We start from the raw sequence: 72,089 nt of genomic DNA on the forward strand, positions 1-72,089 counted from the left end.
GAAAGTCTGCATAGACGATATGTTGGTCAAATCGACACAAGCAGGGGATCATTTTCAACACTTGTCAGACACCTTTGAGATTCTCTGCAAGTACAACATAAAGTTAAACCCGAAAAAATATACTTTTGGCATTGCGTCAGGTAAGTTTTTGGGTTTCCTTGTTTCTAACAGAGGTATTGAAATGAATCCCGCAAAGATCAAAGTTATTGAGGAGATATCAGATATACTCACGAGCAAGAAAGAAGTGTAGAGATTAACAAGCAGGATAGCGGATCTGGGGAGGTTTATATCAAAATCATCAGAAAAAAGTTTAAAATTCTTTTCAGTGTTGAAGAAGCAAAATCAGTTTGAATGAACTGACGAGTGCCAGCAAGCTCTCAAGGACCTAAAGTTGTATCTATCAAACTCGCCTCTATTGGCCAAACCAAAAGACGGTGAAAGATAGCCCATTTACCTTGTTGTGTCAGAAGTAGCGGTAAGTGCGGTGTTGGTGCGAGAAGATAAAGGTAAACAATCCCTAATTTATTATGTTAGTAAATCTTTACTAGATGCTAAGACACAGTATCCACACCTAGAAAAGCTCGTGTTAGCGTTAATTATGGTATCTAGGAAGTTACGACCTTACTTTTAATGTCATCTTATTTCTGTTATAACAGATTTTCCCTTAAGAAACATACTGCATAAACATAAATTATCAGGTAGACTAGCTAAATAGGCAATAGAACTCAGTGAGTATGATATCATATATCAGCCGAGAACTGCAATAAAATCGCAGGTGTTAGCAGATTTTGTAGCGGATTTAGTTCCTAAGGCAGAGAAAGAACTACAGGTATTTATCGGAGCTAATCCGGGGACTTAGACTCTGTTTACTGACGGTTCCTCAAATGTTAAAGGCTCGGGTTTAGGAATTGTTCTAATTCCACCCCCAGGTGAAGTTATAAGACAAACAATAAAATGTTATCCAATCACTAACAATGAGGCAGAGTATGAAGCTGTGATTGCAGGCTTGGAATTGGCACGAGAACATGGTATCAAACAAATTATGATCAAAAGTGACTTGCAGCTGGTGGCTAATTAAATGAAGGGGACTTACATGGAAAGAGAAACGGGAATGCAGCAATACCTGGAAAAGGTACGAGAATTGCTTAGACAATTTCAGACATGGAAAGCCGTGCAAATACCCAGGGAGGAAAATGCAGAAGCATACGCAGACGCAGTGGCAAATCTCGCGTCAATCGCGGATGTAACAAATGTAGAAAATGCCATTGTGATACATTTGTTTCATTCGGCACTCGATCAAACCAAGAGTGAGGTAAATTTTAATAATTTAACTTAGGATTGGAGAAACGAATTTGTGAACTTTTTGCAATATGGTATCTTGCCTGAAGATAAGAAGAAGTCACAATTGCTATGACAGAAAGCTGTTTGGCACTGGTTAATTCGTGGAAATTTATATCGTATAATGTTTGGTGGACCTTTAGCTTGGTGCCTCGGTCCATCATAAATGGAGTATGTAATGAGAGAAGTACATGAGAGTCATTGCGGTAATCATGTCGGGGGAAGATCGTTGGTGAAAATATTAATAAGAGCGGGATAGCATTGGCCAAAAATGGAAGAAGAAGCAGAAAACTTTGTAGCTAGGTGCGATAAATGTCAACGATATGCCAATAACATGCACCGACCGACGGAGCTGTTGCATTCAGTTATTTCACCATGGCCCTTCATGAAATGAGGCATGAACATCGTAGGGTTGTTGCCTCAAGCTAAAGGAAAGATACAGTTTCTGTTAGTTTTAATAGATTATTTCTCAAAATGGGTAGAAGCATATGCTTTCAAACACGTGCGGGAAAAAGAAGTCAGGGATTTCATTTGGTGAAATATTATATGTCGATTTGGAGTTCCAAAGAAAATTGTATGTGATAATGGCCCACAGTTCATAGGCGCGAAAATCACAGAATTCTTCTAAAGTTGGCAAATCAAACGAATTACATCCGCACCTTACCACCCTGCGGCTAACAGACAAGCTGAATCAACAAATAAAGTTATTATTAATAACTTAAAGAAGAGATTGGAAGAATCAAAGGCAAATGGCCAGAAGTATTAGCATGGGTGTTATGGGCTTACCGAACAACCGCAAAAACTAGTACGAGAGAGACTCCGTTTTCACTTGTATACGGTGCAGAAACTGTGATTCCGGTGGAGATAGATGAACCAAGTATGAGGTACACGCATGCCACTGAATAGGCAAATAAGGAAGAGTTGCGGATAAATTTGGATTTATTAGAAGAAAAGAGAGAAGCAACATTAATTTGAATGACGTCTCAAAAATAGATGATTGAACGATATTATAACAGGGAAGATAATTTGAGGTACTTCAAGATTGGGGACTTCATCCTCAAAAAGGTGTTCTGGTCAACAAAAGCAGCGAATCCAGGAAAATTGAGCCCAAATTGGGAAGGCCCATATAGGGTTCGAGGCATCACTGGGAAAAGAGCATACAAGTTGGAAACCATGGATGGCAAGGTATTACCGCCGAACTAGAATGCAGTCCATTTGAAGAAGTATTACTTCTAAAACGAAGATAAGACCCACGGTCAGGTATCGCTCAAGTTCGATTTTATTTTGTTCTTTTGAATTTCACTAACCATTTTAGATGATAGGCAAAAAGTTGGCCCGTACCAAATAATGATATTAAACTTGAAAGACATGTGGAATACTAAATTATTCTCGGTCTAGATTATAACTTTTCTGATGGAGAAAAGGGTTATGCAGTCATCATCTAAGATATTACCTCTGAGTCTCATTTGTATTTTATTTTTAAGGGAAAGGACCAAAAGAAAGGAGTGATCCAGTGTTCGAGATTTTATAGTTTAAATCTCTAACACTGGGGGACTATGCATATAGAAGGAAGGAAAAGGAACCACAGGCATAGTTCAGCCTAAATCAAAACCTTGAAGAAACTTTTGAAAACTTTTCAAAGGAGTTCGAACTTGCAAAAAGGATGCAAGATATTTCCACGAGTTTCTAGGTTAAGGCCATAAATTTAGTAAATGGAGAATAGACCCGAATTTGTAAACCTGCTACAATGAAAGCCATTATGAATGTGTTGTATGAACAATTGCGAAAAGGATGTACGGAATCTATTTATTTGAAAGTTTAAAACATAAAACTTCCTCAAATTATTTCTCTTTTCATGTCTACTTCATGTTTCATATATTTGCACCAATATGAAGATGAGACGTCATCTTCATCACTGTCATTAATATAAAAGGACCATTTTTATAAAAAAATAAACCGTGTATATCAAAGTCACGGTCTATTAAAGTATTTTAAGTGCAAGAGAAACTTAAAAACTAAAAGGGCAAAAAGCATAATATGTGGCAAAAGCTATAAAGATATTTATATCATAAGTCCAAAAAGACAAGGGTAGCAAAAACAAACCTTCCAAACAAAAAGTTGTCCAAAACAATACATAAGGGAGTTCCAAGCTGTTACACCCTGTACGTTCCAAGGTGACGTATAATGAATACGAGACTTGTTAATCATGATTTAAATAAGTTTAAAGTCATAATATTACTATATATGATGTTTGGATAAAACACATAAAGTTTGAAAAAAATCGGATTAAAGTTACGGAAAACCTGACTAAAAATTTCCCCTATAACAGAGCTTTTTGAGAAATAAATTTTGTATGATATATGAGGTCTTTCTCGGACATATTATACACCAAATTTAAGGTCTTGGAATATAGTTTCCAACTCTCTTAACCGTTCGTTCATACGACATCCGGATAAAAAGATATAAGCGTCGGAAGATGGGCGAATGAGAGAGTGCCAAGCTAGCACCTTTTGACTTTTCAAAAGTTTGATAAATATGTTTTAACTCGTCTCTATATCTCTTCATTTTACTTAGAATCTGATCAGAGGCGCCATAAAAGAACGGTCCTTGAGCTCTCTAATAACTTCAAATAATACTAACATCCCGGGTACAAAATCGAGAAGCGATAACATCAGAACGATCCCTACGACGTAAGTATCACTATATCGCCTCTCTTTTTCTTTGTAGTTTGAATTTTAGAATGTATTTAATAGTTAATAAAATTCCTAATTTCTGTATTTAAACTATAAAATGTCAAGAAAAGTTGATAAATTTATTTCCTAATAGTTAGACCTCACGGGACGGTGATCGGAAGTCGTGAGTTCGAGTTATTTGACTTGTAGTGGACTATTTTGTGGGCTGTTTTGTGTTGCTTTTGGACTGTCTATTGTGCTGCTGATTTATGGAGTTTGGAAGGATAAAAATAGCGTGGAGAAATGCCACATGTGGTAGGGTAGTAGGTTGATCGCTCGTCGTTATAGTTGCAGGCTAATTGATAATTTGTTGATTGGGTGTATTATGGTATATTTGGAGGTTTTGTTGTATTGAAGGTCCCGGATTGTAATTAGGTTTGTTTTGAGTTGCTGATTGTATTATGTTTGTATATCGCCTATAGTAGGCTTGAGGGAGCAGTAAAATCAGGCGAAATGTTGCCCGTTTTATTTTAGAATCGAGTTATCGTTTGAGATATGTAATATACTACCGCCATCTAAATTGTACACGTATTTCATTGCTATAGGGTTGGTGCGCTAGTTGTCATAAGCTTGTTGTTGAGTTGCATTGACGACTTGAGGTATGTTAAGGCTATCCCTTCTTTCTTTTTGGCATGATCCAAATGATACAAGCGAAATGATCAAAATACGCAACTTTCATAAATGACTTTATTCATAGAAATACAGGGGGTTTCTATATTCTTGATTTTTCATGTGAATTATTATTATATCCTTTGTTCATGGGTCTCAAAAATATACATATTTGATAAAGTTTGTCCGAAAGGCATATTGATTTTATGATATTCGAAAAATCTTATTAACGTATTTCTTATGCATTTAATGCATTTATACATGTACATTGACCCATGACCAGAAGGCGTTATATACGCATATATTATATGTATATGGGATATGGGAAAAGGTTAAGGCATTATATACGCACCACCACCTGATCAGCTGGTATATGTTGATGATTTACCCACAGTGGCCGAGATGATATGATGGGATACTCTCAGAGGCTTGATAATGTTATGTACACCTATACCTATGTATGATATGACATTTACACGCATGTGCATGATATTATAAATATTTCAGGATTCACAAAGTTATTTAGACTCACAGGTGGAATTCTTTAACCCATGTTTCATCTATGTCTTTTATGTACTGATTTTCATGCTTTATATACTCAGTACATTATTCATACGGACGTCCCTTTTTGCCTGGGGACGCTGCATTTCATGCCCGCAGGTGCAGGTAGACAGGCTGACGGTCCCCCTTCTTAGGATCCTTGATCAGCGAGAGTTGGTGTGCTTCATTTGATCCGGAGTTGCTTTGAGTTTTGGTACGATGTGTTTACATATATATATATATATATATATAGGTACGACGGGGCCCAGTCCCGTCCTTTATACATTTGTACACTCTAATAGATGTCTGTAGATAGTCATGTATAGTTAGATAGTATGTGGCCTAGTGGTAATGCTCACAGTTTCCTCTTTTTTGTCCTCTTCTTTTGGTTTTTTGCTATTGTATTCTCTTTGTTTTAGTTGAGAGGATGCTCAATCTATGCCACTCTCTCCATTATGTATTGAGTGGGCTTGCTGGTAGAAACACTAATGTACTACTAAGAAACCAAATTAGATTGTGTCCAATGTTACCTTTCTTTTCCTCAGCTGATGCTACTAGGTTGTTCGTGGTCGTCGGCTAGCCCTACCGTATTCCATATATATATATATATATATATATATATATATATATATATATATGTATGTATGTATGTATGTACATATGTCTTTTGGGCATGTTTTCTCACGTAGGTTATTCATATAAATTAGTAGTTTATTTCCAGACTTTATGCATGACCTACACTTATTTCATGTTTATATCTTAGACGAATGCATAGGGGTGTTCGATAGGTAGAACTCGGGCACTCGTCACGGCCCATCGGTTTGGGTCGTGACAAAAGTGGTATCAAAGCAGTTCTGTCCTAGGGTTGTCTACAGACCGTGTCTAGTAGAGTCTTGTTTATGGGTGTGTTGTGCACCACACTTATAGACAAGAGGCTACAAGATATTTAGGATGGTTACTTTTCTTTCTTATATTAGATCGTGCGATATAAGAATTCATTTTCCTAACAACATGTTATGTTTTCAGCGATGCCCAAGAAGGCTACAGCCGCCCAGAAGGGCAAGTCCGTGGATGATGAGACTACACGTAGAGCGCCACGAGTTACCAGGTCTCGGGGAGAGTCGCATAGTGAGACTCCATCTCAGACTTCACATACCCTGCCCTCTCTAGAGGAGATCCGAGGGGCACCAGCTCCAGCACCCGCTCTAGTACCCCCAGCTCCTCATCCAGATGTACCGGGTCAGGAGATGAGAGATGTTATTTAGTTATTGACTCGATTAGTGGCCGCACAAGCTCGACGTCAGGAGGTTGGTATTGGTCATGCAGATAGGGCCATTAGTGCGAGGGTTCGTGATTTCATTAATTTGGACCCTCCGATATTCACTGGAGCAGATCCAAATGAGGACCCTCAGGTATTTATCGATAGGATGCAGAGGACATTGAGGGTAATGAAGGCCACTGCGACTGAGTCAGTTGAGCTAGCTTCCTATAGACTTTGGGATATTGCAATTAATTGGTACGAGTCTTGGGAGTTGTCTAGAGGTGAGGATGCCCTTCGAGCAGTATGGAAGGATTTTACAGAGGCTTTTCTTCGTCATTATTTGCCACCAGAGCTTAGACGGGCCAGAGTTGATAGGTTCTTGACCCTTCGACAGGGTAATATGAGTGTTCGGGAGTACAGCCTTCCGTTTGATTCTTTGGCTAGGTATGTTCCCACTATTGTAGCTAAGATGGAGGATCGGGTTCACCGGTTCATGATGGGGTTGGAGCCGCACCTGCTCAATGATTGTATGTTGTAGGGGTGGGCATAAAATCCGAAAAATCAAATTCCGAACCGGACCGAATTAATTCGGTATTTCGGTATCGGTTTATTCGGTATTTTGGTCCTATTTCGGTATAAGATTTTTAATTTTTCGGTATTTCGGTACGGTCCTCGGTATTGAGGTTTGGATATTTCGGTATACCGAAATACCGAATTATTTAAGTATAATTTCCTTCACTGCCAGCCCAAGTTATCAATTTTTAGCCCAACATTTCTAACTTGTTAGTTATTACCCTTAGCCAATAACCCACTGAGACTAAGCCCAACTCCCCAGCCTAACATTAGAAATTATTAGAAAAGTAAAGGAACTTCTCACATCTGTTGCTGTTATGCTCATTTATCACTTTATTAAAAAAAATTAATGATGTGATTTCTAGTATAAATTATTAGAAGTAAAGAAATTAAGAAAGTACTCACATTCTACTGTTATGCTCATGTAGTGATTTTTATTAGAAATTCTTAGAAGAAGTGAAGGTACTGCTCACATTTTGTTGTTGTTATACTCATTATCAAGTAATTAGGAATTTTTAATGAATTAGCTTAGCAGGCATTGTTTAGTTAACAAAGATATGGTACGATACCGAACCGTACCGAAACCGTACAGAACCAAACAAGAAGATACCGAACCGTACCGAACTATTTTGGTACGATATTTGGTATTCACAATTGATATACCGAATACCGAAATACCGAACCGAAATTTTCAAATACCGTACCGAAATACCGAACACCCACCCCTAGTATGTCGGTCTCATTTCATCCAAGCATTGATATTTCTCGTATTCAGGCATACGCTCAGGGTGTAGAGGAGCGTAAGCAGAGGGCCGATCGTGAGCATGATATGGGCCAGAGTAAGAGAGCGAGATCTTCAGGTCCTTCTGGTGAGTTTCGAGATGGTCAGAGACAGCAGTACCCGAGGTATCCAGCTCAGCCATCAGCCAGTGCACCCCCTCTGGTTTCCGGTAGGAGATTTGATCGTTCAACATATTCAGGGCCCAGTCAGAGTTCCAGGGCCTCTCGTTCTCAGTATAAGTGTGAGTCAAGTCAGATGAAGCCACCCTTGCCACGATGTGCTTAGTGTGGTAAGCATCATGTCGGGCATTGCCTCGTGGGGTTGGATATTTGTTATACTTGTGGTTATCCAGGCCACGTTATGAGAGATTGTCCGACGAGAGGTGGTGCAGGTATAGTTCAGCTAGCGAGATCTATAGCTGGTTCATCATCATCAGTACGCCCCTCTGGGCAAGGATCACAGGCACCAGCCGGTCATGGTAGAGGCAGAAGTGGAGCATCTAGCTCGAGCGGTCCTCAGAATCGCATTTATGCATTAGCGGGTCGACAGGATTAGGAGTCGTCACCTGATGTTGTTACAGGTATATTATCAGTCTCTCCATATGATGTATATGCATTGATTGATCCAGGTTCTACCTTATCGTATATCACTTCGTTGGTTGCTAGCAAGTTTGGGATAGAACCTGAGTTGATTAAACCTTTTGAGGTGTCTACACCTGTTGGGGATCCAATGATAGCTAGACGGGTATATAGAGATTGTATAGTAGGAGTTCTTAGTCGTTCTATAGTAACGGGCCTGATTGAGCTAGATATGGTAGAATTTGATGTTATAATGGGTATGAATTAGTTGGCTTCTTGTTATGCTAACGTTTATTGTAGATCAAAGATGGTTCGGTTCCAGTTTCCAGGGGAGCCAGTTCTAGAGTGGAAAGGTAATACTGCATCGCCGAGAGGTAGGTTTATTTCCTATCTCAAGGCAAGGAAGATGATCAGAAAGGGCTATATTTATCACTTTTTTCGGGTACAGGATGTGAAAGTAGAGTCACCGACCCTTCAATCTATCACGGTGGTTAATGAGTTTCCCGATGAGCTTCCAGGCCTTTCGCCAGAGCGGGAGATTGAGTTTGCTATTGACACATTACTAGATACTCAGCCGATATCTATTTCTCCTTATAGAATGGCACCTGTAGAGCTGAGAGAGTTGAAAGAACAACTGAGGGATTTTCTTGAAAAAGGCTTTATCAGACCCAGTACATCATCGTGGGGAGCACCTGTGTTATTTGTGAGAAAGAAAGATGGTTCCTTGCGAATGTGTATTGATTAAAGACAGTTGAATAAGGCGACGATCAAGAATAAGTACCCACTCCCGAGGATTGATGATTTATTTGATCAGTTGCAGGGTGCCAGGTGTTTCTCAAAGATAGACTTGAGGTCGGGGTACCATTAGGTAAGGGTTAGAGAACAAGATATTTCGAAGACAGCATTCAGGACTAGATACGGGCACTTTGAGTTTCGTGTTATGTCATTCGGTTTGACTAATGCCCCAGCGGTATTCATGGACTTGATGAACCGTGTGTTCAGACCCTTTCTAGATATGTTCGTGATTGTATTTATAGATGATATTTTGGTTTATTCTCTTTCAGAGGTCGAGCATGCAGATCATTTGCGTACTGTGCTCAGAGATCTACAAGAAAGGAAGTTGTATGCAAAATTCTCTAAATGTGAATTTTGGTTGAATTCTGTAGCCTTCCTTGGTCATATTATTTTGGGTAAGGGTATCCGGGTCGATACACAGAAGATTGAGGCAGTGAAGACTTGGCCTAGACCCAAAACACCGACAGAGGTTCGTAGCTTCCTAGGTTTGGCAGGTTATTACAGGAGATTTGTAGAGGGGTTTTCTTCCCTTTAAGCACCATTGACAAAGTTGACTCAGAAGGCAACCAAGTTTCAGTGGACTAATGCTTGTGAGCGGAGTTTCCAGGCATTGAAGGACAGATTGACTTCAGCACAAGTTCTGACACTTCCAGAAGGGACCGATGGTTATGCTATCTATTGAGACGCTTCGGGTGTTGTATTGGGTTGTGTATTGATGCAGCATGGTAAGGTTATCACTATGCTTCTAGACAACTAAGAAACCACGAGAAGAATTACCCCACCCATGATTTAGAGTTAGCCGCGGTGATTCATGCACTAAAGATGTGGAGGCACTATTTATATAGCATTCATGTTGATATCTATACGGACCATAAGAGCCTTCAGTATATATTCAAGCAAAAGGAATTGAATTTACGTCAGAGGCGATGGTTGGAGCTACTAAAAGACTATGATGTTGATATTTTATACCATCCAGGAAAGGCGAATGTAGTAGCCGATGCCCTCAGCCGTAGATCTATGGGTAGCTTATCATATTTACAGCCAGAGAAGAGTGAGATAACTTGTGAGATTCATCAGCTAGCTAATCTTGGAGTTCGATTATTAGATTCAGGTGGTACCGGAGTTACTATTCAGGACACGGCAACATCCTCTCTAGTAACTGAAGTGAAGGAATGCCAATATGAAGATCCTGTGCTAGCTCACTACAGAGATACAACCCCTCAAAAGGAGAAGACACCATTGGAGATTACAGGAGATGGAGTCCTCAGATATTGAGGTCGATTATGTATTCCTAATGTAGCAGGGTTGCGCCAGCAGGTTATGGGAGAAGCTCACCATTCTTGTTATTCCATTCATCCAGGAGCGACGAAGATGTATCATGATATCAAGGGAATATAATGGTGGGACGGAATGAAGAAGGATATAGCAGAGTTTGTTGCTTAGTGCCCAAATTGTCAGCAGGTTAAGATTGAGCATCAGAAACCCGGTGGATTATTGCAGGCTATAGAGATTCCGACTTGGAAATGGGAAGTGATTAACATGGATTTCATCATAGGCTTACCTCATACCCAGCGTAAGTTCGATTCTATATGGGTTATTATTGATAGACTTACAAAATCAGCCCATTTTCTGCCTGTCGGAACTACGTATTCAGCAGAGGATTATGCAAGGATTTATATTAAGGAGATAGTACGACTTCATGGTGTCCCTATATCTGTTATCTCAGATAGAGGTGCTCAATTTACAGCTAATTTCTGGAGGTCCTTCCAAAAAGGATTGGGGACTCAAATAAGTCTTAGTACAACATTTCATCCCCAAACAGACGGTCAGGCTGAGCGTACTATTCAGACACTAGAGGATATGCTACGGTCTTGTGTGATGGACTTCAAGGATAACTGGGATGATCATCTTCCACTTATTGAGTTCGCATATAATAATAGTTATCATTCCAGCATTCAGATGGCTCCATACGAAGCTCTTTACAAACGAAAGTGTAGGTCACCTATCGGATGGTTCGAGGTTGGGGAAACTAAGTTAGTAGGACCAGAGTTGGTACAACAGGCAGTTGAGAAGATTAAGCTTATACGGGAAAGTCTATTAGCAGCTCAGAGTCGTCAGAAGTCATATGCAGATAATCGATGACGAGGCTTGGAGTTTCAGGTAGATGACTGGGTATTCCTAAAAGCATCACCGATGAAAGGCGTTATGAGATCGGTAAGAAAGGAAAGCTTAGCCCTCGGTACATGGGACCTTATAAGATCATACGCAGAGTAGGCCAGGTAGCATATGAGTTATACTTGCCTTCCAACTTGGAGTCAGTACATCCAGTTTTCCCCATGTCTATGCTCCGCAAGTGTATTGGAGATATTTCTAGAGTCGTTCCAGTTGACGATATTCAGGTCACAGAGCATATATCATATGAGGAAGCTCTCATTGCTATACTAGATAGACAAGTTCGGAGATTGAGAACTAAAGACGTATCTTCGGTTAAAGTACTTTGGAGGAACAATAATGTGGAGGAGATGACTTAGGAAGCTGAAGAAGACATGAAGTCTAGGTATCCTCCCTTGTTTCCGCTTCCGGAGGAGGATCGGACTGATACATCACAGCCTTAGGTACGTATATGGTACTTGATTCTTATGTTAGTTATTGTTATTGATCGTGTAAGACCATTGGTGTTATTGATGATTGTGGAACTGTGTGGCTTTGTATTGTTGGGTTTTCTATCTAACAGGTTGGTAGTGGTACCATTACAGAGGAGACTCTGCCAAAATTTCTATAAATCTCTAGGAGTTTAACATTCGAGGACGAATGTTTCTAAGGGGGGAAGATTGTTACACCCTGTACGCCCCAAGGTGATGTTTAATGAATATGAGACTTGTTAATCATGATTTAAATGAGTTTAAAGTCATAATAAGACTATATATGATGTTTGGATAAAACACATAAAGTTTGGGGAAAATCGGATTAAAGTTGCGGAAAACCCGACTAAGAAATTGCCCTATAATAGAGATTTTTGAGAAATAAATTTCATATGCTATATGAGGTCTTTCTCAAACATATTATATACCAAATTAAATGTCTTGGAATGTAGTTTCCAACGCTCTTAACCGTTCATTCATACGACATCCGGATAAAAAGATATAAGCATCGGAAGATGGGCGAATGAGAGGGTGCCAAGCTAGCACCTTTTGACTTTTCAAAGGTTTGATAAATATGTTTTAACTCGTCTCTCTCTCTTAATTTTACTTAGAATCTGACCAGAGGCACCATAAAAGAATGGTCCTTGAGCTCTCTAATAGCTTCAAACAATACTAACATCCCGGGTACGAAATCGAGAAGCGATAACATCAGAACGATCCCTACAACGTAAGTATCACTATATCGCCTCTCTTTTTCTTTGTAGTTTGAGTTTTGGAATGTATTTAATAGTTAATAAAATTCTTAATTTCCGTATTTAAGCTTTAAAATATCAAGAAAAGTTGATAAATTCATTTCCTAATAGTTAGACCTCACGGGACGGTGATCGGAAGCCGTGAGTTCGAGTTATTTGACTTGTAGTGGACTGTTTGGTGTTGCTTTTGGGCTGTCTATTGTGCTGCTGATTTATGGAATTTGTAAGGATAAAAATGGCGTGGAGAAACATCACATGTGGTAGGGTAGTAGGTTGGTCGCTCATCATTGTAGTTGCAGGCTAATTGATAATTTGTTGATTGGGTGTATTATGGTATATTTAGGGGTTTTGTTGTATTGAAGGTCCTGGATTGTAATTAGGTTTGCTTTGAGTTGCTGATTGTATTATGTTTGTATCTCGCCTATAGTAGGCTTGAGGGAGCAGTAAAATCAGGGGAAATGCTGCCCGCTTTATTTTAGAATCGAGTTATCGTTTGAGATACGTAATATACTACCGCCATCTAAATTGTACACGTATTTCTTTGCTATAGGGTTGGCGCGCTAGTTGTCATAAGCTTGTTGTTGAGTTTCATTGACGACTTGAGATATGTTAAGACTATCCCTTCTTTCTTTTTGGCATGATCCAAATGATACAAGCGAAACGAACAAAATACGCAACTTTCATAAATGACTCTATTCATAGAAATACTAGGGGTGCCTATATTCTTGATTTTCCATGTGAATTATTATTATATCCTTTGTTCTTGGGTCTCAGAAAAATACGTATTTGATAAAGCTTGTCCGAAAGGCATATTGATTTTATGATATTCGAGAAATCTTATTAACATATTTCTTATGCATTTCATGCATTTATACATGTACATTGACCCATGACCAGAAAGCGTTATATACGCATATATTATATGTATATGGAATATGGGAAAAGGTTAAGGCATTATATACCTACCACCACCTGATCAGCTGGTACACGTTGATGATTTGCCCATAGTGGCCGAGATGATATGATGGGATGCCCTCAGAGGCTTGATAATGTTATGTACACCTATACCTATGCATGATACGATATTTACACGCATGTGCAAGATATTATAAATGTTTCAGGATTCAAAAAGTATTTAGACTCACAGGTGAAATTCTTTACCCCCATGTTTCATCTATGTCTTTTATGTACTGATTTTCATGCTTTACATACTCAGTACATTATTCGTACTGACGTCCCTTTTTGCTTGGGGACGCTGCATTTCATGCCCGTAGGTGCAGGTAGACAGGCTGACAGTTCCCCTTCTTAGGATCCTTGATCAGCGAGAGTTGGTGTGCTCCATTTGATCCGGTGTTGCTTTGAGTTTTGGTACGATGTGTTTACATATATATATATATATATAGGTACGACGGGGCCCAGTCCCATCCTTTATATATTTGTACACTCTAATAGAGGTCTGTAGATAGTCATGTATAGTTAGATAGTATGTGGCCTTGTCGGCTAGCCCTACCGTATTCCATATATATATATATATATAGCCCTACCGTATATATATATATATATATGTCTTTTGGGCATGTTTTCTCATGTAGGTTGTTCATATGAATTAGTAGTTTATTTCCAGACTTTATGCATGACCTACACTTATTTCATGTTTATATCTTAGATGAATGCTTAGGGGTGTTCGATAGGTAGAACTTGGGCACTCGTCACGGCCCATCAGTTTGGGTCGTGACACAAGCAAAAACCAACAAACAAGAAAAGGGTTGAACATCAGCTTCACCAGGAACGAGTCCATCTCCATTACCCTTAGAACCTTCATCTTCAGGTGTGAAAAAGCTTTAACGTTTATGAATTTGTTCAATTGCTTCTCTGGCCTTAGCAATCTCAGCGTTAATGTCAGAACCTTCCTGGCTGGCTTCAGTTAAAGTCTCGAGGCGAGTGTTCAAAAGATCTAAGCTAACATCCAGTGATGACTTATCCTCGAGGGCTTCATAGTCCTTCTCCCACTGATCAATTTCAGCTCTCAACTCTTCTTTTTCTGCTTCCGAGGCTTCATAAGTTATCTTCAAAGGAGCAAGAGAACTTTCCAAGAACTGAATTTTATCTGTAGAGGTGTGGAGATCTTCCTGAGCTTGGGTAAGCGTTTGAACCAATTCACCCGCGTAAACCTCTTTTTGATTGAGGAGCTCTTTCAAACCCCTTATCTCTTCGGCAGCCTTGGAAAGTTGTTCAGCAAAAAAGGATTCTAGTCTATCCTTATCCTTCTCAACTTGACCAGAAGAAGCTTTTAGAACCGCTAACTCAGCGGATACCATTCTCATTTGTTGTTCCAAAGCTTATTTCTCTTCTGCAAGAACGTCCTTTTCCAACTGAAGACCTTCAAATTGTTCTCTCAAGTTATCAACCTCAGTACGCAATTCAATTAGTTGCTGATCAGTCCAAGAGACCCTTTTCATAAGCTTCGTGCCTATCAAATCAATCTACAAAAAAGAGGGAGAGTTACGAATGAGGTAAAGGAAGGAAGGGAATGTAAGTAAATTTATACCTTAAGAGAAGAGTGAACAATGTCATTCATTAAGGTCAAGAAATTGTGACCCTCTAACTTCTTCTTCTCCACGGGTCCTAATAATGGCTTCAACCACACGTTAGCTTGTCTAGACTTCCTCAATAAATTTCCACCATCGAGGACTTCAATCACAACCTTTTTCATTTCCCTCATACTACTAGAAGGCTCATCTTCTATATGAGAAGCAACAACGGGAGCAACCACTGGAGTAACACCGGAAAAAGACACAGGGGGTTAACGGTAGATAAAACTGTAAGGGAAGCAAGTGGAAATTCTTCAGAAACAGGCCCGAGGCCTTCTTCACCCCCAAAGCCATGGGCGAATAACCTTTCAACAGGACGTGATGGGGGATTAGCTGTGTTATCAACGTCTTCATCGAAAATTTCTAAAGGGGCATTCTCTGGCTCATCAATGAGTCTGAAAGGAATTGAACTTGATGGGGAATCATAAGAGACAGGGGTTTCATCATCAGAAACCACGCGTCTCCTCACACGTGGTGTTCTCACCAAAGAACCTTCTTCTACATACTCTTCATCATCAGACCCACGGGCTTTGACAGTTATCCTATTGGAGGAAGAAGCACTCAAAATCCGCTCTTGAGCAAAACTTACAGAAAGCCTGATTGATGGAACAGATGCGGGGTTAATGCCACAAATAGCAAAACCTAATAAAAAAGAGGGGAATGACGAAAAATTTATGTATAAACATGTAAAGGAGGAGAGAGATTGCAAAGATAAAGAGTACTCGGAGTCTTCACTTTTCAACCAAATTTCTGTGAAAGAAATTTCCAAGATCTTTTGTCCATAGGAGTAGTAGTCAACATTTTTTCTACCCAAGCACGGAAGTCAGAAATTTCTTCAAAGACTTCCATGGTTGCTGAAAAAATGAATATGTGGTTACATGAAGGAATTCAAGGCAACAAAAAAAACTTACGTGCAAAGTTCTATTTTTCTGGAAAAGGCATATTTTCTTCATCCACTAACGCACTACTGGGGGCAACAATAAAGCGGGCGTACCAGCCACGGTCACGGTCATCCTCGGGGCTAACTAAAACCCTTTTACTTCTAGCCACGAGGGAAAAGACCCTTTCACGAAAAAACTTAGGAGAGTAAATATGAAGTAACTGACAGAAGGTAAAAGGAACGGAAACTAAATCCGACAAATAGCGAAGGCATGCCACAACCCTCCACACGATGGGACCAATTTGTCCAAGGCAAACATTAAAATAGCGACAAAACTCGACAATCACTGGATCAATGGGAGGCTAGAACCCTAAAGTGAAAGGGTAGGTATAAACGAAAGAAAAGCCAGTATGGTAAGAGGTGATTCTTTGATTGGCACCAGGAATTAAAACTGAAAAATCCGGTTTCCAACTACATTCTCGTCAAACTAAATAATGCTATAGAAGAAACTTGATTCTTCATGGTCTCACGATCTGACACAAAAGAAAACTCTTTAAGGAACAATATCAGAAACCGTAGACTCACGCATAGGTTCATTCAGGTCCCTATTTTTAGAAGAAGATCTAAGGGTCAAAGGAGCTCTAGGTCTAGAAGAAGATGGCCCGGCGAAACTACTTTGAGAAGTAGAACCACGAGTAGATAACAAACCAAGATTGCGGAGTCTACCACCTCTCCTACTCCTAGTAGAGGCAGTAGAAGGAGCAAGCTCGTCGAAGATCACAACTTTGCGAGGGCCTAGTGTTGAAGAAGACATGTTTAACAAAGAAAATACAGAGAAAAAATACAAAAATACGAAGAAGGGTTAAGATGGTGGATATAGAGAAGAATGAAGAAGATTTTAAGAAATAAAAAAGGATAAAGTATTTATAATGAGATACAACTGTCGTTAAAATTGGTCATTATGAAGTGTCATAATGGAACTGTCACTTCGTGACTGACACAGCCGCAGAAAAAACCCTAAAAAAGTGCTGAGAAACTGCAGAACTAATCATAAGAAGCCATGTGGCATGGGTATTAAATAAATGTGACATACATCGCATCGATTCTAAAGGAAGCATAATGATACTCGAGAAACTACGACAACGAATTCCCGCCATAAGAACTTACCACTTCCCGAATATTCAGTTGAGAATATTCAGAAAGTTGAGGGACTATCTATATTGGTGGAAAAGGCATGACACGTGGACTATCAATAAGCTGGCGGGGCATGGTTGTGGAACATCGATGTAACGACAAGTGGCGTTCTTAATTAGACGAGTTAAAGAATGCGAAAAGGGAACGAGAGAAACACCCAAGGGGTTACATTGAGGAAAAAATCAGACCTGACCGCTGTGAAAGGAAAAACAGGAACGAAATGAATAAAGATTGTGAAGAAGGGAAGATACATAAACCTGTCATAAATAAGGAAGGGAAATCGGTACAGTTACAAGGAATCTTTAATCATAAATATTTCCATTATGATCGTACATGGTAATGGACAATCAAGGTAATTAATATCATTAGTAATCCCAAATTAAGTAAGGGAACCGTTATAATTGTATGCTCCTATATAAGGACTGAAATCTCATTTGTAATGGCAAGAAACAATTATTATTGAAATTTATACAGTTATTCTTTGCTTTACTCTCAAAGTTCTAAATCGTAATTTTGGGAGTGATTATCAGTTCATTTCGTATTTTCTTTGTCAATTATTTCCATTCCTTGATCTGTTCTTTCAAATTGTTGGGAAAGTGAAGTAAATCTTGGTTATCAGTAGCCCGATTTTTTCTAGATATTTTCTTTGACCGAGAAATCTATTTTTGGTTAAACAAGTTTAGCAATGGAAGAAACAAAATAGTTGCAAGAGATACAGAGCAAACTTTGACAAATTAACAAAATTTTAAGTTAAAATACAAAATTTGTTACTTGAAAGACTACTATGATACAGTTAGAAATAACAATAAGGGTCGTTTGCTTCATGGCATAAAGTTGATATCCTGGTATAGAAATTAGGACTAAATTTATTTCATGTTTTGTTATAGGAATTAACTAATCGTGGGATAAATTTTATATTAAAATGTTAGAATTAGTTAATCCATATAGAAGGTGGGAGAGTTATTAGCTAATCTTATGGGATATCCCAGCCTATGAAATATCTGGGATATTCCACTATTGTACCAAACGGCCCCTTAATGGTTATTACGAGTTATGAAATAGTTTCATCTTTGTGGAAATAACACCATGTAGTCACTTTTAAGCATGCTATTTAAAATATATTCACAGTTTACAATATATTTAAAGATTAATCAATTTTGCTCAAACATCAGGACACGACGTCCTAAAGTTTAAATCTCAAAGTTCAAACTTCTAGACATCGTGTCCTAAAATTCAAAAATTGTGTCCAGAAGTTCGAATCTTATATCCTGAATTTTAAATTAGTAGCTCAGAAATTCAGGACACTTATTCCTGAATTTCAAATTAACAGCTCAAAAATTCAGGACACTAAGTCTTGAATTTCCAAATTCAGGATACTTAGTCCTAAAGTTTGGATGAATTGACTAATCTTTAAATACATTATAAATTGTGAATATATTTTAAATAGCGAACTTAAAAGTGGCTATTGGTGTAATTCGTCCTTTCATCACTCACTTCAGTATTTATATCCTATGTGGTTGTGCAACTATGACTAACTAATGAGAATAAATGAAAACACTCATATAGAACTAGTTCCTCTGCACATTTGGAATTTCAAACTTGATAGTGTGGGTGCCATAGCTACTGTACAACACCAAGGACAAAGTCATCAAACTAATTTCAGAAAGATCTGCAAAGAAAATTTTATGTTTAAAAGGTAATAGTATATACAAGAAAGAACCTTTTACATCATGTGTAGATATTTATTTATTAAATCCGTCTCCAAAGGAAATGAAAGTTGAAATAATATCACTTTGTATGCTTGTAAATCTTGAAAAGGTGCTTTGCTACATTATAATTCTTGTCTCAATCTGATTAAGTCGTATTTTGCTTTCTTAAGAGGGAAAGCAACTTGTAGTGACTAGATCTTAAACAATAAACAAGAGAAGGGCTTCTATCTTTTTCAAAAGTTAGATTTAAAGGTTACTTCAAAAGGCTCTACCTTTAAAGCCTCAACTTTTGTCATTACGATTCTTTTACAAATATTTGAAACTAATACTATCGAGTATTCACATTTGGTGTGATTTTTAGAGTAAGGATTCGCAACTAGAATATAGTATGGTTAATGGACCATAATTCCCCTGAAAGGGGATTACTCAATGCCATTGGAATTTTGAAATAGATTTATCCTTCATCTTTCGAGTTTACTAGCTCTTATATTAACTACGGAATCACGATGAGCTCGACCGAAAAAGTATGCAGGGATTTTGAACGTGCAGTGTCTCATATGTAGGATCTCCTGGTCATCCTTACATGTTATAACACTTATCTTACTAATCTCTATTTCTAGAAGTACTTCTTTTTCTCTTTAATAACAAGGTAAGTTCAAAAACGGACAAAATTATCCTATCCTTGCAAATCACACATAATATATAAACCGTATTAAACAAGTCCGATACGATAAATTTTCACTAAGAATATTGTTGGTAGAAAAAAACGATCCCAAGACTCACGTGAGAAATCACTCATTTAACCGACCCTTAAGAGTGATATAATAATTTCATTTTCTACTTACTAAATAGCCCCTATGGAGGAATCATTTTATAACTCTCCCTAGAATCAAGATGGTAGGCAGGCCATATTTCCCTGCAAACAAAATTAAACAAATCACAAAAGTCCAAAACCTGCACTCGGCACTGTACTCCAACACCACGTTCACTTTTCCCTCAGATACTGCAAATTCTTCTTCCTTAGTCAAAAGCATTTCTGGCCTTTTGGGTCCCCCAACTCCCCACTATCTCAGTATTCCTCTAATTCCCCCTATGTTTTTTTAATCATTATCATCTCTCCAACTTCAACTCAAATCTACATCATTAAAATAGTACTACTACTTACAGAACTATACAACAAAAATTCAAGACTCTTTATTATTCTACTAGCAGTAAGTACTATTCCATTAGATCCATTAAAAACATTGTACTAATCCTCAAATGATTATCCAACTGTAAAGCAAGATCCACCACTCCCCCTTAAAAAAAAAAAAGAGTAAATACAAAATCATAGGGAACTTAACAAAAACCAGTTGAACCTAGCAAAGTCCTCAACTTTCTCCTTCATTTTCCTGAAACTTCTCTGCCCCAAGTGAGTTAGAACCTTAAACTAGAGAATACAATGACTTCAAGACAGCCACTTCCTTCAAATCCAAGACATATGACAAGTACAATTTTCCTCGTTATTACAACCTTAGCTTCACTTATAATCCTCTTTGCTATTCTTTATTTTCTTTACTATCTTTGGTATTCTTTAGTACACCGTTCTCGTACTAATCCCTTTGATTCAAATACACCTCTTGTTAAGCTCCACAGGTTCAGTTACAAAGAGCTAAAATCAGCTACTGAAGGTTTTAGTGATTCTACTTCAATTGGAAAAGGTGGATCCGGAACTGTATTCAGAGGAATTCTTGAAGATGGGAAATTGGTAGCAGTTAAGTTACTGGATTCTGCTTCATTCCAAAGTGAAAGGGAGTTCCAAAATGAGCTTCAAATTCTTGGTGGGATAAAATCTCCTCTTATAGTTTCCCTTCTTGGTTATTGTGTAGAGAAAAGTAAAAGACTTGTTGTATATGAGTATATGCCTAATAGAAGTTTACAAGAATCCCTTTTTTCTGAGTCAAATTTGTGCATGAATTGGAGTAGAAGATTTGATGTCATTCTTGATGTTGCTAAAGCATTGGCATTTTTACATATTGATTGTGACCCACCAGTGATTCATGGGGATGTGAAGCCTAGCAATGTGCTGCTTGATTCAGAGTATAGAGCTAAGCTTTCTGATTTTGGGTTGTCAAGATTGAAACTTGAGGAAGAATTTGGTGTTGATTTGTTCAGTCAAGAATTGGGCAAGAGTCAAGAGCTGTGGAAAAGTCAAGATCTTTCTGGGAATTTAGGGGCATTAACTACAGGAACTGAGACTCCAACACCTATTGGGACACCTATGGAAAGTCAAGATGAGGTAGATTTTGCTATGGCTTTACAAGCTTCTTCTTCTTCTAAAGGTAGTAAAAGTTTCCAAAATATTAGAGCTTTTGGCTTGAATTCTGTGACCCATAATTTAAGTTTCTTTAATGAAAATGATGCCACATCTAGGAATGTTAAAGGAAAGGAAGTTTCAATTATTGAAAATGGTGTAGCTAGTTATGAAGAGGAGCTTAGCAGTTTTAACCATAGTAAAAAGTTGGACTTGTGTACTGCTTTAAGTGGAGATGATAAAGCAAGAAATGTCAAACAATGGGGTAAAGATTGGTGGTGGAGACAAGATGGTAGTGGTGAATTATGTAGCAAAGATTATGTAATGGAATGGATTGGAAGCCAAATTTGCCCATCAACTAATCCTGAATGGGACTTAGAAAAAAAGTGCTCTCCTCATAAAACCAGTTTGGATATTTCAGCACCTATGAGTAAATTTGAGGAAGTCCAAGAAACCACATTACATGAACAAGAGTTAGAGATTCCCAAGAAAGAGTCCGAGAAGGAGATAAAGGGGAAAGCGCATAACAAGAAGCCGAGGAAGATGAAAGAGTGGTGGAAAGAAGAGCACCTTGATGAACTAAGCAAGAAGAGTAAGAAGGCCAAGAGGTTAGAACATTACTGCAAAAAGCGGTTCAAGATTCCACATTTTGATATTGGTAAACGCTTTCGATTCAAGAGAAAGAGAAATTTCAGAATGCAGGACCAGAATGCAGATGATCCGGATGCAGAATTCAGTTTTAGGAAAGGTTGGAGGAGAAAGAATTCGCGCTCAGTTGGTAGTGATATGTGGAGTGGTGATCTATTCAGTCGAGAGTTGAGCAGCACGACGAGCATGAGAGGTACATTATGCTATGTTGCACCAGAATATGGAGGGTGTGGTTACTTAATGGAAAAAGCTGATATATACAGCTTTGGAGTTCTTATCCTTGTAATAGTCTCAGGTCGGAGGCCTTTACATGTTCTTAATTCACCAATGAAACTTGAGAAAGCAAATTTGTTAAGCTGGTGTAAGCAGTTAGCTAATGCTGGAAATGTGTTAGAACTTGTTGATGAGAGACTAAGAGATGACTACAACAAAGAGCAAGCAAGTCTTTGCATTAACTTAGCACTTGCTTGCTTACAGAAAATGCCCGAATTGCGGCCTGACATTAGTGACATTGTTAGGATTTTGAAAGGTGAGACGGAGTTACCATCTCTCCCTTTCGAATTCTCTCCCTCCCCGCCTTCGAGAAATTTCAGTAGATCAAGGAGACGACAGAAGAGTTGTGCAGAATAGGTTTCCTTTTTGAAAATTACTTGTTCATGTTGAGAAAAGTTCTCAAGTGTGTATGTTTAGAATCTGAATCAGTTGTTTTTTTATGTAAATAAGGTGATTTTTTTTAACTGACTTACTGTTGATTAATAACTGCATACTGCCAATACTAACAATGGCATATTTTTAGTCCTTCAAAAGAAATCCCCTATTTGTCCTTAGCAACATAATGGTAACATATAGACCGTCCTAACTTTTTTATCTATAGATGGTTTTCCTGATATTTCGTACTATCACACCCCTTAGGTTGCGACCCTTCCTCGGACCTTGCGTGAATGCGGGATGCTTTGTGCACTGGACCGCCTTTTTTCCAGCTGCGTTTTGATACTTGTAACATTTTAAAATTTCAATTTTCTCTAGAGAAAAACAAGACTCCTCATTATGTTCTATTTCTAAAGAAGAAAAGGAAAAGGTCTTTCAGTGGAGGAGAGGGAGTTGTATATGGAGGGAAAACAGGAGATATTGATAGTTTCTACTTTGACTTGGTTTAAAAACCAAAATGCTTCTCCCTTTATTATGAAGTTATAGTTTGGTCCACTTCATAAAAATCTGACCAATATAGGCAGTTTTTCACTTCATAAGAACTTCAAGTTGTATATGGAGGGAAAACAGAAAGGTAGAAGACATTATTAGCTTCTATTTTGACTTAATTTAAATATTTTCTCCCTTCTTCATAATGATAGTTTGGTCCACTTCATAAAAACCTCAGCTGTTTGGTAAACTATAATTCAGTTTTGCTTGGACCAGACAGGACCACTATTTTTTTTCCTATTCAGTGGGTGTTATCCGCTTTGGAGCTCAAACATATTTGCATTTCAAAAAGGCAATTTAATTTTCAAAATTCAAATATAAGACTTATGGTTAAGAATGAAGATACACTTACCACCCACCGTAGAAAAGGATATCGCCTAAAGTTTATGAGTTCATCTAAACTCATAACTTTAATGAGTATAGATATATATGTATAAAAAATTATTAAAATTCTACCAAATATCATATTTGGACTCATAGTTTTAATAGTATAATGAGTTTGGTACAAGTTTGAACTTTGAACCTATTCAATTTAAATCCTGGATCCGTCTGTCTCACCACACCCTTAGTTAGTGATCAGACGGTCCACAGTTCAAGTATTTCTCTCGGGCTACTGCGCAATAACTTCTAAAAGAATTCGATTACCTAACTTCTTAGAACTAAAAAATATATACAATAATTTTTCCTTTAAAAATTATTAGCAAGGAGTGTGAACTGGGGAAAGACTCAATTCGTAAAATGGTTAAACATAATCGCAATCCTTAGCGCATTATTAATTGCAAAAAATATTGTTGATTACTTAAATATTTTAGACCATCCGTAGGGCGATTACGCCTTACCAGAGCAATATTCGCTAGATAGTATATTTTTATTGTTGATAGTGAAATTTCAATGTTAGACTTTACGTGTGTTATCTTTTCATCTTCCAGAAGAGAATGTCAATGGCATTTAAATATATTGTGCACTGGCTTTAAATAAACAATTGTTAGATATTTTCAAACAAAAATCTGATTAATTAGTTAGTTAAAATCTTTTCAGCAGATTTGTTTTTGCGATATTGCTACGCACATTGGAGTTCCCTTGTATAATCCAAACTATGGAATTAGCAAAAAGTTGGTAGATTGTCTTTTCAAATATGGTAAAAGGATTCCTCGAGATTCTGTGATCCTTAGCAGGACTTTTGCGATTTACTAAATAATATATACTTTTTAAATTCCTTTCATCTCCAACATGTTTTGATAATTTGCCTAATTATAATACATGATCCTTTCCTGATATATTGTTTTCCTCTAATCTCATAATATAGGAGATTAGAGCAATGTTAGGCACCCAACAATTAAGTTATTCATGAGCTGGGACCCGCTTAACTTAGTTGGGTTAGAGAGAGTGTGGTAATCCCTCCGTTAATTTGCCACACAAATACTAAGATACGTGCAAGATCACAAATTTCAAAAAATGAAAAGTTTAAACTTAATTGTTTAAATATATTAATGTATTAGTGTTTGGGCACGCGCATTGCGTATTTATCCATATCAATGAATATAATTTTTTTAAAATATTATATCAATATTATCAAAAAGTAATTTTTGAGTGACAAAAAAATAAAGAAAAGTTCTTGATGACTTATGATATCCGGATATGTATTAGCTTGTTTCAAAAAGTCAAAACACCTTCAAGGTGGCAAGAAGGCTATAAAAAATATTTGCATGAACATAAAAAATAAAAAAAATAAAAAAAGTGTTTAGCCATGTAGGCTCTCTGATCTTTATAGCAGACGTCATTAAACTCACATTGCCACAAGCGCCTCCTCTAACTTGTTGCAATACCACTGAGTATCCAAAGTCATCACCATATCGAACTTATTAGATATGTCATCCATATTGGCAAATGATTTGTTAGGATCATAACGTGACCCAAGATTGCAAAGTTATCTTGCTATATTACCACTGACGAAAAGCTAGCCAATAAATTAGTACTACTATATTTTAGCATGCTTATAGAACAATATGTCTATCAAATATTATTAATAGTATTTTTATCTGGAATATAGTATGATTATTCTTTTTAATATAGTATGATTATTCTTTTTGGAACAAAATTATAGAAATAGGGTCGTATAAACTGGAATGGAGGGAATAATAGATTGGATTCGTAGGTAGGCTTAGTTTGTAATAGACTAGAGACGGACTAAACTTTGCACTGTAATTTAATTTTGATTTAGCACCCAAAATCGTAAACTATCTAATAGAAAAAATGGACCATTAAATCCTAACTAGAAACTAAGATATCCCCTTTGAATAGAATATTATACCTCTTTTCTTTTCCAATGGTTTTAATTAGGGGTGGGCGTAAAATCCGAAGAATCGAATTTCGAACCGAACCGAATTAATTTAGTATTTCGGTATCGATTTTTTCGATATTTCGGTATACTTCGGTACATATTGCGGTATTTCAGTATTTCAGTACGGTATTCGGTATTGAGTTTTTAATATTTTGGTATACCGAAATTTTTGAGTCCAAGTCCCCACCTCTATCTCTATTTCTATTTTTCAGCCCAATAAACCTAAGCCCAACACCCCAAGCCCCCTAATTCCCTAATCCCTTAACGCCTAGCGGCCTCTCTTAAGCTCAAAGACTTACGACAACAGGCATTTTCGGTTTTTTTCCCCTTTTGTATATCTTTTTCTAAGTTTGCCTTTGAGTCAAAGCAGCTCTTGATGAAATCAAAGCATAAGAGAAAATACATTTATGTGCACAAAGAGGTTGAATTCTTAGCAGGAGAGACGTTAGGCATAATCTTGGGAGATTTGAAAGACTTTGGTATGATACTGAAATCGTACCGAACCAAATAAGAAAATATTGAACTGTACCAAACTATGCACAATTGATATACCGAATACCGAAGTACCGAACGCCCACCCCTAGTTTTAACTGCTTCCCAAGTCATAACTAACTAATAGATTATATGTATCCCTGTTATGTTTTGATGATCTAACAAACTTAATGATAAGAACCTAATAAGGAACCTGTTACACATTCTCAAGTACTTAAAGAACAGCAAGTCTCAAGTCGGGGACGTAGTTCAACTCTTCAGAGTCAAAGGAATAACAGAGGAAACAAATGGCCATCAGTTCCCTTGGTGACAGTACAAGTCAACTCCTCACAGTTGTAAAGTTGTTTCCTGCACACGCAACAGTGCAAAAACAGTGCAGTAATCAACTTTATGGGGAATTCTCTTTACCTAACTTGCTTGCATCATTTAAGTGATGTCACAAATGAATTATTAACATCAAGCAAAGGCAAAACAAAACACTTGCACATTCAGAATCGATCAAGCATTCTCTCAAGTCTGTGTCAATCTTGCAAGTGATTCTCAGGGGCATCAAGAACAAACAACAACATAACGAAGGGCCGGTTTCCTGTATTGAGTCATTACATGTCCTTAGCTGTGTTGCACCTTTGTTAAAGTACTTTACTTGTAATTCTTACTTAGCTTAGTTAGAAGTATTGTATAGGAAAGTTTTGTAAAATTATAAGTCTTGTGTTTGTGTCTTGGCTAGAGTTAGTCGAGTTGTAAGTCTTTGTAATAGAGTTATTACAAAGTGGCTTGTAATAGAGTTGTTACAAGTTAGTGAGGGATTAAGAGGTTAATTCCTAGGTTACAATAGGTTGTAATCTAAAGTTTGCTCAATAGTGAAGTTGAAATCCTATAAGGGTAGGTCGTAGTTTTTAATCCTGTGAGTTGGGAGTTTTCCACATAAAATTCCATTATATCATTTACTTACTGCCGTGTGCATGCGTTCTGTGGGAACTTATAGAAAATCTGGTTCTCTACATAGTTTGGAGGACCCTTAGTTTCTATCAATTGGTATCAGATCAGGTTCTTTCTAAAAGGTTAACACCTAGAAAGGATCTTCATCATAGATACTCCACCAAACTTCGATGAAGGACAATCAACGTACACACCACCTAGATTCAATGGCCAATACTATGGTTGGTGAAAAACAAGAATGCATGATTTCATCATGGCTGAGGACTCAGAGTTGTGGAATGTAATTTGTGATGGGCCTTTTGTTCCCATGAAAATTGTTGATGAGGGAACAGCTACAGTCCCAAAAATGAGAAAACAGTACAATGATGCTAACAGAAAGGCTATTGAGAAGCATTTCAGGGCAAAAAAGATTCTTGTTTGTGGCATCGGACCACATGAATAAAATCGCATCTCAGCTTGTCAAAGTGCTAAGGAGATCTGGGAAGCTCTTCAAATAGCACACGAAGAGACAACTCAAGTCAAGCAGTCGAAGATCGACATGTTGACAACTGCGTATGAGCTCTTCAGAATGAAGGACGACGAGTCCATTCAGGACATGCACACTTGCTTCACCTCTATCATCAATGAGCTTCACTCACTGGGAGAAATTATTCCCAGGAATAAACTTGTCAGGAAAATACTTAGTATATTACCTGGTTCCTAGGAAAGCAAGGTAAACGCCATCACAGAGGCAAAGGATTTGCAGAAGCTGACCATTGATGAACTCATTGGTAATCTAAAAACATATGAAATGAAGAAGAAAAAGGACAATGAGAGAAGAGAGCCCCAAATAGGGAAGAACCTGGTCCTCAAGAAAGAAAAAAATGACTCAAGTGGTGAGAATGCCGACATGGCTTACCTAACAAAGAGATTTCAGAAAATGGTTCGCAGAAATAGAGGTATTCCAAAAAGGGATAGCTCTAGCAAGCCAGGAGGCTATGACCTATGTCATAAGTGTGGGAAATCAGGACATTTCATCAAGGATTGCCCCCTCCTTAAGCAAAATCAGTACAAACACAACACAGACAAAGCAGTCAAGAGGAACCAGGTTCCTAACAAAAAGTTCAAGAGAAAGGATGTCGCTGACAATATTGTGAAACAAGCTCTTGCTGCATAGGGAGACTCCTCCGGCGAATCTGGAGATGATGATGATCAAGGTGACAACTCCATGATGGCAGTAGAAAGTGAAGCAGCTGAATATGATTCCATATTTGCTCTAATGGCTAAATTAAATGAGGATGAAGATGAGGTAAACTTTCTGGATGTTCAAAGAAATCTGAAATCCTATTCTCAAAAGAAGCTTATAACTTTGGCTAATGTTTTAATTGAAACTTATCACAGTATCATTAATGATAAAAATACGCTAACCACGGAACTAGGAGAAATAGAACACGAGAGAGATGATCTAGTGGTGGTTGCAGTTAATCTAAGAGATACCATTGAGAGTTTAAAAAGGGGAAAGGATATTTTGACTAAGAGAATTGTAAATATACAGCATGAGAGAGATGACCTATTGGTAGTAGTTGTAGACCTAAAGGAAACAATTGAGAAACTAAGAAGGGAAAGTAGGCCTATGAACACTCAAAGGGAAAGGAAGTTGAAAGTGAGGCACACCTTAGCCTTGAAAATGAGCTAAAATCAGTGAAATCTAGTCTGTGTGTTGAGCTTGAGAAAAACAAACAACTTCAGGAAGATCTAGGTAGAGTGAAGAGTGAACAGGCAGGGAATCGGGTTCCAAAAAAGAAAAAACCCCTTACAAACCACACAACAAGTATGTTACTATTGCTGATAACTGGCTCTGCACTCACTGTGGTAATACTGGATATTTCAAGAAAACATATGAAGTCGGATTCCAGTCCCAGCAGAAAAATAAAGTTTTTGCTGAAAAAGTAACTATTGCAAAAAAAACTGCTTCCTCATATGACAAACACATATTGCCTGCTTGGAAAAAAAGAACTTTGATTCACCTATTTCCTCATTACAAGGGACCCAAACTTGTTTGGGTTCCTAAGTCTAATCATTGATTCTCTTGTGCAGGGAGCAGTGAAAGGAAGCATCCAAAGATGGTACATGGATAATGGCTGCTCGAAGTATATGACTGGAAGCACTAATGATTTCCTTTCACTCAAAGCCCTACAAAGAGGGAGTGTATCCTTTGGAAATGGCAAAAAAGGATACAATCTTGGAGTAGGAAGAATTGGAAAGTCTCTCACTCACTCAATCGAAAAGGTGTATTACGTGAATGGCCTGAAGTATAGTTTGCTGAGTGTCTCTCAGATCTGCGAAAAAGGCAACAAGGTGGAATTTGTGTCAAAAATCTGCACAGTCACAAATTTTGTGACTGGTGATGTGATCCTGATGGCAAAAAGATACAAGAACATCTATGTCGTTGATTTTGAGTCACTACATAATGGGGATCTCACGTGTCTGAGTGTTGTGGATGATGATGCTGAACTATGGCACAGAAGGTTAGGCCATGCAAGTTTTACATATCTGAACAAGTTGGTCAGGAAGGACCTAGTTAGTGGATTGCCTAAGTCAAGCTTCAAAGATCACAAGGTGTGTGATGCATGTGCAAAAAGAAAGTAGATCAAGTCCTCCTTCAAATCCAAAAAGGAAGTAAGCACCTCAAGGCCAATTGATCTCCTCCATATGGATCTATGTGGACCTATGAGAGTGCCAAGTAGAGGAGGAAAAAAGTACATTTTCGTCATTGTGGATGACTACTCCAGGTTCATATGGACCTTGTTCCTCAGAACCAAAGATGAGACATTTTCAGTATTTGTTGCCTTTGTCAAAAAGATTCGAGTAAAGATGAGTCATAATGTTGTGAGTATAAGATCTGATTATGGTACAAAATTCGACAATGCAAAGTTCGACGAGTTCTGTGCTAAAAATAGTATAAATCATAATTTTTCAGCTCAAAGAACACCTCAACAAAATGGTGTCGTGGAGAGAAAAAATAGAACTCTTGAAGACATGGGTAGGACAATGTTGATTGATAGTGGTGTTGCAAAAGGTTTCTAGGCAGAGACAGTCAACACTGCATGCTACTTAGTGAACAAGTGCATGATCAGGTCCCTCCTGAACAAAACCCCGTATGAACTGCTGAATGGGAGAAAACCTAAGCTAACACACTTGAGGACATTTGATTGCAAATGCTTTATCCTCAACAATGGTAAGGAAGCTCTGGGAAAGTTTGATGCCAAGAGTGATGAAGGAATATATTTTGGATATGCATCACATAGCAAAGCCTATAAGGTATACATCAAAAGAACTCAATGTGTTGAGGAAAGCATACATGTGATCTTTGATGAAGCACAACACCCTCTTGGAAAAGATGCACATGATAAGGCTGATCAAGATTGAGAGTTATCAAATGTCCCTGGTGAAGTTATTGACATGGAAAATGGAAAGGCCGATATGATGAGTCAGGTCAAGGAATCAAATGACAATGGCACAGCTGAATCTCCAGCTAACATAGAGGAACTTGGTCCCTCAATCACAATAACTGAAGCATAAAACAGAGTTGTGGATGATGTACATGGAACTCCAGCTGTTGAGGTGAGGAACATGACACATGGATCATATAAAGAAGAATCTGGAACCTCTCATAATGAGACTCAGGTGTCCAACTGGAAGCACAAAAGCTCACACCCTCTTCTAAATATGGTCACCCCTATTGACTCAGGAATTCAAACTATATCAAAGTCTAGAAACTCACTTGCCTTCTCTGCATTTCTCTCTCAAATTGAGCCCAAAAATATCAAAGAAGCATTGAAAGATGTTGACTGGATTACGGCTATGCAAGATGAGCTTCATCAATTTGAGAGGAACAGTGTATGACACCTGGTTCCTCGACTTGCTAACAGAACTGTCATAGGAACAAGGTGGGTATTTAGAAACAAACTTGATGAGTTTGGAAACACCACAAGAAATAAGGCAAGGTTAGTAGCTCAAGGGTACAATCAAGAAGAAGGAATTGACTATGATGAAACTTATACTCCAGTTGCTCGAATGGAGGCCATCAGAATCCTTATTTCCTTTGCATATCATATGGAATTCAAATTATTTCAAATGGATGTCAAAAGTTCATTTCTGAATGGCTTTCTGAAAGAAGAACTTTTCGTCAAGCAACCGCCTGGTTTTGAGTGCCATGAGCATCCTGAGCACGTGTTTAAACTTGACAAGGCATTATATGGACTGAAGCAGGCTCCTCGTGCATGGTATGAAAGGTTGTCCAAGTTTCTTCTAGACAAGAGGGAAAATTGACAACACCTTATTTCTGAAGAAGCGGGAGAGGAACTTGCTCATAGTGCAAGTCTATGTTGATGACATTATCTTCGGAGCAACAAATGACTCTTTGTGTGAGAAATTTGCAAGACTCATGGGAAGTGAGTTTGAAATGAGCATGATGGGGGAATTGAATTTCTTCTTGGGTCTACAAGTCAAGCAAACTCCTAGGAGCACAATGATAAGTCAGCAAAAGTACATCAAAGAGCTTCTGAAGAGATTTGAGATGGAGAGTTCAAAGATCATTGATACACCTATTTCCATTGCCACTCGCCTGGATATAGATGAACCTGGTTCTCTTGTAAATGAGACTATGTATAGAGGCATTATTGGCTCGCTTCTGTATCTCACAGCAAGTAAACCAGACATTTTTTTCAGTGTAAGACTCTGTGCTATGTTTTAATCCAATCAAAAGGAGTCTCATATGAAGGATGCAAAGAGAATTCTGAGGTATCTCAAAGGAACGCAGGACCTGGTTCTCTACTATCCCTCAGGAGATAACTTTGACTTAATAGGGTATGCTGATGTTGACTATGCTGGTTATCTGGTGGATAGGAAAAACACTTCTAGTATGGCACATTTTTTGGGTTCGTGTCTAATCTCATGGGGTACAAGAAAACAAAACTCAGTGGCCCTTTCAACTGCTGAAGTTGAGTATGTAGCAGCTGCCTCTTGCTGTGCTCAACTTTTGTGGATCAAGCAGCAACTAGAAGATTTCGGTGTGTTTTTTGATTGTGTGCCCTTACTATGTGACAACACTAGTGCTCTCAACATGGCAAAAAATCCAGTTCAACATAAGAGAACAAAGCATATTGATGTGCGACATCACTTCCTCAGAGACAATGTTGAGAAAGGTCTCAACTGCATGAAGTTTTACAGCACAGAAGATCAAATTACAGATATCTTCACCAAAGCACTGAGCAGAGAGCACTTTGAAAAGAATCGTTTGGCACTAGGATTGATCAAATCTAGCTAGGGACCTGGTCCCTTGGTGATTGGCTATGAAAGAAATTTACATGTAAAATAGCTAAAAAGTGTTTTCTGGCAAAGTCTAACTCATCTTTATACCATTGTATGTAGACACGCATAACGATTACAGAGCAAGCAAGTAGCCAATAATATTGCATTTCAGTCAAAAGGATGAAGTTCATATTTAAAAAATCTATCATGGAACCTGGTTCCTTTGATACAGGTTAGTAGTTTCTATGTACTCTCATCCACATTTTTTTAATGGCTGAAATTGTGCCACGTCATTAAAATTTCAATCCTTTCTTTCTCTCTCTTTTTGGAACTCAAGGGTCTTACCCGTTATGAAATGACTCGTCTACCCAACTTGATACCCATTCCTAACCGGGTCCCTCACCCCTCTTAAATAACCTGTCTCATGGTCACTGTCATAACTGTTCACATCAAAGCCAAAAATTCCCTTTTTTCTATCAAACCAAACACTCTCTTCTTCCATCAAACTCTCACTATCCTCCACCGTGTCTGAAAATATGGAGACTCAGACTGTTCCAAGCATCGTCCCCACTGTGTCATCACCCATTGAAACCCCAGTGCTAGAACCTACAATCCCTACACCATCTAGTCCAAAACCTAAGCTAGAGTCACAACCACCTACTGGTTCCTCTCCAACTCAGTCGAGCACTGGCTCTCATAGGAGTCGCAAAACCTCGACTCCCAAGAAATTTGTGGCAGCAACCTCTCCTTCTATCTCGGCAAAAAAAATGACAGAAACAGATACAGTGGCGAAAAAAGACAATCAGGAAATTTCTAGTCGACCAGTGGAAGAATGTTCTGAGATGCAAGGAGTGGGTTGTAATAGTGATGAATCGGCAAAGACTACCCCAGGTCTTGATTTGAATGTCGACGAGTCTACAGGTAATGCTCTTCTTATGTCTTCTGAGTTTTTTTTGGGTTCGCAAGAACAAGAGGCCATAGAGAATATATTGTCAATCGTTGCTGAGGGCTATGTAGTTGGTGAGTATGAAGGCGTGTCTGAAACAAATGGGTCTAAGGGGGGAGGTGATAGTCTACTAGTGGAGGGAAGGGAACTGGTGCCTGTCAAAAATCTGGCACCAGACAGTACTACTGGGGAACTTCCTGAGGGACCTGATCCCTCCACACAAGACGAGCACTATGATCCTACTTGGGATGAAAATCCATGTTCTTCTAAATAACCCCATGTCAGTATGGATCCCGCTCCCTCTCCTCATTTCTATGCTGAGCTATTAGCCATTGTTCCTCCCAAGATGAGATCTCTGTCTGAGAAGGAAAGCGAAGGGAGTGAAAATGACTATGACAATGTGGCTCTTGCGAGTTTCATCAAGGCTAGAAGTAGTCAGGCAACTCCCCAAGATTCAACTTCTAAGAGACCTATCACTAGGTTGCATAAGAAGGAAGAACTTGAGTCAGTTTTAAGGAAAAGAAAAAGGTAAAAGAAGAAGAGGAGATTGGTGAAATATGGAAAGGTTGTAAATGAGAAGGTAGTGCCTCCTACACTAGTTGTTGATGTTAATGATGAGGTAGAAGAGGAACCTGGTTCCTTGGTTCGTAAGTCCTCAAAGAAACTAACTGTTCCAAAGTCCAAAAATAAGTCATCTGTGAGTGAAATGGACTTGAGCAAGGTTGAGGGTGAAAAGTCTTGTGAAAAAGTAGCTGAGAAATCTGGTGAGAGAGTGGTTGAGGAGTCTGGGAAGAAAGTGACTGAAGAGTTGGTTGAACAAGTATCTGAGAAAATGGTGTTTGAGAAATTTGCTGAGAAAATAAAAAGTGCAAGACAATTAGTGAAAAGGAAGGTTGGTGCCAGTGAAGAACCTGGTTCCTCCAAGAAGGCCAAGGTTGGTGCAACCCAGGATGCTGAAAGGGAAAAACTGAGAATCCAAAAAGTACTGTGGGGCCGTACATTTGCCCCTGATATTCTGGATATGTCAGGAATGCGTGATCTCGCCCAAGTCACACCTCAAATTGGGGATATGAAGCGGTCGATTGCAATAATAATACCCAACTAGGAGTCGGGATCGAATCCACAGGGAGCGTAGATGGGATTAGTGGTATGTATTTGGTCTAAGCACGTGAATTGTCTAAGTTGCACTTCCACAAACTTTGTTTTTATTTTACTTCTAAAATTATACTAAGGATTGCAATTGAAAAATATGAAACTAAAGAAGAATGTTTTTGTTGTTGTTTTGCAAATATGTAAAAGGTCTAGGGCTTTGACTTCTACCTAGGTGTTTGCCTAACGGGTTGTGGGCTTTAGAGCGAGTTTCGTTGGTCGGGGTGTAATATATCAATCAACACTCAAATACCCACTCAATACCTCTCGGTAGGAGAGTGGTTTTGCCCAATTTGGCTTTCGGCTTTCTCAAGTCCAAATGGGTATTGAACTAAACAGTTGACAAATTGCTCAAGTCGGATTTTACTATCTCTAGGTTCAACCCTTTAATTGGGACTATCAATCTCTTGATTTCATCCCAAACTCTTGTTAGCCAAGTTTTCCTAGACTAAGTCTCTCTTTCTCAAGTAGAGATCAAGTCAAATAGGCTTGAACTAATGTTTGCAACCATTAATTCTACAATTATAGCAAGAACTAAGCTAAATAATATACACCCAACCATAAACAAGCCCTAAATTAAACACCCATTAGGTTCCCACACTAGGGTTGGGTCACAACCCTAGCTAGAAATTTAGCTGCTCAGAATGGGTATAGAGGAAAATAGAGAAAAAAAGATGATAAAACTCATATTGCAATATTAAAATATAAAAATCCAATGTTAAATCACTAAAGCTAAAGTTGTAAAAAGGGGTAAAGACAAATGGCTACAAAATTTTTAATATTCAAAAACTTAACCTAATTTCGTGAAAGTAGTCTATTTATACAAAGCTGGAATTTTTGGACAAAATTGCTCTTTCGGAGGTTCTGCGGCCGCATAATTCTGTGTGCGGTCCGCACTTTGCTTCAGCTCTTGACAGGAGTTGGATCTGCAGCTGCACAATTCTGCACCGCGGCCGTGTCTCTTGAGTTCTGCGGACCGCACAATTCTGGGTGCGGCAGCACATTTGATTTATACGGCCGCACAATTATAGTGCGGTCCGCAGTTCTTGTTGGGCTTGGAGTTGGAACTCTCTGAACCTTGACTTTTGCAGCCGCACAATTATTGTGCGGTCCGCACCTTACATTGTAACTCTGTTAATTCTTCTTCATGTTCTTCAACTCGACACAGAATTCTGCGGTCCGCACTTTAGCTTTTTGTGCTTGATTTTTGTCCTTGTTCAAAAGCACTCCTCTTGAGTTTGATTTCATCGTAATGGCTCATTTTCCAATACTCCTGCAAGTAAGCATACTTCATCAGTTTTCGGAAATTCCTTTAAATATTTTTGAACTAAAACAAAAGTCAAAAGGCGCAAATAAGTAGTCAAAATCCCCACTTATCAATGCACCAATTGGTGGAGATCTGTGAATTCCAATAGTGGACACATATGTTCACAACTGACAATCCCAAGGTATATGAGGAAGAAGTGCGTAGTTTCTATGCTGACTTCTTCACAGTAGAGGATGATAACATTTGTCTGAAAATGAACGGTGTTGATTTTGTGATAGACACTACTGTACTGGGAGCCATTTTAGGTGTGCCCATTTATGGGATGTCCTCCATTGAAGGGGTATGCTCTAAATATTTCACAAACGCCATTGTGAAGGATAAGGCAGTGCAGCAAGGGGAACGAGTACACAAGAAGGCTCTCCTTCCAGTGTACCAACTGCTATTCGAAATGGTGAACAAAGTTCTGCTCCCACGTGCTGAAAGACGCTCCATTACATAATGAGCAGACTTAGTTCTCATGGAAGCATTGGATGGCTACACCACTATAAACCTGCATGGTCTTATGATAGAGCACATGAAGAAAGTAGCAGAGTTCAAGGAAGATAATCATGGGTTGTCTTACGGGTTTCTCCTTACTAAAGTGTTTGAATTCTTCAAGGTTCGTTTGGGACATGCTAAAGTAGGAATTCGCAATCAATCTTTCTCCAAAATCACCCTTGAAGAGTGTGAGTGCATTAATAGGAGTGGAGGGGTTGGCAGCAATTCGACCATTTCTCAGCTGATCAACGCTCAAAATAGTGCCACTGAAGAAATAAGGAAGCTGAAGGCTCGGAATGCCATTCTCGAAGGTCAACTCAGTCAAACCCAGGAGGTAGTTGGTTCCAGTAGTGCCCAAAACATAGAGGTTGCCTGCCTGATAAAGGAAAATACTGCTCTCAGAAAACAGGTTGAGGACTTGAAGGAAAGTTTGCTAACCGAGCAAGGGTCTGCAAATGCTCGTATGGACATCCTTCTTAGAACCCTTGCCTCTTCCTCTACCTCCAGTGCTCCCCCTTCCAGTGCTCCTTAATAGCCGTCTTGTTCCCAGTGTCAAGTCCCTAGTGTCCGTCCTCTGTTTTTTGTCTTAATGATGTTTATGACTGGTACCTTTTGTTGTTTTTATTTTGTGGATGGTTTGGTAACAATGGAACTGCTCCCTGCTTAATTTTCAAAAATTAATGGACGTTTCATCCTTTTTGTCGTGTATGTCTTGCTCTTTTGCTCTATTTTTAGTCATGATTGTGCACACACATGTGGCATGAGTTAACCAAGCTAGACTTCTTTTTGCTTATTACTTGCTACTGATCTTTTTATGATGCCAAAAGGGGGGAAATAATTGAGGGGGAACAAGCTGGGGGAACAGATTCAGGGGGAATACAGGAAACTGATCTACCATTCTGGTTCTTAGGGGGAACTTCAATTATAAGTTTTTCATCATCAAAAAGGGGAAAATTGATAGGTTATATGTATCCATGTTATGTTTTGATGATCTAACAAACTTAATGATAAGAACTAGATAAGGAACATGTTACACATCCTCAAGCACTAAAGAACAACAAGTCTCAAGTCGGGGACATAGTTCAACTCTTCAGAGTCAAAAGAATAACAGAGGGAACAGATGGTCATTAGTTCCCTTGGTGACGGTACAAGTCAACTCCTCACGGCTGTAAAGTTGCTGCCTCCACACGCAACAGTGCAAAAACAGTGCATCAATCAACTTTATAGGGAATGCCCTTTACCTAACTTGCTTGCATCATTCAAGTGATGTCACAAATGAATTATTAACATCAAGCAAAGGCAAAACAAAACACTTGCACATTCAGAATCAATCAAGCATTCTCTAAGTCTGTGTCAATCTTGCAAGTGATTCTCAAGGGTATCAAGAACAAAGAACAACATAACGAAGGACCAGTTTCTTGTATTTAGTCATTACATGTCCTTAGCTGTATTGCACGTTTGTTAAGATACTTTACTTGTAATTCCTACTAAGCTTAGTTAGAAGTATTGTATAGGAAAATTTTGTAAAATCATAAGCCTTGTGTTTGTGTCTTGGACTCTTGGCTAGAGTTAGTCGAGTTATAAGTCTTTGTAATAGAGTTATTACAAAGTGGCTTGTAATAGAATTGTTACAAGTTAGTGAGAGATTAAGAGGTTAATTCCTAGGTTACAATAGGTTGTAATCTAAAGTTTGCTCAGTAGTGAAGTTGAAATCCTACAAGGGTAGGTCGTGATTTTTAATCCCGTGAGTTGAGAGTTTTTCACGTAAAATTCCATTATATCATTTACTTACGTGCGTTTTATGGGAACTTATAGAAAATTTGGTTCTCTATATAGTTTGATTGACCCTTAGTTTCTATCACTAACAATCCAGTGCCTTTCCCATTTCCCTTCTCTGATCTCTCTGCCTCCACAACTTGCAAACTGAATACACATGGCATGAAGTAGTGGGCTGTGTTCGGTGCTATAGGTATCTAGGCCCATATGAATGACTGAATGGGCCTTGCCTAGAGTCCAACCCAGGTATACCAGAACCCTTTGTTTTGCCGGTACTATTTTGTTTTGAAATTTTAAATTAAAAATTTTAACGAAAAATGTCCGAAAAATTTATCTGGTGTCATTTCTATTTTATTTTTATTTTATTTTAATTCTTATTCTTATAGTAGAGAAATATAAACGGCAGTAAAAATGGAGTTCAAAGAAACAATAGCAGATTATAAGAAAAATCTGATACTAATTGAAATTAAAGAACAATAATGAATTGAAGAATGACATAATCAAAAATTCAAAATAACAAATACACACTTGACACTTGTGGTTGTGGCAGTTTCAGAATTTAATGGAGCTAATATAGCACAACAATCTCAAAAAAGAAAGACCAAAACTTGCTAGATCCAAACGGAAAATGTCAATCCAAAAAAGGCGAAGCTGATGGCTAATAGTGACCCAAAACCGCACGCCGCCACCGGAGCAGTAGATTTTTTGGAGGAATGCTCAGCAGAAATGGCTGACTTCGGAGGAGATGGAAGAGGATGAACAACCACCGAAACCTTCATTCCGTTAAAGCAACCGCCAGTGCCACAAATGAAGTAATACCTCTGGGTCTTGTTCAGCATAATAAAGTCTTTTCCGCCGGTCCAATTCCCAAAAGCACCTTCTATTGTGCAGTTATCATATCCAGTCTTGTTCACTAAAAACACATTGTACTGTGACTTCTGATACCTAAACGCTGTAATAAAAAAGAGAGATGGACAGAGAAGTTAGAAAAGTAGTAACAAAGACGCAAAATATGTACTGCAAAGTGTATAATACGTACAGATATAGTCACCAACGTAGAAGGTTTGGTTGTTCGCCCAAAGGGTGTAATTGATGCCAGGGTTCCAGCCTTTGTTAGCTCCGACGATGTGGTCGGTGGCGTTGACGGTGGCAGCGGTGGCGAGGAGTAGGAAGAAGAGAACAGAGAGAGCCATGTTGATAAACCTAAGTGACAGAAGCTCTGAGCTGGACGTGACTGGTTAATGGTTGGTTGAGGAAATAGCCAGCTGAGCTAGTCCTACTTTATGGCTGTACTTGGCCCAGCCACCATTATATACACATCCAAAGCAAATTAGATGACCGTTATCCATTTGTTATTTTTATGGGAATAAATAATATAGTTTCTATAAATTATGATGTATATTTATTTGATTTTCTTTCCAAAAGTAGTGTTTGTTTTTACTCTTTTTAGACTCTGGAGACCACCAAAACATTTGGAATCATGCGTAAAATGTAAATGCCAATTGAATAATGCAAGCGGGAGGGACAAAATCACATTCAATGAGTATGTTAGTACACCCAGTGTGGAGAGAGCCACGCTTCAATCACGTTGCAAGTTGCAGCGATGATTATTACTTAACTCACCTTTGCAACTTTCTTGATGGGAATAAAGTAATACTACTATGCTATATTAGGCCAATTCCACCACAGGGCACTTCATCTTTCTCGATTCCCCTAATACCGCAATCTGCGGTATGTGTTCGCAAAAAGCAATGAGAAGTCTGTCCCCGTATCTCGATGTGCACTCTTTCTAATCAACTCCATACCCAAGAATTGAGTAGGATAACTTAGATTTATATACCTATATCCAATTTAGCAACCTAGCAATCTAAACTATTCAACTGCATGGTATATTATAGTTCAGTAAGGATTCACCGGATGCCTTTATCTACAAAAATCTGAACTTCATTCTTGGATTATATGAAGACCGCAGACCCGAAGACATGGCCCAGTGCTGGCATCAGTTACTGAAGCAAAATCATACAGAAAATGAACACCAAATGTCACTTATATGAGGCATGGCTTGTCATATCGGACGTTGATGAACCAATATGAAAGGCAACGCAATGACCGAGATTTTGTCAAGGTTGACAACGTAACAGATTTGGCAATGCTGAAATGTTCTTGGAAACACGTTCTTATGGCAAACCATATATAGCATGAAATTAGTTATCCATGTCCTCCCAAGCACATCCCTACTAGGCCACTCGGGCAGCCATATCAACGATCTAGAGAATACTCTGGCAAATTCGGCCAATTATCTTTAGAAGCAACCAAGCCAATGCTAACCCGGTCCCAGCATAACAAATCTACATAAACTTGCACGGTCAAAGATTTATGGGTAGCTTCTAAAGGCATCCATCAGGCTCGGATGAGCTACAATATTTCAACCATCATTTAATTACCTTCTACCTTTTTCACTTCTGATCACCCTGTGCGTCGGATGCTTTGTCAGTCTCCCCTTTTTAGTATGTTTAGGATCTCTCACATCTCGTTGCCCTCTTGGACCAGTTGGTATCTGTAAGAACTTCAGGAGACCTGGGTCATCAAGAATTCCACCGGATTTCATCTCTGAATATAACTCTCTTGCCTGGGAGAATAACCTGCACTCCACAAGTCCTCCCACCAAAAGAGAATAATGTGCAGACTGGGGCACTACCTCATACTGCTTCATCTCTGCCCATATCTCCAATGCATTTTCAGGCTGCTTCAACTTCAAAAAACTATCAAGAATTAAGAGAAAGGTGTCCCTGTTTGGACCAACTTCAGCTCGTTTCATAGAGTTAAGAACTTCAATAGTTCCTTCTAGACTTGCACCTGCAAGAAATGCATGGTATGTTTCAATAGTTGGACTGATATTGTCTTCCTCCATCAGAGCTAATATACTTCTCGCCTCACCCAACTTAGATGATTCACATAGAGGACGTATCATCAAGTTGTATGTACTAGAATTGGGACGTAAACCCATATGTTTAACTTTATCAAGAATTTTAAGAGCTTCCTTCACACAATTCTCACAAGTCAGTACATATATCAAAGCGTTATACACCTCCAGGCCTGGAACCCAGCCCCGTTTCTGCATTTCATCATAAAGTCTAAGTGAATCGAACAAATTTCTAACCTTGGAGAAGCAGGAAATCATGTGAGTATAAGAAGTACCATTTGGTTCAATACAACACTTGGACATTTCTCGCCATATCCTTTTGGCTTCAAATACATCAACCATAATATTGCACCATCCATTAAGGATAATATTAAAACCATCAATTTCCAAGGGGAATAGCTTTTTATTAATAAACATGAATTGTTCAGCTTCTTCAATAAAGCCATGCTTACAGAGAGTACTCAAGAATGTCAGCAATATTCTCTGATCAGGAGACATACTGAACTTCTCCATTATCTGGAATGTCTGTATAGCTTTACCGGCATTATTTGCAGCGGCATATCTGTTGGAATATCATGAATGACAATGTTAAACATCTTCTTAAGCAATTAATCATCTTACTCAAACTATTGCATAGCATTTTTCTCAGTAGTTTATCGGGAATATCATGGGGACGGATGCACAATTTATGGTACGGGTTCAGCAGAACCCAGAAGCTTTAGCCTAGACCCCATATATGTGTTGAGAAATCCACTAAATATGCACATACAAAAAACTGCGAATCCAGTAAGATAAATGAATTGTGGGTTCGGTGGTACCTTAATTCTGAAAAAAACATGAATGACTAGGCCTACAAAAACTATGAAACAACTTTTCTAGCTAGATAGAGCTATCAAAGGGTAACATTTTTTTGTGAGACTACTGATATCTACCAATTAATGCTTGAATTCAACGACCTAGTTAACAGTGGCTTCTCAGCAATTATGTAGATGAACTCACAAAAATTACAGAAATCATATTACAAAGGTTACTCTGCATGAAAATGAATGACTTCACATTTCACTCAATGGTATGCGTCAAAAACATGGGAAAAGGAAATCAAAAAATAAAATAAAAAAGATAAGTTTTTACCTATCAATCATGACGAGGACCGCCTCTTGAATATCTATTGACATCTGAAGAAGATCTCGAATCAAAGACCAGGCAGTACTGAACTTACCATGGTTGCCCAGAATCCATATCATCAAACACCACGTGTTTTCCTCCAGGCATTTGCATTTCTCACCCCATTTGAATAGCAAATAAGCCAACTTCCACAGGTTTCTCAACTCCCAAATCACCAAAAAGACCACGTCATTGTTTGGTTTAGCACAGCATTCATCAAGAAACAACATGGCTTCATCACCAGAACCAAAATCATTGGCCTTCTGTATAATCCCAACAAATTGGCTAACATCAAGTTGAGATTTTTCGCGCAATGTGTCCACATACTTATCGAAATTGATGATTTCGTAGCAAGTTGAATTGCCGGAGCTGAAGAAAGGGGGCTTGGCTGGTGTAGTATGACAGGTTCTGACAAATGGTTGACGAAATGCCCCAAAGAAAGGTTGTGAAGCAAACAAGGAAGGATACTGAGGAGCTATAGAGCCGATTATATGCTTAAAAGCGAGAGGGCGAGTTTTGTAGATCCTTCGTGCAAGACAGAGCAACCGCATTATTTCTCAGTTAAACCCGAGAAATCTCCATCGTTCCTTCTGCTGTTTTTTGTGGAAGTAGTGGCGCAAACAAACCTCAGTTAGCTCAAGTCTACAGAAGCCATTGGATTTTACAATTGGACACCATTATTCTAAGCCCAAAACCAATTTGATCAGGCCCAGGGATTACTGTTTGACTTTTCGAGTGTAATTGACACTAGGTAGCTACTTTTAAGCATGTTGTTTAAAATGTATTCATATTTTATAATTTTATAATTATTTAAATATTAGTCAATTTCGCTCAAATTTCAGAACACGACATCGTAGAGTTTAAATCTCAAAATTTAAACTTCAGTTCAAAAATTGTATTCTGAAGTTCGTATCTTATGTCCTGAATTTTAAATTAGTAGTTCAGAAATTCAAGACACTTAGTCCTGAATTTCAAATTAGCAGCTCAAAAATTCAGTTAGAATCCTGAATTTTCAAATTCAGGATACTTAGTCCTGAAGTTTGGGTGAATTGACTAATCTTTAAATACATTATAAATTATAGATATATTTTAAATAAAAAGCTTAAAAGTGGCTATTGCTGCACTTCGCCCCCTTTTTGGTTTTTACTATGGGAAAAAGGGAAGAGAAGTTGTGAAAAAGATAGAAGGAAAAAAGATGTAAATCAGGCCTTTAAATGCTTAAAAGGTGAAAATGTTAGGTTCCACCTTAATTCGATTAGTATTTGCTTTCTTATTTTCACGTGAGATCAATTCTAAACAAAGTATACTTCTATTTTTCGCTCTAATTCATCTTATTTTGATGGGACATAAAATTTTAAAAAATAAAAATTTGAATCTTATAGTTCTAAATTAAAGGTCAATAGTATTATTAAAAGTACGGAAAGGGGCAAAATTGTCCCTAAAGTATTAGAAATAGAGCAATTATGCCCTCCATTTGTTATTGGGCACAAAAATACCCTTACCGTTGGTCAAGTGGAGCATATATACCCCTCTCCACTAATAGACTCTACATCAACTATAAATTCACTTTAAAAAAATATGTTTTGCTGAGTTGGAGTTCCACATCAGATTTGGCTGGGGGGTTTTCATCAAAGAAAATTAATGAAATCTAAATTACCCATATTTTTCCCATTTTCAACAATTAACGGATAAAAATGCCTTAATCAGCAAATCCTATCAAATAATCAATTATTCTCCTCATTGTTCTCATATTTGTTTATTCATCATTAACCTATCAAACTTCCATAAACACTGTCGAAATAGCCATTCGAGAATTCAACTTCATCGTATTACAACATGTACCACCTGGAGAGATTAACATAGAAAAAGAGAGATTTATTGGTGTTAGAGACATAATTCGATTCTTTTTTATATTTATTTTTTTTAATCCTTCTGCAATTTTCTCCATTTTTTAATTTTCAAGCCTCTATATCATCTCTCTTCCCGTTTTGAAGCCGTTTGCAGGGGATCCGATCTGGACTTGGGTTTTTCTATACAATTTTTTTTGAATTTTTCTATACATATTTTTGAAAGAAAAAAACACATACAAGGAAAAAGTGGACTACTGGAGGAGTTTCCGTTGAAGTCCGATGGGGCTCGCTGGTTGAATTTTTCGGGATAAAAGTCCGCTACATAAGATAAGGGTGTGGTGATTGACGAAGAAGTGAGAAACGTGGCGAGGGAGGTGTCGGACAGATGTTCTTGATATTGGAGAATTAAGAAATTATATGGAGGGTATTGTTTTCCAAGCGGGAGCTCCAAATCAGCAAAGAAAATACTTTTGAAAGTGAATCTATAGCTAATGTAGAGTTTGTTAGTGGAGAGGGGTATATGTGCTCCACTTGACTAACGGTGAAGGTATTTTTGTGCCCCATAGCAAACGGATGACATAATTACTTTATTTTTAATAGTTTAGGGACAATTTTGACCCTTCTCCCTTAAAAGTATCCTTTGAATCTTGTAATGTTAAATATGTTATATTATTTTTATTAGGAAAATATTCTTTTTGAATCAGAATAAAAATAAAATTAAAACATATAAATTGAATTGATAGTTGTAAATGATATGTTGCTATTTTTTTATATTAGCACTTACTATTGCAGATAATTACTTGCAAGTATATTGGATAATTAAAGAGAAAAAAATAGAGAATTTTACCTTCCTATACACTATTTGAAACCTTATTACCCTCCCTACTCAAGTTTCAATTTAATTACATGGTCATATACAATTTACCAATTATATACAAATAAGTTTTAAATGAGTATCACTTTATATTAGGAATTGAATAAGGAATGTCAGTTATTATAATTGTCCACTCTCTTTCTCCGTCTCTCTCTCTCTCTTCATCTCTCTCTCCGTCTCTATTTCTCTCTCTTGTAAAGCCTCAAGATTCACTTTGTTTTAGTTGGTCATCTCTCTCTCTCTCTCTCTCTCTCTCTCTCTGTCTCTCTCTGTCTCTCTCTCTCTCTCTCTCTCTCTCTCTCTCTCTCTCTCTCTCTCTCTCTTGCAAAGCCTGAAGACTCATAAGGATTTGATTATATCAGTTTATATCGCTTTAGTTGGTCATATCAGTTTATGATTTGAAAAGACGAATGCTCGATGAAGTTAAAATTGCAAAGCCTGAAGATTCACTTCACTTTAGTTGGGCTATAACATATGCGGAGACTTTAATCTCTCCTAATTCTCTGTAGGATTATAAATTTTGAAAGTGTTTGACTCTCCACCATTGACAGCCATTAAAAAGCTTTGAAACTCTGAAATCGAATTTGATTTTTCAAAAACCATTATTTGTTTGGATTGTGTGTTGTTGCAAATAATTAAAAATATTGTTTGGAGTTTATATCTTAATTTTGAGGGTGTTTTGGTGAAGATTAGACTTGATTTTGGTTGAATTTCAGATTGAAACACGAAGAAGAACACATGACATACAATATACTTACAAAATTGTAGTAAAGTTGTAGTATAATTGTATGTAAATTATATTTTGTTATAGTTATATATATATTTTTTTATATATATATATATATATATATGTATATATTTTATTTGAATGTTGTATGAAAGTTGAAAAATAGTTGTATAATGTATGAATCGTTGTATAAAATTTGTATTTAAGTTATCAATAATATCTTTTTACATAAAGTTGTTGATATATATCAAAATTATATTAAGAGAGTAAGTTTTAATTGGAATTTTAGAGAGGAAGATGCACACACCACATACAAAATATATAAAAATCAGATACAAAATATATACAAAAGACATATTATATAAAATTTGTATAAAAATTGTAGTTAAGTTGTATGATATTGTAGTTGTATTTAACTGGGTAGAAATAATGTATGAAAGTTATAGATAAGTTATAAATAAGTTGTATGAAATTTATTTTTACTATGTATGTTGTTGTAGATATTCAAATTTGCATTAAAATTTGTACGAAATTTATTTTTAATTTGTATGTTGATGTACCATACATTGTTCTTTTTCTCAATTGATTTATTAAGGAAAGAAAAGTAGAGAATGAATTCCAAATCGACTCATGTGCATTGATTCATATTTATTTGAACGGAAAAACTTGAATATTGATGGGAACTGAATGATTTGGGTTGAGAAATTTCGAGTTTTATATTAAAAGCGCCCCAGCTAAATTGAAATATTGCCATAAGTTTGCAAAGGAAGGAAAAAAAAGGCCTCCACCAACTAGTCTACCAAGTATGTGTACCCTCCAATAAAATCCTCTAGTAATTTACAAAACACGAAAGCTAATACTCTAAAATTGTGATGACCCGAAAGGTCATATTTAAATTTAATATTCATTTCTGTATTCTGAGACCTCAAATAGCACCATTCAGATTTTCTCTACTTGCGTGTGCAGTCCGTATAATTTTTCGAGAAGTTTTTATGTGAAAAATTGATAAAAATATGAATTTGTACTTTGAAACTCACTTAAGTTGACTTCGGTTAATATTTTGAGAAAAGGACCTGGATCAGTATTTTGACGGTCCCGGTGGGTTCGTATAGTGATTTTGGACTTAGGAGCGTGTCCGGAAAATTATTTGGAGGCCCGTAATTAAATTAGGCTTGAAATGACTAAAATAGAAATTTAAGCTTAGAAGTTTGACCGGGGAGTTAAATTTTTGATATCAGGGTCAAAATCCGATTCTAAAAATTTGAATAGGTCTGTTATGTCATTTATGACTTGTGTGCAAAATTTGAGGTCAATCGGACTTGATTTGATAGGTTTCGACATCGAATGTAGAAATTAAAAATTCTTAAGTTTTATTAAGCTTGAATTGGGGTATGATTCATGGTTTTAGCTTTGTTTGATGTGATTTGAGGTTTCGACGAAGTTCGTATGATATTTTAGGACTTGTTGGTGTATTTGGTTGAGGTCCCGGGGGCCTCAAGTGAGTTTCGGATGGTTAACGGATCAATTTTTGGACTTGGAAGATGGCTGAAGCAGTAGATTTCTGGTGTCTGGTTTTCTTCTCCGCGTTTGCGATGGGAGTCACGCGTTCGCAAAGGAAAATTGAGAGCGGGCGGAGATTTGTTCTTCTTGTTCGCGAAGGTTGAAGGCCAATGTGCATCGCGAATGCGAGAAAACATACGCGTTCATGAAGAAGAGTGAGGGCTGGGGTGGGCTTCACGTGTTGGCCTACATGTTCGCGAGTGAGGAGTCGCGTTCGCGAAGGCCTGGGATCCCTGGTCATCGCGTTCGCGAGAGGACCCTCGCATTCGCGAAGAAGAAAAGCCTGGGCAGTGAGTTTAAGTTCTGACCATTTTTCATTTTTACCGATTTGGAGCTCGGGGAGAGGTGATTTTTGGGAGATTTTCAAGGAAAACAACGGGGTAAGTGTTCTTAATTCTATTTTGGTCAAATTACTTGAATCCATGATTATTTTTAACATTTAATTGGTGATTTAAGTTGAAAAATTGTGAAAACCCTCTTGGTTTAATTTGAAGATTTGAGGGTCGAATTGATGTCGGAATTTGGTAAAATTTGTATGGTTAGACTCGTGGTCGAATGGACTTTCGGCTTTTATAACTTTTGTCGGGTTCCGAGACATGGGCTCCACATGCAATTTTGGAGTGCAAATTTTGGATTTTGTTGGAAAATTAATACTTCCATATGGAATTAATTCCTATAATTTGTATTGACTGAATCGAATTAATTGTGACTAGATTCGAGGCGTTCAGACACTAATTCGCAAGGCAAAGGTGTATTGGAGTCTTGAGTTGATTACAAATTGAGGTAAGTGTCGTGGTTAACCTTGACTTGAGGGAGTAAGACTTGTTTGTCTATTTGCTACTTGATTTAATGTGCGGGTATAACGTATATGTGAGGTGACGAGTACTTATCCGTTGTGGTTGAGTCAAAGCACGCTGGAGGAATTTGTTCATTTTGAATAATTGCCTATTTAATTAAGATATTCATGCTTAAGTTTATTATTGATTATTTGATCATTATTCATGAATGTATTATTGATTTAATTATTGTTGAATATTGTGGAAGAGTGTAAAAGCACGAAGGGTAATGCCGTGCAATTTATATTATCCTTATCATGGTGAGAAAGAGTGTAAAAGCACAAAGAGTGATGCCGTGCCATTTTTCAAAGAGTGTAAAAGCACGAAGGGTGATACCGTGCAAGAAGAGAGCCAAAGCACGAAGGGTGATGCCATGCCAATCTTATTTTTTATTTATCAATTCATGGCAAGAAAGAGAGTTAAAGCACGAAGGGTGATGTCGTGCCAATCTTATTATCTATTTATAAATTTATGGGAAGAATGAGAGTAAAAGCACAAAGGGTGGTACCGTGCCATTTTCATATTATCAGCTGCTCATTTTATTATTGATGAATTAATTGACTGCTACGTAACACTTCTCGTGCTGAAATTTCTTATAACATTCTCCTTCTCATTCCCTCCCAAATTTATAAATTGTTAATTATTGTGTTATTGTTGCTTCGTTTTGGTATATGCTTGTACATGTTGTTTACGTATGTGTCTTGTCATAGCCTCGTCACTACTTCGTCGAGGTTAGGCTCGACACTTACGGAGTACATGGGGTCGGTTGTACTCATACTATACTCTGCACTTCTTGTGCAGATTTTAGAGTTGGTCCCAGCGGCGTACCATAGACTTGCTCGGATTCAGCTACCTAGAGGAGACTTGAGGTATAACTGCACAGAGTCCGCAATTCTGAAGTCCCTTTCTATCTTATCTTAGCTGTGTATTATCTTTCAAACAGCTTGAATTTTATTCAGACCTTTATTTGTATTATTGTAGAACCTCGTGCACTGGTGACACTAGATTCAGGGATGTATTTGGATGATTTCGTTGTTATAGTATTCCATACTTTATTTCAGTAATTGACTTCCATTTAATTTAATTTGTTTAAAAATAGTTAAGATTATTTTAACGATGGCTTGCCTATCAAGTGAAATGTTAGGCATCATCACGGTCCTGAAGGTGAAAATTTTGGGTCGTGACAAAAATCTATACTATTACTACTACTAATGTAGCATGCTAACACTATTATCCCAAAATATTTTATACAAGTGTGGAACATTAAGGTACTAAAATCTACCATACTACAATTATATGCATAAAACCAACTTACCTATCGTCACGACCCCAAATTGCCTCCGTAGGTAAGCCTATCATTGCGGAATATCATTGCCTCCATAGGAAAACACCAAATATAAACCAAAAGCAATGCAGCCATAAAGAAATATCAACAAGGGCACTCCTGAGATACCCACTCGTAGTCCCAAATCATAAATAAATTCATAATATCTCATTTCCTTATATCACCGCGGGAGCTTTCACATTAAATTTTAAAGAAAATATTTTTCTCGAAATAGCATCCCGTGTTTTAGCCACCCTTATCTCACCAAATGCGTTTCAACACCAATACCTTATACGACCGCATGCGTATCAATATCACAATATATCACAATTTAGACCTCAAGTGCCCAAATATTTCAACTTACCAAAATAAATCAACAACAATATTTTTCCACAATAAAGAGCTCAAGGCTCATGCCAAAATAAATCCACAACAATAATATTTTTCCATAATAAAGAGCTCACGGCTCAATCACAATGAGTACAAAAATCTCACAAAATATTCAACAAAAATAATATTTCACAAATTTAACACCTTGTCTAAATATCAAAATTTTAAATGTAAAATAGTTTATTTTTAATAATATTTAAATTTAAGAAATTTATCCTTCAAATAATGCACAGAACAAAAGAAACAGAGTTTCAACTAAACACGTAACACGCTTAGCAGGAACAGGTCAGGCAAATTTAAGATACGAAAATATATTAAGGATGATGAATATAATAGAATAAAATAATTTAATTAATATGCAACAATGCTCTACACAATTTAAAAACATAATATTTCACATTTAGCCCATGTACACACTCGTCACCTTGTGCACACGACTTTCAACACATCAACATTTTCATATCAATACCAATACTAAGGGAAATTTTCTCCCACAAGGTTAGACAATTGACTTACCTCAAACCACGCTCAATCAGTCAAGTAGTATGCCTTTTCCTCGATTTTCTGACTCTGATAGGCTCGAATCTAATCATAATTAATTCGATTCAATCAATACAAATTATAGGAATAAATTCCACAAGAAAATATAATTTTTCTAACAAAAATTCAAAATTTAACCCAAAAATCGCATGTGGGGCCCATGTCTCGAAATCCGATGAAACTTATAAAATCCGACAACCAATTCAATTATGAGTCCAACCATACTAGTTTCACTCAAATCCGACTTCGAATCGATATCGAAATTTCAAAAATTCATTTTATGAGATTTCTATAATTTTCTCCAAATTTTCATCTCAAAACACTAATTAAATGATGAAAACAATGATATATTTGTGTATATTGACCAAATCCGAGTTAGAATCACAAACCCTAATATTTTTTCTTGAAAATCTCTCAAAAATCGCCTCTCCCCAAACTCCAAATTGTCAATAATAGAAAATGGGACGAAGCCCCCGTTTTATAACTCCAGAGACTGCCCTCGATTTCTTGACCTCGATTTTTTACCTCGATTTTGACCTCAATTTTTTACCTCGATTTTTGACAGATGAAGGAAACTAGATCAGCCAAAAACCAGCAAACTGAATTTCAGCAGTCTCCCAACTTCAATTCTTGATCCGTTAATCATCCGAAACTCACCCGAGGCCCTCGGGACCTCAACCAAATACACCAAACAAGTCCTAAAACATCATACAAACTTAGTTAAAACCTCAAATCACATAAAATAATGCTAAAACCACGAATCATACCCCAATTCAAGCTTAAGGAACTTAAGAATTTCCAACTCTACATTCAATGCTGAAACCTATCAAATCAAGTCCGATTGACCTCAAATTTTGCACACAAGTCATAAATGACATAACAGATCTATGAAAATTTTCAGAACTTGATTCCGACCCCGATATCAAAAAGTCAACTCCCCGGTCAAACTTTCCAAAAATTCAACTTTCGCTATTTCAATCCAAATTTCACTACGGACTTCAAACAAAAAAAATCGGACACGCTCCTAAACCCGAAATCACCAAACGGAGTTATTGGAATCATCAAAACTCTATTCCCGGGTCGTTTACATATAAGTCGATATTCGGTCACTATTTGAACTTAAGCTTTAAACCTTGAAACTAAGTGTTCCAATTCATTCCAAAACCTCACAGGACCCGAACCAATTACTCCGAAAAGTCACACAACAACTGTAAAGCACAAATTGCGCAGTAAATAGGGAAACGGGGTTGTAATACTCAAAACGACCGGACAGGTCGTTATATTCTCCCCCTCTTAAAGAAACGTTCGTCCTCGAACGAGTTTAGAATTATACCTGGAGTCTCAAATAAGTGTGAATATTTGCTCTGCATATCCCGCTCAGTCTCCCAAGTAGCTTCTCTGTATGACTGGCCTCTCCACTGCACTTTCACTGAAGCTATGTTCTTTGACCTTAGCTTTCTAACATGTCTGTCCAAAATGGCCACTGCTCTTCAATAAAAGATAGATCCTTATCCAACCGGACTGAGCTGAAGTTTAACACATGAGATGGATCGCTGCGATACTTTCGGAGCATGGAAAAATGGAACACTTGATGAACTGCAGAGAGATTAGGTGGTAGTGCAAGTCTATAAGCCACATCTCCTTTTCTTTCATGAATCTCAAAATGCCCAATATACCTAGGGCTCAACTTGCCCTTCTTCCCAAATCTCATAACACCCTTCATGGGCGAAACCCGGAGCAAGACCCGCTCACCAACCGTGAATGCAACGTCACGAACCTTCCAAACCGCATAACTCTTTTGTCTATATTGGGTTGTACAAAGCCAATCCTGAAATAATTTAACCTTTTCCAAAGCATCTTGAACCAAGTCCGTACCCAATAGTCTAGCTTCGCCCGGCTCGAACCAACCCACTGGAGAACGGCACTGCCTACCATACAAGGCCTCATATGGAGCCATCTGAATGCTCGACTGGTAGCTGTTGTTATAAGCAAACTCCGCAAGTGGTAAGAACTGATCCCAAGAACTCCCAAAATCTATCACACAAGCACGAAACATATCCTCCAGTATCTGAATAGTGCGCTTGGACTGCCCGTCCGTCTGAGGGTGAAATGTTGTACTCAACTCTAGCCGAGTACCCAACTCTCATTGTACGGTTCTCCATAACTGTGATGTAAACTGTGTACCCCGGTCAGAGATGATAGATACTGGTACGCCATGAAGCCTAACAATCTCGCGAATGTAAACCTGAGCTAGCTACTCCGAAGAGTAAGTAGTAACCACATGAATGAAATGAGCTAACTTGGTCAATCTATCCACAATCACCCAAACTACATCGAACTTCCTCTGAGTCCGTGGGAGCCCAACAACAAAATCCATAGTGATCCGCTCCCATTTCCACTCTGGAATCTCTAACTTCTGAAGCAATCCACCCGGCTGATGATGCTCATATTTCACCTCCTGACAATTTAGACGCTGAGCTACATATTCCACTATGTTTTTCTTAATCCGCCTCCACCAATAGTGTTGTCTCAAGTCGTGATACATCTTCGCGGCACCTGGATGAATGGAGTACCGCGAACAATGAGCCTCCTGGAGAATCAACTCACGCAAACCATCTACATTAGGCATACATAGCCTGCCCTACATCCGTAATACACCATCATCTCCAATAGTGACTTCCTTGGCGTCCCCGTGCTGAACTGTGTCCTTAAGGACAAACATATGGGGGTTATCATACTGACGCTCCTTGATACGATCATACACAGAAGACTGAGAAATCACATAAGCCAAAAGTCGGCTCGGCTAGGCTCGACTCGGAAATATCCAATCTAACAAACTGGTTGGCCAAGGCCTGAACATCCAAGGCTAAAGGCCTCTCTGCTACCGGTAGATATGCTAAGTTGTCCAAACTCTCCGCCTTACGACTCAAGGCATCAACCACTACATTGGCCTTTCTGGGATGATAGAGAATGGTGATATCATAATCCTTAAGCAACTCCAACCACCTCCGCTGCCGCAAATTAAGATCCCTTTGTTTAAACAGATGTTGTAGACTCCGGTGATCGGCATAAACCTCATAATAGACTCCCTACAAATAATGCCGCCAAATCTTCAAGGCATGAACAATAGCTGCTAACTCAAGGTTGTGGACCTGATAATTCTTCTCATGTACCTTTAACTGTCTGGACGAATAGGCAATCACCCTACCGTCTTGCATCAATACTGCGCCGAGACCAATACGCGATGCATCACAATATACAGTATAGGACCCTAAACCTGTTGGCAATACCAATATTGGGGTTGTAGTCAAAGTTGTCTTGAGCTTTTGAAATCTCTTTTCACATTCCTCGGTCCACCTGAACGGAGCACCCTTATGGGTTAATTTGGTCATAGGTGCAACAATAGAAGAGAAACCCTCTATAAATCGGCGATAATACCCCGCCAAACCAAGAAAACTCCGAATCTCAGTAACTGATGATGGTCTGGGCCAACTCTGCACTGCTTTAATTTTCTTCGGATCTACCTTAATCCCTTCGCACAAAATTATATGACCCAAGAAACCCACCGAATCAAGCCAGAATTCACACTTTAAAAATTTTGCATATAACTTCTTTTCTCTCAAAGCCTGAAGCACAATCCTCATGTGTTGTTCATGATCCTCCTGACTCCGGGAGTACACCAGAATGTCATCAATAAACACAATGATGAATGAGTCAATATAAGGCTAAAATACACTGTTCATGAAATGCATAAATGCTGCTGGGGTGTTGGTCAGCCCAAATGACTTTACAAGGAACTCGTAATGACCATACCGAGTTCTGTAGGCAGTCTTTGGAATATCTGATTCTCGAATCTTCAACTGATGATATCCTGACCGCAAATCAATTTTCGATAACATTCCAGCACCCTGAAGCTAATCAAATAGGTCATCAATACGTGACAATGGATACTTGTTCTTCACTGTAACCTTGTTCAATTGGCGGTAATCAATACACATTCGCATAGAACCATCCTTATTCTTCACAAATAAGATAGGAGCAACCCAAGGTGATACACTAGGCCGAATGAAGCCCTTATCAAGTAACTCCTGTAACAACTCTTTTAATTCTTCCCGTTCTGCTGGTGCCATATGATATGGTGGAATAGAAATAGACTGAGTGCCCCGTAACAGATCAATGCCAAAGTCAATATCCCTGTCGGGTGGCATACCCGGAAGATCTGCTGGAAATACATGAGGAAAATTTCTTTCTACTAGAACTGACTCCATGGTAGGAGTATCAACACTAACATCTCTCACATAGGCCAGATACGCATCGCACCCCTTCTCAACCATTCATTAAGCCTTAACAAATGAAACAACCCTGCTAGGAACATGATCCAAGGTACCTCTCCACTCTAGCCGTGGTAGACCTAGCATAGCCAACGTCACCGTCTTGGCGTAACAATAAAGGATAGCATGATAGGGTGACAACCAGTCCATGCCCAAAATAATATCGAAATCCACCTTACTAAGCAATAATAAATCATCTCTGGTCTCAAAACCACTTATAACAATTAAACACGACCGATACACGCAGTCCACAATAATAGATTCACCCACGGGTGTAGTACATAAATAGAAGAACTCAAATAATCACGGGATACGCCCAAATACGGGGCAAAATAAGATGGCACATAAGAATAAGTGCAGCTTGAATCAAATAAGACTCATGCATCTCTATGACAGACCGGAATAATACATGTGATAACAGAATCAGATGCAACAACCTCTGTCCTAGAAGGAAGGGCATATTATATGGCATGTCCTCCCCCTCTAGGGCGACCTCTACCTGTCCGACCTCCACCTCTAGCTGGTTGTGCAAGTGGGGTGGCAACTAGTGCAGTAATCATGACCTGAGAAGCTCGAGGGCCCTTTGGAATAGGTGGGGCATGAGAAATCTGTGGAGGTGCACCCCTCCTAAGTCTGGGGAAATCCCTCATGATATGACGAGTGTCACCATACTCAAAACAAGCCCTCGGAGGACGTGGCTACTGAGACTGGCTCGGGCCTGATCGACTGGATTGCCCGCTGAAAGCACCCCATATAGGAGGTACAATATACATTGGCGATGCATAATATGGAACATGGGGTCCAGGAGTAGCCGGAATACCGCTGGAAGCTGGAAGTGCTGAATAAATAGGACGACTCACAAAGCCTCTGCCATAATGGGCTGCAGTTGGGGCACGAGAACTGTTATATGTACCAGAATCCTGAGGTCTCTTAGCTTCCCTCTCCTCTCTCTCCCGAGTTTGCATACCCTCCAATCTCCTAGAAATTGACACCACATGTTGGTATGTGATGTCCATCTCTAGTTCTCGGGCCATACTGAATCAGATACGAGGGTGGAGCCCCTCAATAAATTAGCGAACCCGTTCTTAAATAGTAACAACTAAGGCTCGTGCATGCCTAGCCAATTCACCGAATCGAACTGCATATTCTGACACGATCATAGAACCCTGGCGTAGCAGCTCAAACTGTGCGCGACATGCATCTCTAAGACTCTGAGGAACATACTCACTAAAGAATATTTCTGAAAATTGAGTCCAAGTGAGTGAAGCTGCCTCAGCCAAACTATCCAACTCGTATGCCCGCCATCACTAGTAAGCCGCTCCTCTAAGCTGGAATGCCGTAAAATAAACCCCAATAGAATCCACAATACCTATAGTACAGAGGATACAGTGACATTCTTCAAGAAAACCCTGGGCATCCTCTGAAGCTAAATCACTAAATGTGGGAGGGTGGTACTTATTGTACCTCTCGAGCCTGAGCTGCTCCCCCTCTGAAACTGCTACCCTAACCTCGGCAGAACTGGGACAACTACTGCACTGGTATAACCTCTAAGGCATGGTAAACTTGGGACCGTGGCTCTGGGGTACGGGCGACGGGAGTATGTGCTCCTCCCCCGGCGTGAGTGTGGTAGGAGCAAGTGAAATTAGCCCTCCCTGAGCTAGAGTACCAAATATGCTCAAAAACTGGGCAAGAGTCTCCTGAAGTGCAGGGGTAGTAATAGGCGTCTCAGGTGCCTGCTCTCCAACTGGAGCTACTGGTGGCTCCTCTGCAGCAGCTCGTGTAGGTGCTCTGGCTACACCACGTGGTCTTTCTCGGCCTCTGGCTCGACCTCTACCCCGACCCCGACCTCTTACGGCTCCAACATGGGGCGCGAGTGTTTGATCATCAGATCCATTTGTGAGTTTCCTCACCATCTATGAAAGAATAAGAAGATAATGGTTTGGAATTTCGAAGTCAACAATGCGCACGATAAGGAATCAAAGAAGTGAATATTTTCCTAACAGTTACATAGCCTCCCGAAGATAAGTACAGACGTCTCCGTATCGATCCGCGAGACTCTACTAAACTTGCTTGTGACTCATAACACCTATGAACCTAGAGCTCTGATACCAACTTGTCATGACCCCAAATTCCTTCTGTAGGATATCGTGATGGCACCTAATTTCTAAAATTAGGTAAGTCTATCATTGCGGAATAACAATAGAAATCTAAAATAAATGAAACTGCAATTCAAATAATTACAACTCCCAAAACCCAGTAGAGATAAGTCACAAGCTTCTAAGGATTTAACCTCAATATCTCTATATATCAGAGTCTAAAGAAAATAAGGAAGCAACATAATAAGGATAGAAGGGGACTCCGGAGTCTGCAGACGCTGGCAGATATACCTCGAAGTCTCCTCGTACGGCTAATTCACTGATGCCTGGTCTGATAAAATGTACCTGGATCTGCACAAAAAGATGTACAGAAACGTAGTATGAGTACACCACAGTGGTACTCAGTAAGTGCCAAGCCTAACCTCGGTAGAGTAGTGACGAGGTCAGGTCAGGCCCTACTGGAAATAATAAAATACAGGGAGAAAAGTTTAATAATATAATAACAATAATGACAATAGGGATAAATCAAGTAAGTAGTTTGTCACAATTTGACTACACAGAATAAGGGCAATTAACACCTCGCGGAAGGAAAACAGAAATTTACAACTTTAAGAAAAACATCAAAAATAACCAAAGGCAATGCAGCCATAAAGACATATCAACAAGGGCACTCCCGAGGTACCGCTTCGTAGTCCCAAATCATAAATAAATTCATAATATCTCATTTTCTTATATCACCACGGGAGCCTTCACATTAAATTTTAAAGAAAATATTTTTTCTTAAATACCATCCCGCGTTTTAGCCACCTTATCACACCGCATGACTTCTAGTAGTTCCCTTACTAGTCACGCGTATCAAGCCACCCTTATCTCACCGCATACGTTTCAACACCCAGACCTTATACCACCGCATATGTATTAATATCACAATATATCATAATTTGCACCTCAAGTACCCAAATATTTCAACTTACCAAAATAAATCAACAACATTTTTTCACAATAAAGAGCTCACGGCTCATGCCAAAATAAATCAACAACAATAATATTTTTTCACAATAAAGAGCTCAAGGCTCATGCCAAAATAAATCAATAACAATAATATTTTTTCACAATAAAGAGCTCACGGCTCAATCACAATGAGTACAAAAATCTCACAAAATATTCAGCAAAAATAATATTTCACAAATTTAATACCTTGTCTAAATATCAAAATTTTAAATGTAAAATACTTTATTTTTAATAATATTTAAATTTAAGAAATTTATCCTTCAAATAATGCACAGAACAAAAGATACAGAGTGCCAACTAAATAGGTAACACACTTAGCAGGAACAGGTCAGGCAAATTTAAGATAGAAAAATATATTAAGGATGATGAATATAATAGAATAAAATAATTTAATTAATATGCAACAACGCTTTACACAATTTAAAGACATAATCTTTCACATTTAGCCCGTGTACACACTTGTCACCTCATGTGCACGACTTTCAACACATAAATATTTTTATATCAATACGAATCCTAAGGGAAATTTTTCCCCACACAAGGTTAGACAAGTCACTTATATCAAACCACGCTCAATCACTCAAGTAGTATGCCTTTTCCTCGATTTTCCAACTCTGATCGGCTTGAATCTAATCATAATTAATTCGATTCAATCAATACAAATTATAGCAATAAATTCCATAAGAAAATATAATTTTTCTAACAAAAATCTGAAATTTAACCCAAAAATTGCCCGTGGGGCCCATGTCTCGAAATCCGACGAAACTCACAAAATTCGATAACCCATTCAATTATGAGTCTAACCATATTACTTTCTCTCAAATCTGACTCCGAATCGACATCGAAATCTGAAAAATTCATTTTATGAGATTTCTATAATTTTCTCCAAATTTTCATATCAAAACACTAATTAAATAATGAAAACAATGATATATTCGTGTATATTGACCAAATCCGAGTTAGAATCACTTACCCCAATGTTTTTCCTTGAAAATTTCTCAAAAATCGCCTCTTCCCAAGCTCCAAATTGTCAAAAATAGAAAATGGGACGAAAACCCCGTTTTATAACTTAAAGTCTCTGTCGAGGGGCTGCCCTCGATTTCCTGGTCTCGATTTCTTGACCTCGATTTTTTACCTCAATTTTTTTTACCTCGATTTTGACCTCAATTTTGACCTCGATTTTTGACAGATGAAGGAAACCAGATCAGCCAAAAACCAGCAAACTGAATTTCAGCAGTCTCCCAACTTCAATTCTTGATCCGTTAATCATTCGAAACTCACCCGAGGCCCTCGGGACCTCAACCAAATATACCAAACAAGTCCTAAAACATCATACGAACTTAGTTGAAACCTCAAATCACATAAAACAACGCTAAAACCACGAATCATACCCCAATTCAAATTTAAGGAACTTAAGAATTTTCAACTTCTACATTCGATGCCGAAACCTATCAAATCAAGTCCGATTGACCTCAAATTTTGCACACAAGTCATAAATGACATAACGGATCTATAAAAAATTTTATAACTGAATTTCGACCCCGATATCAAAAAGTTAACTCCCCGGTCAAACTTCCCAAAAATTCAACTTTCGCCATTTCAAGCCAAATTTTACTACGGACTTCAAAAAAAATAATATCGGACACGCTCCTAAGCCCAAAATGACCATACGGAGTTATTGGAATCATCAAAACTCTATTCCGGGGTTATTTACATATAAGTCGACATCCGGTCACTATTTGAACTTAAACTTTAAACCTTTGAACTAAATGTTCCAATTCATTCCAAAACCTCACAGGACCCGAACCAATTACTCCGAAAAGTCATACAATAACTGTAAAGCACAAATTAAGCAGTAAATGGGAGAACGGGGTTGTAATACTCAAAACGGTCGGACGAATCGTTACACCTATTTTGTTTATGAATGATCCAACTGTAATACTAATGTATGAATATTTAGTGGTTTATATTAATGATATCCCGATGGTCAAGTATCTTAAAAGTTGCTGGTTTTAGGAATGACAGTGCTATTATTTATATGATATCAACAAATGAAATAAAATTTTCCAGTGAATATCAATGGTGTTGAGATGACCAAACAAGTTACTTCTGTCAGATTTGAGCATGAATGCCCCCATTGGCACTGTTTTATAGTATTGACTTGGTTTTTCTAATGCTTTTGCTTGAATAATATTTTGCTACTTCATGTTTAGACAATGCAGATTATACAAGGGTAGGAGTTGGGACCCTCTCATGTTTCATTTCTGAATTATGTAGAAGGGAATATCATAAGAAATGGTACAATAATAAGGAAATCCTAAGTCCAAAATGTTTCATGTCCACACTCTCGTGACCGTCATGCTAGTAAAGATTGAATTTTGTGTGGATGCATCTTCCTCTCTAAAATTTCAATCAAAATTTACTCTCTTAATATAATTTTGATACATATCAACAACTTTATGTAAAAAGATAGTATTGATAACTTAAATACAAATTTTATACAACGATTCATACATTATATAATTATTTTTCAACTTTCATACAACATTCAAATAAAAAAAAATTATATAACTACAATAAAATACAATTTACATACAATTATACTACAACTTTACTACAATTTCATAAGTATATTATATGTAATGTGTTCTTCTTCTTCTTCTTCTTCTTCTTCTTCTTCTTCTTCTTCTTCTTCTTCTTCTTTCAATCTGAAATTCAACCAAAATCAAGTCTAATCTTCATCAAATACCCTCAAAATTGAGATACAAACTCCAAACAATATTCCCAATTGTTTGCAACAACACTCAATCCAAACAAATAATGGTTTTTGAAAATCCAAATTCGAATTCAAAGCTTCAAAGCTTTTTAATGGCTATCAATGGTGGAGAGTCAAACACTTTCAAAATTTATTGAGTCGACATCTATACCAGTCCTTATTGTCCCACTATGACACAATGCAAAAAGTTTCAATTTTCATAAAACGTATGACAATGCAACTTATCTAGAACATCTTATATTGAAGTTGGGACAGTATGGGTAAGAGTTCAAAAACGGTTAAAGTGACGTAATGGAACCTTAAATACGTTTGCTCGTTTTTGTTGGTACACTTTAATTTTATGAAATTCTATGAATTTCGGAACGTTAGTAATTAACATATCCCAACTACGTGTAATGTGGAAATAGGATCGGGAAAGAGGAGAGGAGAGAAAAAAGGAAAAAAAGGTGTAACTGAATCCCTCAAATTAAGACACTAATAATGAGTTGTATATAAATTGTAATAAAAACTTATTTAGGGTTAATAATATACAAAACTAAGACAATTTTGTTAAATAAGTTTTAAATATTATATAGGAAAAAATTACTAAAAATAAAGAAGCGTTGCACCACGAACAAGTCAACACGTGCAGCGAAAGGGGGTCGACAAGCCCAACCGCCTGCTCGGACTAAAAATGAATACTCCTACTCTTGTTAGGGAAATACTCGCAAAAGAAAATCGATAGGGTTTAAGGGTTTTAAGCAAAATAGAGAGAAAGGAGAAAGGGCAAACAAATGGAGAAGAATACGGGAAGTGAGACGAAGACAATGAATAGAGGAGGAGGAGGGTTCAGGGCAAAATTGGAGCATGTCCTATATAGCGGCGAAAAGAAGCACGTCGTAGCTGGCATCGCCGTCATCAGCGTCGTCTTTGGCGTTCCCTGGTACTTCATGACCCGAGGTTCGTCAATTTTCTTCCCAAATATTTTACATAAGTTTATCCAAGTCGCCCAGTATAGCAACAATTAATTAAGTCTCCATCTTAAACTAATTGGGGTCTAATGTATGAATCATTAATATCCAATTGTTCCAATCGGGCTGTGTCATTCCACTTCTCAATAGGAAGTTGGTATTTTTTCTGCCTTCCAAATTACCTCCCTTGAATCTGAATCTCATTTATTTGTTACCCTGCTACTGATCTGAGACTACTATAACATGAAAAGTAAAAAGCGGATCATCCCATAAGAAGCATCCAATAAAGCTTATATATTTAATTTAACCTGTTGTAGTTTATAATACATAAATGTCTTTAAGGATTGAAAGATTAGAAGCTCTTGTGAGATTAGGTAATCTCATTGATTTTCTCCTCTTGTGTGGATTTTGTCCTTTATTTATATTGTTATTGTTGTCGCAGTGTGGTCTCTTTGTTTTTCTGGTAGACTAAATTAAACTGGCAACAATTAATGCCCTTCTTGCCTGCTTGTTGCAATAAAGCAAATGCTGATTTTATTATTTGGTATGTTCCAAGTCGCCTAGTTGTTACAACAAACAAATAAATGTTGTTTTGAGCTGTCATCTGCTGAATTATTCAGTTTTACTTCAAAGGAAGATAAAAGAGAGATATTTTTCTGTTCTTTAGGGTGGTGGTGGAGGGGGAGTGTTTGATTCGGGTTGTTCTTTGATTACTTTAGGAATGGAAGCTGTTAGGATGTGTCTATGTTATAGTAGAAACAGGTATGTAAAAAACCGAATATATGGGCAGTACAGCTTTTGTATATAACGGACTTTATGTGGTAAGGTGGTTTGACAAGTCTGGAATACTAATCACCCTGAATAAGGCTGAAATGAAAGAAACCCTCTTCTTTTCATTAACTAAAATGAAACAGGAAGTCCATTTGTAAATAGTAAGAGAAGATTCGAGAGAAACGGATGCTTTTAAAATGAAATTTCACTTTCGGTAGTGGTTCTGAATAACTTCATAACTGCTGTAGAAGTTCCTAGTTAATAAGGTTCTGTAGGCCTATGAAGTGTGCTGATACAAAAATATTATTTGCTTTTGACTGTCTTTGGATTTTGTCGTTACGGGGTTTGGTCAAACCTATTGCTAGAAACTAACTTAATAACTGTACACAAGTCGGTAAGGTGGTTTGAGGGACTTTATGAGGTAAGGTGGTTTGACGAGGCTGGAATGCATTCACTCTGAATAAGGTGGAACGAAAGAAACCCTCTACTTATCATTTTACTGAAATGGAATACGAAGGCAATCTGCATATAGTAAGAGAAGATTCGAAAGAAATGGATGCTTTTAAAATGAAATTTCTCTTTCGGTAGTTGTTCTAAATAACTTCATCTCATGAAAAGATTGTTGGCATAGCTCTTTATCAAAAGATTGTTGGTATAGGTGCACTACCCTCATCCCTAGCTAAATAATTGCCGTAGAGGTTCCTAGTTAATAAGGTTATGTAGGCCTATGGAGTGTGCCGATACAACAATATTATTTGCTTTTGACCGTCTATGGATTTTGTAGTTAAGGGGTTAGGTCAAATCAATTGCTAGAAACTAACTTATAACTGTACACAAGTCGATAACTAAAAGATACTACTCCTCTAAAGATATAAAAGGAAATGGATGTGCCATGTACAAGCTTTATTTGAATCCTAAGGGGTTGTTTGGTTCAATTGTGGGATGGACAAGGATATCCGATGGGATTAGTTATCCCACCTTATATATGGATAGCTAATACCATCTTTTTGATATAAAATTTATACCAGTATTAGCTAATACCTATAACTAAAAATGGGATAAATACAATCCTTAATTTTATTCCGGGATTAGTATCCTTATTCCGGTAACCAAACGACCCCTAACAGTAGTTATAAGCATAATGATCCAAAATGGTTATCCAATTACGTTTGCCTATTACTCCTATTATGCTAGGTTTTCATCTATTTGTATGGAGTACATGCAACTGCGATTTCAAATGGTCAATTCAGCTTCTGATACCAACTTTTATGTAACTAATGTTATTGTACATCGTATGTAGGTCTTCGTTTCATTTCTTGGAATGGTATTGTGAAAAAAAAGAAAGAAATGATGGATGCAAGTTTTAGAATATAAAGAAATAGATAAATAAATAATAAAGCGGTGAAGAATGCCCTATCATGCTGATCCAAATTAGAGCTTTTTGTTACTCGCTTGTTGTATGACCCTTCTTGTGGCTTTCTTACCCTTTCTCCTTTCCTCCTTTTGCTTTTCTTTTTCCCAATCCTTGTTCTGTTTAGAAAGATAAAAAATCATACTACATTACGAGCTATGGACGATGTGTATGACCATTTGTTGTATTCCTCTTAACCTTTTTATCTGCTGCGGGAGCATTGTTAGATTAAAGAAGCAATAAAATACATTTGTGCTCCGACGACTCCACTCCATCTGTGGATACAAGGAAAGGGTGGAAAACTGATGAATCTTCTTTTTCCCTTTTTCTTTGGAAGGCTCCAAGCAACAATCTCACCAAGATTACCTGGAAAAAGCTGATAAGGCACGGAGTGCGAGACTCTCTGCTGGTTCAGCTTCAGCTAAATAATGGATGCCACAGAAAGAGTTAGTTTAATCAAGTTTGCGCTGTCAGTTCCTTAAGGCTTTTGAGGTAGGAGCATGCTATTCTCTGAGGACATGTTGAAATGCCTCTCTCTTTTGGACAAACTTGTGTTATATTTCATACAAAACCAGACACAACGGAATAACATAGTTTGTGTTCGTTATCTTCATATTGGAATTCATTCAATTCTCTATCTCCCTTGCGTGTACTTTTTTCAGAATGTAGCCTTTCTTGTCACGTTCACTACTGATTAACACGTGGATTAACTTAAAAAGATGAGATTTTTACTTCATTTGGTCGTGCTGTATTACTTTATCGTTTTGAATGAGCAGAAACAACCTGCATTGTTTAGATTCAAATATCAGGGCCGTCACATAAGAGGTAGAGCGTTTAGGCGTTCAGCACATTAGTTGTGTAGGTTTCTACTCAGGAAGTAGACAGAATCGTAGTTTCATGAGTGTTATGATTTCACCAAGGACAATATTGTTAGAAAAGTAGTAGTCGTATTGATAGTGTATCCTACGAATCGTCCGTGTCTGCAGCTTGCACTTTACTACAGACATTGAACACTTCAAAAGCGTGAACGAAAGCTATTCCAGCAAAGGAACAATTTTTCACATGCTTGCATTTTCACCATCTTCATCACTATATATAATTGACTAATGGGTCGTTTTGTTCATAGACTAGTTATGATAAATTAGATTAATACATATACTGATATATGAGGTAAATACAGGAATTGTCTCAGATTGTTATTCTACAATTGAGAAAATTAAATTTATTAATAGATATGCACGTTTATATAAACAAATTAAATTAAAATTATTCAGTATAATATTAGCACAAAATAAATCAGAAGAGGTTTTCTTTTTTCTTTACTTAACAAGGTGTGTCGAGTATCTCTGGATCAAAGGAAATTCGGATTTCGAATTTTATAAAATGCATCGGATGGGATTTTAAAGTTTGGATAGGGTAAATATTTCGAATTTTTGGATCGGATTGTACACCTTATTAAGGCTATTAACAATCTAATCGGCTACTACACTTTTTAAGGCTATTATTATTTACCATTCTATTAAATTAAAAGGCAACAAATGTCTTCCATTGTAATAGACAACAAAATTTTCATAGGGAGATGAAGAGACATAAATATAAGACTTAAGAGAACCGGATAGAGCAATATGAAGGGAGGTTATATAAACTAAGAAAAAAAGAGTCTAAAGAAAACAAGAATTAACACTAAAATATAATTTTAATATTTATACATATCCATATAATTCGAATTTCGGATCGGATTAAAATTATACCAATCCGAATCCGAAATTTTAAAATATCGAAAATCCGAATAGAGTGGATTGGTTCGGATTCTCGGATACAGCCTTAATCTTGTGCATTTCGGATCAGCACAAGTTTTAACTATAATATGATAAGAGTGGTACTTCAATTGGTGATGTCGTCTTATTAATTTTTTCAGAATCATTAGACTAACCATTTCCATTCAAGATGATTGATAGTACAAATTTTGATCATTTGCCATCAACAGCTATTCTCATTGGTAGCATCATCATTATTTCTACTACAAAGTTGTACTCGGTAATGCCAGTAATTTTTTTTAAAAAAAGATCATCTTTATTTATGAACGAGATGCATATCACATCATCAGAGTTAATAAGAACAAATAAGGAGAGAATCCCAACTATGTACATAAGAACTATCCCCACTTGAATTATGTACAGAAACCTCAAACCATTCTTGATTTTATCAAAGATGGGTGGGTTTTTGAATTTTGGATTTTCGACAAATAGATGATTTCCAAATCCAAAGTCATTAAGATTAGATGTAAGGATTAATATGAGAAGTATAGTCGCGAATACCAGCACCTTCCCATCCCATCCACTCTTCCCACATGTCCCAATCTGGTTCATTCATTCCTCTCATAGATTCATCATTATTGTCATCATACTCCTCATATATCTCCATCTCTCCTCTTGTTTCACCCCTTAAGTTACTCATCACAACCTGCACCACAAATCACACACACCCCATCAGAAAAAAAGGAGATTTTAAGTGTAGAAAGTAATTAAGGTCAGCTAATCTCTGCTCCATTTAATGATATAGATACACAGTTCTAATCCAAATTAGACATAGCAACACTTGCATCCAAGTTCCAAACAAGTCACAATAGTGGGATATCCCACCTCCCACCCTTTAAGTGTAAAAATTATCCTGGAATTAAATAATAGCCCCAAACCAAGCCTGAGATAAAATTAATCACAAATTCTATTTCGTGATTATTATCATTACCTCAGGTACGAAACGACCCCTAAAGGTTAATTAATATCAGACCAATTTAATGATAAAGATCCATTTAAAATCCAAATTCATTATAATAAAAGGGTAAAACCACTTGTACAAGTTCATTACGCAATAAAGATAGTGACATTACATCAGGTAATTGGCAGATTTCAACTTTAGTGAAAGAGACTTTACTACGTTTGTAAGTTCAATCAATTGGTTAGAAAACCAACAAATGGAGTGATTGATACCAAGTAAAGCCATTGTTTATGCAAATAAGTCAAATTCCATTCAAGCTCTACAAGTTAAGGGTCCACCACTTTGATGTGTTCTCAAGAAATGTTTAGCTACCATTACAGTAGGATAGCTCTTTCATATTCTTATGTTCTCTACTTTAAAATCGGAATAAAAGACATCACATAATTCATCCTACTTGACTTGAATTAGAAATTACTTCACACACAACACTGTTCACATATTACCATTAAAGCAACCCAAAAGCAGAAATAAAATATATGAATCAACATAAGATCTAAGTAATATGCAGGAAAACTTACATCGTATGCTTCATTGATTTGGTGAAATTGAACGCCACAATTGCTTCCTCTACATACGTCCGGGTGATACTGAAATTCAATTAAATACATCATATTAATTAACATTTTATTATAGGCATCTAAAATAGGCAATAACCGGATTAAACTGCAATAACTTCGTAGAAGCAAATTAGCCTCTTTTCCTTTCAAATTATCAGACTTAAACCAGAAATCCAATAACCAAGCTTAAACAGTAAACACCATTAAAACAATTAAAGGATATATTTTTTTTCATTGTGGGTCTAAATTAATCATAAATCAACAATTTAGATGGGGGATATAAGGAGAAAGAAATACCTGAAGAGCAAGCTTTCTAAAGGCCTTTCTGACCTCAGATTCAGAGGCACCGGGTTGAATCCTTAACGTCTTGTATGGATCAGCCACGGTAGAAGATACACAAGAAACCCGAAATCCATTTTTGTTATTTTTGGTCTTCTTCTTTGATATGTTCCTCAAACGAAACAAAGATGCAGAGGCTGCCCCACAACCCCCAATACCTCCCAACATTCCCATTGCAGTAGCCATTGAAGATTTGAGTGAACAAAAAATAGAGAGCTATACCCAACCAAAGATTCAACTATTTAAGATATATGCCCACAATAGGAACTAGCAATCTTTAAATAGATTACGAAAATATCTAATGTCAATCAATTAACTGCAAGCTTAAATACAGCGAACCAAAATGGGAATGAGACTATTTAATATCGAATATCGAATAATGTAGTTAAAAAGGTCAACAACTTGTGAAAAGGGCGAATATGAAATGGTGTAAATAGGAGAGGGATTTATAATGGAATGGTGTTGGTAAATATTTCCCATGAGGGGGAGAAGGGGGGGGGGGGGATTCTTATCCAGGACCAAGAGTAGTGATAATGGTGAAAACGGAGGTGACGTGTCTGTCTCTTTTTTGGGAGGTGACGTGTCTGTTGTGGAGCGGGTTTAGCTTTATTCGTGAGGAGAGAGAGTACTGAGGCCCATTGGCCCAGTCTTCCCATTCTTATCCAAACATTTGACTGTTTGCATATTGGTCTCTTCTTCTCTTTCGCTACAGTTCGTTTTTGACTCCTTCCTAATTTTCATTCGTTTAAATCGTGTTTTTTTGACTGAATTTCTAAAATTTGACATCCTCAACTTTTAGTAGAGTTAAAACTGTCTTATCTTATTGGTGTTATTTGAAATACCGCTCTAATTGATTTATCCTAAATTTTCGTTCCATTTCTGTTAATTGCTTTAAAGGTTGTCAATTAATGTTAATCAAAAGAACTTTTCATATATATTTTAAATTTGTATATTTTTTAAATTAAATATTATAAGACATAAGTCAAAAGACTGAGTCGAAATGGATAGATAATGTTTACTTTATCCGCAATTTATTTGGCATTGTTCTTTTGATCATCTCACAAAAATTGTCACCTTATATTTAGAATTACATTTTTAATTCAATTTTTATTTGTTTGGTAAATATTGTGCTGAGTATCGTGTCAATTAATAGCTTGTTTGGAGGGTTGCTACATAGTAGAATTATTATATATAAAAGAGTAGGATAAAAGGGTGATCCAGTGCACTAAGCTCGTACTATGCGCGAGTACGAGGAAGGTCTAGATCACATGATCTATTGTACGCAACCTTACAACAACAACAACAACGATGACCCAGTAAAATTTCATTAGTGGGGTCTGGGGAGGTAGTATATACGCAGACCGTACCCCTACCCCGAAGGAGTAGAGAGACTGTTTCTGAAAGACTCTCGACTCAAAAAGACGAAAAGAGACAATAAGTATCACCAACAGAAATCATAGGAAAGATAACAATATCATGAAAACCAGAAGATAGATACAAAGCAAAACCGATAGCCAGTAAATAGACCGGGCACTATGAGAAACGAAAGAGTAGTAAGACACAACATTGTCACTAGCTGTCTCACACAAAAACCCTACTAGACTAGCCTCACAAAGGTACGAAGTAAGGAAAGACCCAACTACCTCCTAACCTACAACCCTAATACTCGACCTCCACAACTTCCTAATTCAGAGGCGGAGCCAAGACTTGAACCTTATGGGTTCGCGATGCTAATATTTTTAAGTTACTGGGTTCTAAATTAATAATTTGTACATATTCAATTAATTTTTCAAGACAAATACATGGATTGGACCAAAGTGATTGAATTCAGTCGAACTCGTACTTGATGGGCTAGCTCTGCCCCTGCGTCCTATCAAAGGCTATTGTACATAGTCTTAACCTGCATTTTTTCAAGAGGCTGATTCCACGGTTTGAACCCGTGACCTCCTTGTCGTATGATAACAACTTTACCAATTATGTAAGAAAAGAATAGGATAAAAGATAAAATAAAATAATTTAATAATATAAAAAAATAAAATGAGAGAAAAAATAAAATAATAATAAAATAATATAATATAATATAATACATTATGAAATATACGCTAAAACCATCCAAGCAAGCTATAAATTAAATTAAACTAAAAGAGAAGTATAAGAGAAGATCTACTCTAGTAGAAACAAATCAAAATCGAGGGAAAGAGAGCATATGAGGTGGCTCCAAGTCATCACATGTGGCTCAGTCTTAATCCAGTACAGAAGGCGCGTTCGTACACTTCGGGAACTGAAGATAAGCTGTCCCACAATTTTTATTTCTGGATAATGCAATCCGTTGGATTGTCGTGGCAAACAGACCCTTACCGCCTAGACGAGTTCGATTATTAACACACGTGGCATACATGCAGAGCAAACGTTGATCTTGCATTTTTTTAGTAGTTTCTGCTGTTTATGGGCTTTAATTAAGCTGTCGGGAAGTTAGTAAGGAAACTATTTTCGAAATTACTAGCAAGATTCGGCCTTTTGATTATATATATTTTTCTACTGGAATCATATATTATTAGTTGTACACATATTACGCGATTCGATTTTTTGAGTACGCTTTTCTCTGTACTAATTGCAGTAATAATTGCCAGTGAAATTTGTATACGGTTAGAATCGAGTTTGCCTAATTTCATACGACTAATCGAAATCGAGACGGAAGATCAAGGCCAGATCCCAATTATATCGGAACATAGTACAAGATGGATTGATAAGCTCGTGGATCAATGGCCGATCAGGATCGAGGTAAATTCGAGACCGAAGCGGGAAAGAGATTGAGCAAGATCGAAAGGAGGCCTGCTACGCCGAATAACAGAAAGCCGAGATATCCGTGATCGGGCGAGAATCGTGGCGGAAATCTCGGCACATATCGAGTTAGGATCGGATATTTAGCCTATCATAGGATTTACTTCTTTAATTAGAATTATACCATAAATAGAATTCCTCTGGTATATAAAGATGGTCTTAATCATTTTGTAATCATACATTCACACATAACAAGGCAATAAATCATATTTTCTCTTGCAAGCTCTATTGTTAAAGTCCATGCTTTTTAATAGGATATTTAGCTGGTTCGAGGGCGATTTAGCTCGAGGGCCGTGGTTGTTCATCACATTGGTTAGCTTTATTTACAATTAATCCCTAACATTAATTTTGACATTTATCAGTTTATGTCAAGCGAAATCACATATCCCTAAAATCACTTATACGTTTAATTGTTGTCCGATTTTAAGGCGAAACAAAATTGTTTTCATAAAAACACAAGTAATAATGTTTAGATAGAAAGAACTGAGTGTGGTATAAGAACATCATGATTTATGGTTAGTCCAGTTACTCAAGGACATATGATCAATTTCAATTTTAAAAAATGGATGAAAAAAAATAGAGTCAAATCTTTCAAATGTTTTTTGAATATTATAATGAAGCATTGTTACAAAGAATATATATTATGACATGGCATAAAAATTAATTTCATAAAATGCTTGACTTTTATAATAAAAGCTAAATACATACGAAGACACTTAAAGTTGGCATGATTTTTCAATTAGACATATGAACTTAGGGGTGTTCCTAATGAGCACGTACGTTAGATGAACTTTGTTCCAATTAGGCACTTCTTGCTGAGTTGACACATACCGTGAGTTTCACCCAATATAGACACGTGAAGAGCCCTAGAAACAAATGTTTTCTTTTTTATTTTCTTCTTCTTCTTCTTTTTTTTCTTCTTCTTCTTCTTCTTCTTCTTCTTCTTCTTCTTCTCCCCACCACTATTTACACCATTGCCTCCTCTACTTTCACTATTGTTGTGCCTCTACCATTGATTTAGTTCGAAAGTTTGAACCAACAATCGTCCCTATTGATTAAAACTGAAATGAGTCTGGGTTCTTCATTTCAAATCGAAACACCATTAACGGGGTCTTTAAAAAACTTGAAGATTTAAAATGGGTTACTTGATTTGATGAAAGTTTGAGAAATTAATGTTGGGGTTGTCTTCGAGTCGTCGTGTGAAATCTTTAGCTAAAGTTATAACAAATTTGGAGGAGTTTCTCTTAAAACACACTTGAAGATAGTAAAGAATACCAAGAACACTAATTTCCAAAGCACTAATGTCTTTTTTTTTTTTAAATGTGTTCTTTCCTAATTGGGTGTAAATTAAGTTTTTCTTTTCTTTCTGAGAATGTTATTTTTATTTTATTTATTAAATAGATTTAACATAGTTTTTTCTCTCTTTTTTTGAATTCAAAAAGATATATGTCCTCATTTTATTCGTCATTTGCCCCTTCAACAGCGAGTGTATTGCACATACTTTGTAAGTTTAGTTAATTGTTAAAAAAGTGTCTAATTGAAACAAAATTCGTGTAATGTACGTATTTATTAAGAACACCCCTAAGTTCAGGTGTCTAAATAAAAAATCGGGCAAACTTTAAGTTTCTTATTCGGCCTATAATAAATGACTAGGTTGCTATTATAGAGCTCTAATGGATATCATGGGTACCTAAAGTTGCACCTCACAAATTAAATAGCATAGGTATTCACGTCACAAAAGGTTAAAATGGACGACAAACGTATGGGTAAACAATTTTAACAGTGAAAATGAACTTTGTTGGAAAAAAAAATGAACTTTGACTTTTCAATAATTATATTCAGGAATTTGTCAAGTAGACGTCTAAAATTCCACTTGTTTTATTTTAACCTATATATATGGCCTTACCCTTTTTTGGAGTATCTTGCACCAAATAATGGAAAACAAAATATCGGTTGATACCTTTGACAGTTGGCACTTCATCCTTGTGAGATTAAATGCCAAAAATCCAAAAAGATAAGAAAAACATGTAAATGAGTTCATGGTTAATAAGTAAAATAATATATTCTTGTTGTCAGGAATGGACATTGATATTTTCTTTTTCTTTTGGAGCTAAAGGAACTTGATAAAGAATAATCTACCCCAAAAAAATAACATTCAAGAAAGGCGTCTCACATCACCAATTAATGT

At 37.4% G+C, this 72,089-nt stretch overlaps 6 protein-coding genes across 6 annotated transcripts; 3 read left to right on the forward strand and 3 right to left on the reverse strand.

Moving 5' to 3' along the window:
- The first annotated feature begins 20,134 nt into the window (after nucleotides 1-20,134).
- Nucleotides 20,135-22,653, forward strand: LOC104108388 (putative receptor-like protein kinase At1g80870). The gene has a single exon (XM_009617410.4). The coding sequence runs from the start codon at nucleotides 20,417-20,419 to the stop codon at nucleotides 22,544-22,546; it is 2,130 nt and encodes a 709-aa protein (XP_009615705.1). The 5' UTR covers nucleotides 20,135-20,416; the 3' UTR covers nucleotides 22,547-22,653.
- A 4,470-nt stretch (nucleotides 22,654-27,123) lies between these two features.
- LOC138908530 (uncharacterized) lies at nucleotides 27,124-29,513 on the forward strand. The gene is made up of 5 exons (XM_070199206.1): nucleotides 27,124-27,300; nucleotides 27,589-27,972; nucleotides 28,042-28,527; nucleotides 28,614-28,736; nucleotides 28,962-29,513. The coding sequence occupies exons 1-5, from the start codon at nucleotides 27,124-27,126 to the stop codon at nucleotides 29,511-29,513; spliced, it is 1,722 nt and encodes a 573-aa protein (XP_070055307.1).
- Nucleotides 29,514-38,289: 8,776 nt separating this feature from the next.
- Nucleotides 38,290-42,578, reverse strand: LOC104108386 (pentatricopeptide repeat-containing protein At1g80880, mitochondrial). The gene is made up of 3 exons (XM_009617407.4): nucleotides 41,907-42,578; nucleotides 38,892-41,337; nucleotides 38,290-38,804 (listed from the first exon to the last, which is right to left on the reverse strand). The coding sequence occupies exons 1-2, from the start codon at nucleotides 42,488-42,490 to the stop codon at nucleotides 40,293-40,295; spliced, it is 1,629 nt and encodes a 542-aa protein (XP_009615702.1). The 5' UTR covers nucleotides 42,491-42,578; the 3' UTR covers nucleotides 38,290-38,804; nucleotides 38,892-40,292.
- On the reverse strand, nucleotides 38,464-39,045 carry LOC104108387 (early nodulin-like protein 17). Its single transcript, XM_009617409.4, has 2 exons — nucleotides 38,892-39,045; nucleotides 38,464-38,804 (listed from the first exon to the last, which is right to left on the reverse strand). The coding sequence occupies exons 1-2, from the start codon at nucleotides 39,043-39,045 to the stop codon at nucleotides 38,464-38,466; spliced, it is 495 nt and encodes a 164-aa protein (XP_009615704.1).
- An 18,343-nt stretch (nucleotides 42,579-60,921) lies between the features above and the next one.
- Nucleotides 60,922-64,023, forward strand: LOC104108385 (uncharacterized). Its single transcript, XM_009617406.4, has 2 exons — nucleotides 60,922-61,193; nucleotides 63,724-64,023. Exons 1-2 carry the CDS (start codon nucleotides 61,028-61,030, stop codon nucleotides 63,813-63,815), a joined length of 258 nt encoding a protein of 85 aa, XP_009615701.1. The 5' UTR covers nucleotides 60,922-61,027; the 3' UTR covers nucleotides 63,816-64,023.
- A 1,413-nt stretch (nucleotides 64,024-65,436) lies between these two features.
- On the reverse strand, nucleotides 65,437-67,481 carry LOC104108384 (chaperone protein dnaJ 8, chloroplastic-like). Its single transcript, XM_009617405.4, has 3 exons — nucleotides 67,019-67,481; nucleotides 66,683-66,751; nucleotides 65,437-65,849 (listed from the first exon to the last, which is right to left on the reverse strand). Exons 1-3 carry the CDS (start codon nucleotides 67,244-67,246, stop codon nucleotides 65,664-65,666), a joined length of 483 nt encoding a protein of 160 aa, XP_009615700.1. The 5' UTR covers nucleotides 67,247-67,481; the 3' UTR covers nucleotides 65,437-65,663.
- Nucleotides 67,482-72,089: the final 4,608 nt, after the last annotated feature.

This window comes from Nicotiana tomentosiformis, chromosome 3 (assembly GCF_000390325.3).
Source record: "Nicotiana tomentosiformis chromosome 3, ASM39032v3, whole genome shotgun sequence".
NCBI lineage: Eukaryota > Viridiplantae > Streptophyta > Magnoliopsida > Solanales > Solanaceae > Nicotiana > Nicotiana tomentosiformis.

What these genes read in the sequence shown, in the direction of transcription:
- LOC138908530 (XM_070199206.1), top strand. Translation starts at nt 27,124, where the DNA reads ATGCATGATTTCATCATGGCTGAGGACTCAGAGTTGTGGAATGTAATT. An exon ending in TCAGGGCAAAAAAGATTCTT is followed by an intron (nt 27,301 to 27,588) that starts GTTTGTGGCATC and finishes CCTGGTTCCTAG; the next exon opens with GAAAGCAAGGTAAACGCCAT. An exon ending in AAAGGGAAAGGAAGTTGAAA is followed by an intron (nt 28,528 to 28,613) that starts GTGAGGCACACC and finishes AAACAACTTCAG; the next exon opens with GAAGATCTAGGTAGAGTGAA.
- LOC104108386 (XM_009617407.4), bottom strand. Translation starts at nt 42,490, where the DNA reads ATGCGGTTGCTCTGTCTTGCACGAAGGATCTACAAAACTCGCCCTCTC. An exon ending in GTCCTCGTCATGATTGATAG is followed by an intron (nt 41,338 to 41,906) that starts GTAAAAACTTAT and finishes ATATTCCAACAG; the next exon opens with ATATGCCGCTGCAAATAATG.
- LOC104108387 (XM_009617409.4), bottom strand. Translation starts at nt 39,045, where the DNA reads ATGGCTCTCTCTGTTCTCTTCTTCCTACTCCTCGCCACCGCTGCCACC. An exon ending in CTACGTTGGTGACTATATCT is followed by an intron (nt 38,805 to 38,891) that starts GTACGTATTATA and finishes TTTTTATTACAG; the next exon opens with CGTTTAGGTATCAGAAGTCA.
- LOC104108388 (XM_009617410.4), top strand. Translation starts at nt 20,417, where the DNA reads ATGACTTCAAGACAGCCACTTCCTTCAAATCCAAGACATATGACAAGT.
- LOC104108384 (XM_009617405.4), bottom strand. Translation starts at nt 67,246, where the DNA reads ATGGCTACTGCAATGGGAATGTTGGGAGGTATTGGGGGTTGTGGGGCA. An exon ending in TTAGAAAGCTTGCTCTTCAG is followed by an intron (nt 66,752 to 67,018) that starts GTATTTCTTTCT and finishes ATTGAATTTCAG; the next exon opens with TATCACCCGGACGTATGTAG. An exon ending in AAATCAATGAAGCATACGAT is followed by an intron (nt 65,850 to 66,682) that starts GTAAGTTTTCCT and finishes TTTGTGGTGCAG; the next exon opens with GTTGTGATGAGTAACTTAAG.
- LOC104108385 (XM_009617406.4), top strand. Translation starts at nt 61,028, where the DNA reads ATGGAGAAGAATACGGGAAGTGAGACGAAGACAATGAATAGAGGAGGA. An exon ending in CTGGTACTTCATGACCCGAG is followed by an intron (nt 61,194 to 63,723) that starts GTTCGTCAATTT and finishes TTTCTTTGGAAG; the next exon opens with GCTCCAAGCAACAATCTCAC.